General features: G+C 43.3%; 1 long non-coding RNA gene across 1 annotated transcript; it reads left to right on the forward strand.

Moving 5' to 3' along the window:
- The first annotated feature begins 27,224 nt into the window (after positions 1 to 27,224).
- LOC144584861 (uncharacterized) lies at positions 27,225 to 29,317 on the forward strand. The gene is made up of 3 exons (XR_013539332.1): positions 27,225 to 27,413; positions 27,654 to 27,770; positions 29,214 to 29,317. It is a non-coding gene; the product is annotated as an uncharacterized LOC144584861 (long non-coding RNA).
- Positions 29,318 to 72,089: the final 42,772 nt, after the last annotated feature.

Raw genomic sequence — 72,089 nt, forward strand, 5'->3', positions numbered from 1 at the left:
TTGCCTTTTTTGCAGTCACATGACACTGTTGGCTCATCTTTAACTTCATGATGTACAACAATTCCAAGAAATTCTCACTCGTAGTTTTGCTGATCCAGGTATCACCCATCTTGTAACTGTGCAACTGGTTTCTTTTTCCGAGGTGCAGTACTTTGCACTTATCCCTGTTGAATTTAATTCTGTTTTTTTTTTTTCATCCGAGTGCTCCATCCTATCAAGGTCATTTTGAATTTTGTTTCTGTCTTCTAGGGCAGTGGTCCTCAATCTTGGGCCTCCAGATGTTCTTGAACTACAACTCCCAGAACCCTTCACCACCATCTTTGCTGGTCAGGATTTCTGGGAGTTGAAGTCCAAGAGCATATTGGAGGGCCAAGGTTGGGGACCACTGTTCTTGGGTATTAGCTATTCCACCTAATTTTGCATCATCTGCAAATTTGACAAGCATTCCCTGCACTCCATCATTCAGGTCATTTAAAAAAGTATTGAAGAGCACTGGGCCCAGGACTGAGCCTTGGGGTACCCCACTTGTTACCTCCTCCCAGTTAGAGAAGGATCCATTAATCATCACCCTCTGAGTACAATTCTGTAGCCTATTGTGTATCATAGAATCATAGAATCATCATAGAGTTGGAAAGGGCTTTGGATGTCTTCTAGTCCAACCCCCTGCCCAAGGCAGGAGACCTCGTACCATCCTGGACAGATGGCTGTCCAATCTTTTCTTGAAAACCTCCAACGATGGGGCACCCACAACATTGGGAAGCAAGCTGTTCCACTGCTTACTGAAGAATATCATCCCCCCCCATCTTGCCCCAATGTCCTTGGACTAAAACAGCTGTTACTTATCAGAAATCAGAAAAACCATCTGTCAGATACATTTCAATATGGATTCCTGAACTTAGCAGGAGATTGGACTTGATGTCCTTATAGACCCCTTCCAACTCCATTATTCTATGGCTCCACGATCCTATGATTGTATTATTATCATTTTGGTCTATCTTTGTGCCACAAGTCCCTCAATGAACTCCACATTTGTCTTTGAGGCATTACCTTGCTTTCTTGAATTACTGAAGCGAGGAATCCATCCTAGAAAACAGCGGGGGGGGGGGCATTTCCTTCAGCCAGCGGCCATTTTGGAACCCGACAATCAGCTGTTCGCTGATTGTCGTAATGTGAAAAATCGGTTCCCGAAGCAGGGAACCAATGATTGCACAGCGGATTTTGCCCATAGGAAGCAGTTTTGCAATCGCTTTTGCGATGACAAAAAAGGCATCATTAAGCGGATTCGCCATTATATGGGCAATCGTAAAGCGAGGCACAACTGTAGTATGTCCCTAAGGGAAGTGATATCCTTGAGTTTACAAGCAGAGCTGTGAAGGACAGGACACGTTCGTGGTGACTGATCGACTTGATGGCAAACAAGGACATCTGCCTTCCTCCCAATGAAGCTGATGAGGCTACTCATTTCTCTAGATCACCCTGATCAAAACAGAAGATGGATCAGGTCAACTGCTATGATCATGGCTTGTTTGAAGTAGGCTTACCCATGATGTTGGACATCAGGAGGGAGAATGGTGAAGCTTCCAAGTTCTCATTTCAGTTGCTGTGCCCAAGGTTTCTTCCACATTTTAATCAGTCTTTCACAATCAGTTTGAGATAAAGGGGACCAGTTTGAACAGCTGGCCAGAAGAGGAGGAAATACAAGAAAATTCCAGGGGTTCTTTTGCTGGCTCTGCTTGGAAAATTGCCTTAGATGATTGCTAAGGATTGTATAGCTGGTTGGATAGCTCAGTAAATTAGTCTTATTTGCACACTTCCCTTCTATCTCCCTGTGTGGCCAGCTAGTGCAGATAAATCCAGGGAAATCCAAATACCCCAGTAGCGACTTCACAGTGAGTGAATAGGAGTGAACTCACATCCTTCACTCAGTCTTACACCGGCTACACAATTTCTTGTAAGGATGAAAAATCACACTATATATGCGTGTAGATTGAAAAAAATGCTTAAGATGTCCTAAACAATTAGAAACACCATAACCATTCTGTTGTCTCCAGAGTGTGCTTATATGTAACAGAACTACTCCAAAACATCCTCTTTATGATGGAGAACATTGCAGCTGATAAGATTACTGTCCATCGAACAGGTTCAACAGTGAGTTGACCTTGGCAAGGAATCAAAAAGACAACAAAGGAGAGTCCTTCTGGTGGAAATGGACCATTATACAGTGGTGCAAAGCGATTTTTCCCCATAGGCCCCATTTTCCCCCAGATGACCGGCGGGCGCTTCAGAAGGAGCGCGGGGAGCCCTCCCCCACGGTCCTTCTGAAGCTCCCCCCAGTCAGCTGGGCAAAAATGCCGGCGGGGGCTTTGGGAGGACCGCAGGGGAACCCTCCCCCGTGGTCCTCCCAAAGGTCCCATTTTCGCACAGCTGATCGGCGGTTCCAAAATGGCCGCCGGGTCAAGAAAATGGCTGTCTGCAGCGTTTTCGCCCCAATTCCCCGCTTACTGAGGCGGCAAAAATGGTGGCCCTATAGAGGATTCCCGCTTAGCGATGATTTTACCCCCCATAGAAATGCATTAAACTGAGTTTAATGTGTTCCTATGCGTTTTTTCTTTCCGTATAGCGATGTTTCCGGATAGCGACGTTTTTCCTGGAATGGATTAACGTCGCTATGCGGGGCACCACTGTATTCTGGAAAAACACTGGGGAAAACTTAGCAATCCATTAGAAAGAGATGTTGAAATTTCCACTCTCCTCCTCAAGAATTGACTTCTTGCCCCTTTCTCCCCTTTAGCTCTCTGTGATGATCTAGAATCCCTCTTGTTTGATATGAATGTCTGTGATGCCCACAATGGTCTCTGTCTTCCTCGTGACTCTTGTCCTTCGTTATCAGCGTCGCTTTCACACTGTGGCCAAAAGCATCGTTGCTGCAAAAGGTAAGAGGCATTATGCAGTATCTTTCCTGAAAAACTGGAAATTCCTCTGTGCAATTCCTTAGAAATCCTACACTATGTCCATGCATTGACATATTGCACTGGGCACTTCTAAGCAGTACAGGTTTGTTCTCCCCTTGTAACAAAGTTAAGCTTGTTTTGACATATAAAGCCCTAAATGGCTTGGGCCCTGGATACCTGGAGGACCGCCTCCTTCCATATCAGCCTACCCGGCAGTTAAGATCTAGCCAGGAGGCCCTTTTGAAAGAGCCGTCCCTCAAGGAGGTAAGAGGGATGGCTTGCAGACAAAGGGCCTTCTCGGCAGCTGCCCCCAGACTATGGAATGCCCTCCCGACTGAGATTCGTCTGGCGCCGACACTGATGACATTTCGGCGCCAGGCCAAAACCTTCCTGTTCCAGAAGGCTTTTAACTGAAATAATATTAACTGTGGGTCTGATGGCAATTTTATATATATTTTAATTGTATTTTAATTGTACATATCTTTATTGTATTTTAAATGCTGTAAGCTGCCCAGAGACCTTTGGGTAGTGTGGGCGGCATATAAATTAAATAAATAAATAATAAATAATAAATAATTTACTTACCTTGGTGACTCATGTTCATAGGTGGGGACAGATTGGACTCTGTGGAGAGAGTTCTTCTTTCTAGATTACAGCTCCAGAAGAGAGTATTAGGTAGAGAGTATTCCGAAATAGTTTCCTAGGTAGATAATATTCAGATATAGTTTACTGTTCCCTTTTTCTGGTGGAAATCTGGGATTGTGCAGTTTGCCCAAGGCTACGCAGGCTGGGTTTTCTCCTGGGAAATCCAAATACCCCAGTACCTGGGAAGCCCAGAGGGGGTTTGAATTCCCAGCCTCTGGCTCCTCAGCCAGACACCTAACTCACCGAGCTATCCAGCCAACTCTCAAAAGACTCGACTGCATTAAATGTAAATCCATGTTTTCTATGCAATTTCCCCCACCTTTTGCAAGAGAAAGCAGGCAAAAACATGGACGACAAAAGTGGGCACCTCATTCTCACCTTGATGTGTGGGAATCCTGCAGGCATGCAGATCATTTCTGCTGGGAGTCTCAGCACTGCAGGAAAGGGGAAACAATCATGAATAATTGTTAGAGTATTCCTCTTGTACCTAGGCATCATGTATAAAAAGAAGGAAAGGGAGGTGAGAACATTGTAGAGTTGTACAACTTATATCTGTAAGCCACAGTTGCTAAAAGTTTGGAGGAAGAAAAAAAAGGTAATCATATTGCTGTGCAGGTGACATCGGTTCTTGCTCATATTGTTGTATGTCATATATAGGAGGAGTCTCCCCCAATCTACTGGGGATTCACTTCTTCGCTGCATGAAAATATTATATTAAAAAAATCATATATATACACCATATATATGGGGTATATATATATATGGTGTTTTTTAAGGAGATCTTGGCCTTATCTAGGCCTTATCTAGGCAAGTGCAATGGATATATATATATATATATATTGTTAAAGAGTATAGGTCTCCTTTTATGCCCTATTCTTCGTCTTCATTTTCCTGCTGAAACATTTCTTGGGAGAAAGCTGCCCCACTGCTTCCTTCGGCGGCAGTCTTGTTGCCCTTTATGCTGCCTAGAAGGTACCTCCTGAAGAGCCACTCCCCCCCAGGAAGTGTTGCAGCAGGAAATGAAGGTTTACAGTAAGGCCTTGCAGAAGGCCTTGAACTTGCCCAGGTGAGTGAAATAAAGGTGTCCGCAGGCGTGCATTGATGGTTGAAACTCCCGCAATTTTGCCTAGGGTGTCCTTGGAGAATTCTGGGGTTTGAAGTTCAAAAAACCCGAATGGCATACCCTTACTATTTATTACAGATGTTCAGCGATTTATCCAGGCTAAGATGTCCTTGTCACCTACCAGAACTATGTACAGTACAGTGGTGCCTCGCTTAATGGGCGCCCCGTTTAACGACGAATCCGCATAGCGACGATTTTTTGTGATCGTTTTTGCGATCGCATTGCAATGTTTTAAATGGTAAAAATTGCTTTGCGATGATCAGTACGCTGTTTTGCATACCGATCATCGCATAGCAATGATTTCCCAACAGCTGATCGGCTGTTCCAAAATGGCCGCTGGGTAAAAAAAATGGCCGCCCACTGTGTTTTTGCCCGGATTCCTTGATTACCAGGCAGCGAAAATGGCTGCCGTAAGGAGGATTTTCACTTAAAGGTGAGTTTTTTTGCCCATAGGAACGCATTAAACGGGTTTTAATGCATTCCTATGGGCTTTTTAAATTCGCATAGCGATGAAATTGCTTTGCAGCTATTTTTGCTGCACGGATTATCGTCACTATGCGGGGCACCACTGTATTTATGTGTGTTTCCATGGGTCATTTGCCAGAACTAGCCACCAGAGGGAGACAGAGACAATGTTATGTATAGGATTGCTGCATCCACATTTTTTTGAGCATCCACAGGAGGGGTCTTGGAACCTGATCCTTTGTGGACATCATGATCGTACTGTACATTTCAAAAAGGAAAGAAATCTGTGATTGGGGGAGCCAACGGTGATGGGCAAAGTCTCCAAGTCCTCAAGAGAACACTCAGATCTCCTTTTATTCTGCATTGACCACCTGTGGTTTCTCTCCCTCTGTCTCTTTCTCACTCCCTTTCTAGCCTCATACAAAATGATGCCGATTGTGCCTTAGCTGGTGGCCGTTGTGTCAAGTCCGCTTCTTCCCCTAATTTCAGATGTGAACCTTATAGGTATAAATATGGATCATGCAGCAATGGCGGAACCTGCTGTGTAAGGTGAGAAAGCTTCCCGTATGAAGGTCACAAAAACATTTTATTTATTTATTATTTATTTGATTTTTACCCCGCCCCTCTAGACCATGTCTACTCGGGGCGGCTTACAAAATAAAACAAAACAGTATAAAAATATATAAAATCATAAAATTGCATATTTCAATTTAAAACAATTAATTTAAAGAGAGGATTACCAAGATGGAATAGCCAAAAAAAGAGAGAGAAACAGAGAAAAAGACTTAATTGACTGGAGGGAAGGCCTTCTTGAATAACCAAGTTTTTAACTGGCTTTTAAAAACACCCAGCGAGGGTGCCAGCCGAATTTCTGTTGGGAGGGCATTTCCACCATCTTCTCCCACGCTCGGAGGTTCTGAGTTCACAAGACCCATATCTACAGAAGTTTCTGCTGAGTTTTTGAATTTTGGTTACATTCCTGTAGCTGCACAGCAGCAGAGCAGGGATTCATAGAGTAGGATTACCTTTGTGTTCCCCAGAGTAGACCATCCCTCTTCCTCATTAACTGGCACTTAGAGTCTCAGTAACTCACTCTGAGACATTAGTAGAGAAAGAATAAAAAACATTTCATTTACTTACAGATAAGAGCAAGCTAACAACCTGTCTGTTTGCTTTCAACAACAGGACTCAACAGACTCACTAATTGCTTCCAAGAGAGAAAATAGAGGGGAAACAAGCTTTGAGCAGAGAGACATGGCTCTCTTTGAAATCAGAGGCAGTCAATGAACAATTGGGTACTGCTGGACAGACTGACAGTCACCACAGTCCAGAAATGTCCCTCCCAGCTCAACCCATTAAAGGCAGCATGCGAGGTTGCAAAAAAAAATAAAAAAATTCCAACAGATATCCCATAATGAATGTCCCTAATTATTTTGAAAAACAAGACAAAGTAAAACAGAATTAGATTTTTTTTAGGAAAAATAAGAAGCAAGGATAGGTGAGATACGGGACAGCAGCCTCATCCAAGCCTTGAGATGTATTTTCATAGCTTTGTTCAGGTGAGTGCAGTCAATATGTCTACAGGTATATGTTTGTAGGCTGGAACTCCTGGAATTCTACCTGGGGAATTCTTGAAGAATTCTGGGATTCTGAGTCCATAAGAACTGAATGGCATTCCCTATTTGAATGGTTCAGATCTCTGGATGGAGAGCAGAAATTAGGAGTTCAATTCCCCACTGTGCCTCCTTGATAGGGGCCGGACTTGATGATCCCATAGGGTGCTTTCCAGCCATGCAGTTCTGAGTCCTCAAATACAGTGGTGCCTCGCAAGACGATTACCTCGCAAAATGATTAATCTGCAAGATTATTAGTTTTTGCGATCGCTGTTGCGCTTCACAAGACAATGGTTTCCTATGGACGATTTCCGCAAGATGACAATTTTTCCCCATTGGAACGCATTAAATAGATTTCAATGCATTCCGGTGGGGAACCACATTTCAGAAGACAATGTTTCCTATGGACAATTTTCGCAAGACGACGATTTTTCCATTGGAACGCATTAAATGTTCAATGCATTCCAATGGGGAACCGCATTTCGCAAGACAACATTTTTCGCGGAACGAATTAACATCGTCTTGCGAGGCACCACTGTATTACATTAGTTTTAACTCAGAATTCCAAAGGTGCAAAGGCCCATTTGCCAAAGGTACTCCAGAGAGGTGCTCCATAATTTGGTCTTCCCAAATGATGCCATTTTGTTCCCCAAGAGATCAAGAAAAGGGAGGAGCACTCTTCTGGAAGAATGGAAGGAGAAAAAGAGTTTAGATGATGACCACGTCCACAGAACATGGGAGGATCCTGGTGAACTATCTGTGATTGCAAAAAGTGGCATGCTAGTCTTTTCTCTTGGGCAATAGCAGTCTGGAGTCCCAGACAGGAAATGACATGGTGGCATCATGATACATTGAACTTTGCCCAGAGGTAAGTTCAATGTATCATTTGCCACCAGCCAGGAAGGTCAGCATCATCTATGGATCTTCTTCGCCAAGTCCACCAAAGTGGCCTACAGTTCATGCAAAGTCCATTCCTACCACATCTGTCCATCTTTCTCGTGGGCTTCAGGTTCAATTTTAACTCCACATCCAGTGTTAACTGTGACATTCAAAAGGTTTGTCTAAATATATAGAATCATAAAATCATAAAATGATTGAGTTGGAAAGGTCTAACCCCCTGAGTCTAACCCCCTGCTCAATCAGGAATACAAATCAAAGGTATCTACCAGGTGGTTGTCTACGTTTCTCTTGAATGCCTCCAGTTTTGGAGCTCTCACCACCTCCTGAGGTCATGGGTCCCATTGTCGTACTGCGCTAAGAGTTTTTCATGATATTCAGCCTAAATCTAAATTCCTGTAGCTTGGGCCCATTATTACATGTCCTGCATGTAATAATCGAGAACGCATAACAGAAGTATTGGATATAAATAAGTATTGGATATAAATATATGTCAAAAACAGGGATAATCAGGCCTACAGGTTAGAAGAATATATTTCAAACTTATTCTAAATTCTGAACATGTCAATCTTTTCCCCTCTCCCCACTTTCTTTCCAGTCTTGGATTTCTGCTCCTTTGAATCTATGGTCTCTTGATCAAGGATCCAGAAGAAGCTGAATTGGACACCAAAGGAACGACACTAGGATAAATTCGCATCTTGAGTCATCCATACTGCAGAGTTTTATATTGAGCCCTCAAAAAAAAAAAAAAAGCTGAAATGTGTGCCATGCCCTTCACTGAATGCTTATCTATTATATTTATCCGTATATGCTTATCTGTATATATTTACTGTAGCTAGATAACTCTGGGCCCAAAAATGGAATATTGGAAAGACACCAATGATGCGTTATTAAAGAAGCTATTGGACATTGCAGAACTAGACATGCTTTCATGAGATCAACCAAGACACTTTGTAAAGGAAAGCTGGAAGCTCATATATAATTGGGCCCAGAAGAAGACAGGAACTTAGGGGAAGAATTACCGTATTTTTCGCACCTTAAGACACACTTTTTTCCCCACAAAAAGGGGGTGGAAAGTCTGTGCGTCTTATGGAGCGAAGAAAACAGATATTTTCCTGTTTTCTTCTCCTAAAAAATTGGTGCGTCTTATGGAAAGGTGCATCTTATGGAGTAAAATATACGGTAGTTTATACTGAATCAGTTCTCACTGGAATCCTTTGATGATACTTAGATGACCAGACAACAGCAAAATCTCTGATCTATAGAGGTAGTATGGATGTTTAGTTTTGATGCTTTTTGTTTATTATTGTTAGGTTTGTAGTGTTTCTAGTTTTCTGTGTTAGGCATGTAAGAAGAAAATACAATTCAAAAAATATATATAGTACACTTTAGCTGCCTGGATAGTTCAGTGGGTTAGGTACCTGGCTATGGAGGCAGAGGTTGGGAGTTCAATTCCCCACTGTGTCTCTCAGAAGAACAGCCAGCCTGTGTGGCCTTGGGCAAGCTGTACAGACCCAGGGTGCCCCCAAAAGCCAGCTCTGTATATCTGGAAACCCTAGAAACAGGTTGTCATAAGTCACAATTGAGTTGACAGCACAGGATTATTATTATTACACTACAATTATTTGTTTTTAAGTTAGCAATAAGCTCTGAATGCATATGTCCAGGATGCTATGAAATGACAATGGAGCTGCTGTTGTTGTTTAGTCGTTTAGTCATGACCCCATGGACCAGATCATGCCAGGCCCTCCTGTCTTCCACTGCCTCCCGGAGTTGGGTCAGTTTCAGGTTCATAGTTTCGATGACACTGTCCAACCATCTCATCCTCTGTCATCCCCTTCTCCTCTTGCCTTCACACTTTCTGAACTTCAGGGGCTTTTCCAGGGAGTCTTCTCTTCTCATGAGATGGCCAAAATATTGGAGCCTCAGCTTCAGGATCTGTCCCTCCAGTGAGCACTCAGGGTTGATTTCCTTTAGAATGGATAGGTTTGTTCTCCTTGCAGTCCAAGGGACTCTCAAGAGTCTCATCCAGCACCACAGTTCAAAAGCATCAATTCTTCAGTGGTCAGCCTTCTTTATGGTCCAGCCCTTCCTTCCATACATCACTACTGGAAAAACCATAGCTTTGACTCTGCGGACCTAGTCTAGCTCCCTGTATCTCACCGTGGCCCCACCAGATGCCTCTGGGAGCACATGAGACAACAAGATACCAGTCTCCTGATCCCCCTCCCCTGTGTCTGGCATTTTGAAGTACCTTCTTTTGAAGCCTGGAGATTATACATCCCCATCATGTCTTGTGAACTGTGATGGACTTTTCCTCCAGAAATCTGTCCAGTCCCCTCTTCAAGGCATTTAGGCCACATCCTAGATGTTTTACAGACTAACAATATGCTGGAAAGCCTTTTCTTTCTTTCTTTCTTTCTTTCTTTCTTTCTTTCTTTCTTTCTTTCTTTCTTTCTTTCTTTCTTTCTTTCTTTCTTTCTTTCTTTCTTTCTAGTCAGCTTTCTTCACTGTTCAGCTTTCAAGCAAGCAGGAATACAAGAGTGTGAATTATTTTGACCTTGGTCTATATATCCACATGTATTTAATCCTGCACCACTCGCTTTCAATTTTGAAAAAAATTATGGGTCTTTCCCAGCTCTGTGGACCTGAGACTATATGCAGTGGAGGAAATGGATAGCTGCATCAAATTTTCATGTTCAGAGACAGTGTGCTTCCTGAAGGTCTATTACATAAAATCATTAGCAGATTTTTTGCCGGCTTTCTAGAAACACCTGGCTGACCCCTTTGAGGAATAAGGTGAAAGACTGGATGGACCTTGAGTGTGGTCAGTAAAACTCCATGAGTGTTCCAGTCTATTTTCTTCTTGCTTCAAGCGGAAGAAAGCTCCCTGTTCTATGAGGACAAGGATGCCATGCACAAAGATCATAATATTCATTGTACAGAAGGCAAGAGAGAACAGATTACTAGACTGAGTGGAAATAAAATGTTCTGAACTCATTATTCTGAAGCCAAAGCATATAAAACAATATCTGAAACCCGTGGGGAATAAAATCCTAGGCCAGATAGTCCTTTAGTCTGTTGAGTAAGTCTTCATTTGTGTTCTTAACTGCTCATCCTTCAACCAAAGGAAAACATCAATGGATGAGAAATAAGGTATTGCACAAATACCAGATCTTTGTTGTTTAGTTGTTAAGTCGTGTCTGGCTCTTCTTTACTCCATGGACCAGAGCACGCCAGGCCCTCCTGTCTTCCACTGCCTCCCGGAGATGGGTTAAATTCATGTTGGTCGCTTCGATGACACTGTCCAACCGTCACGTCCTCTGTCGTTCCCTTTCTCCTCTTGCCTTCACACTTTCCCAACATCAGGGTCTTTTCCAGGGAGTCTTCTAATGAGATGGCCTAAAGATTTGCAGTCTCAGCTTCAGAATCTGTACTTCCAGTGAGCACTCAGGGTTACAGAGAATGAATATAAGCCGAGATCAAATGACTGATCTGTACAGAAGTTAAACAGTATGGATTCGTTCATCTGAAACTGATAGGTACAACAGGTATGCAGAAGGAAGACGGAAGAGCACCCAGAAAGATTTAAATGGAGTGCAGTGGTCCACATGCTGTCTTCTGAAGGGCTTTTCATTTCATTTATTACATTTGTAAGTCCCCCGGCTGCCTTGGTAGGCAGAGTCATCACTGGTTATGCTACAATGCTATATGCCAAATCAGACCCGTGGCCCGTTAGTCTTGGTGTCAAGTACGATGACAGGTAGCCATTCTGCAAGGTTTCAGAGGCAATTTTGGAGTTTTGAAGGAAGCAGCAGTTTGACATTGGTGACCCTTTCATTTCTGTTTCATGTGCAGAGCTCCACTGCAGGATTTCGGCCAATATAGTGTCTGTAAGATCTTATTAATTTTCACAAACTGCCCGCACTCTGTGCAATGCTAGTGCCCTTCCACTTTGAGAAGCAAAGGACACACCCAAAACAAGCACACTACTGGCTGAAAAGAATCTGTGTAATGCTGTTTGTGTTAAAATAGGTGCATATATCTCCACTGATGCTTCTAATCCTTGACTAATGAAAAAACAGAGGGACGTGGTGGCGCTGTGGGTTAAACCGCAGAAGTCTCTGTGCCACATGGTCAGAAGACCAGCAGTCGTAAGATTGAATCCATGCAACGGAATGAGCTCCCGTCGCTTGTCCCAGCTCCTGCCAACCTAGCCGTTCAAAAGTATGCAAATGCAAATCGATAAATAGGTACCACCTCGGTGGGAAGGTAACGGCGTTCCGTCTCTAGTCGTGCTGGCCACATGACCACGGAAACTGTCTTTGGACAAACGCTGGCTCTACAGCTTGGAGACGGGGATGGGCACTGCGCCCTAGAGTCGGACATGACTGGACTAAATGTCAAGGGGAACTTTTACCTTTACGTAATGAAAAAAACAAGGGCACTGCCATCATCGTTTAGCATTATCTCTGCTACAGCTTTATTTGCACAAATGTTGCTGAATTTGCACAAAAATAAACACATTCTCATTAGTTGATCTTGCCGAGAACTCTACAAAATATCTTATTTTCACAAAGGGCAGGAAGTGTTTCCTTATTCTCCCATTTGACCACAATAGAATTGCAAATGCATTGAGATCTGTTCCTTTCACAATGGCAGGACAGGGACATACAGTACACTCTTTCTCACACACAAAGAACTCGTTCCAAAATTCTGACCATAATGTTGTTGAGCGGTACTACTTGGTAAGAAAGATGGAAAGCCTTTCTGATTCTCACCTGAACACTCCAGCCAATGAGAAGCTACCCAGGGCCCATGCTTCCAAAATTCTACAAAATATAAACCCTGGCACATGAAACCACCATAACTATCCGGCTTGCCATGTGATTGAATGCTGAACGAAGCAACCATGAAGGTGCCTTGGTTTCTCCTTTCCATTCTTTCATGGATATATCTAGCTACCCCAGGTAAGAAATGCATAAACATGAGACTGTTACTAGAGCTGCTGGACTAAATTGAAATCAACTGGGAAATTGGTAAATGGTGTATTTCTCTCTGGTTTACGGTTGAGGAAAATACCAACCTATTTTGCAAAATAAAGCAACTCCTGTAGAGCTTCAATAGAAGTGCTTCATCTTCCATTCCTTCAAAAAAAAATTAAGTTGCACATTTATGTGTCAATGTCTCATTAAAAAAAAACTTTAAAAAGCTACCCCAGTCACCCCTCCCCTAAAATTCTTTAGCTGCATTCATGAGGAATGTCACTCATCATGGAAAAACAAAATTCCTCACCTTAAAGTTTGGACAGATCTGATGAGTAGCTCATGACCCAAATGCTATTTGAAGCTATTCATAAATGTTCGAAAAATAGCCGGTCCAAAATATGAAAATCACATTTTTTTAAAAAAGGTCAAAACAATGGCTGAAATCCTGTTCTCAGCATAGTAAGGTGCAACTAGAGTCAGTTCATTGAATCTGTGGGGTGATGGTGAGTAACTTGCTTTGTTTATTGTATTCTTTATATTTACACCTCACCCATCTAGTAACGAGGCACTAGTTTGAGCAGTGAACATTTGAAAACAAAGCCACAGCTACCCACCCTCGCTCACAAGGCATAAATAGTGAGCTCCAGAAAAGCAATAAACCCCAAATAGCCAGAGAAAAAGAAAGCTGGATGGGCAAGTCAGAACAATAGTTGCAACTTACGATGTGATGTGACAGGATTTCAGCCACTTGAGTATTTTTTTTCTTCTTCTTCTCTCTTTCCTCCTTTAGTTTTCTGTCAAGGTGACTTTGGGCCTTATCAGGCTGCTATCGTCCAGTGTCTTCTCAGTTACGGAGGCTTATGCATAACTGGATCCGAGTGTCCGCCATATTCAATCAAACCTACACGATGCCATCCATGGGCTGTTTGCTGTAAAAGGTCGGCCATGTTTGGTTCTTGTTTGTTTGTCGCCCTGAGGGGACGTATCATCCTTCCTGAATTGCAAATGATTATTCGTTCCCTCCCTGCACATTTTTTTCATTAAAAAAGTCTTTCTCACTGTGTTCGTTCAGGAGAGTTTTCCACCCACACCTCGGTGGGACAATAAGGACTACAGATGGGCACAAACCAGTTCGTCAAGGTGGTAGCACCAGTGCTGTCCTTCTCCTCCCTCCCCTGCCTCCTCAGCCATCCTGCCACTCACTGGACCCAACCTGCTTGCTTTTTCCACTTCCGTGCCTAATCTCCCGGTCATGAGCAAAAGCCCAGATTTCTATGCCTCCTCTGTTTGGTCTGAGTGGGAGATCAGTGGAAAGGGCAGGGACAGAAAAGCCTGAACTGTTGCTGGGACTGGAAGATCAGTTGAGAAGGTGCAGGATATTACCATGCTGGGCCTGGTGAGGGGATGATTGAACCAGACGAGGCAGGGAAGGGGAGCAGCTACACCTTGTTGCTGCCTTTATGAACGGAGCCAAACCAGTTCATGCCTCATATTTCTAATTAAGACCCTATTTTTTCTCTCCTTTTAAATTTTGTCATCCACTTAAATGGACTAGCATGACTACCATTTTGAAAACTGCTCTGTAGGACGACATGTCGTGATGAAACATGCAGCAGTGACGTCTCTCTTTACTTCCTTTCTCATTTCAGCCTGGTAGATACGACTGAGAAATGTGTATCCAAAGGCGGAGTTTGTATATCCCCGTGTCCTTCTCGTTTATACCAAAATGGAGTTTGCAGCAATGGCAAGGCATGCTGCATGAGGTAAGCAGCTTTCCCCTGTGTATACTTTCAGTGTCACGAATAGAGATGGGCAAGGATTGGTGGTTCCTGATGGTTCTTTGTTAGCCACGAACCATCACAAATAGAGATAGGCATGAAACGGTTCGTCCTAGTTTGTCCCAGTTCGTAAAGGTGGCAACACCAGGCTCGGCTTGCTTGCTTTTTCCACTTCCTCGGCTAATCTCCCAGTCACAAGCAAGAGCACAGAGTTCTTTGCCTTGGGAGATCGGTCAAGAGAGAAGAGGCAGAGAAGCCTGAGCTGTTGCCGGAACTGGATGATCAGTTGACGATCCAAGAGGCTGGCCCTCGTGAGTGCTTGATTGAGCCAGAGGAGGCAGGAGAGCAGCAACAGCTTGTTACCGCCATTACAAACTGGGATGTACTGGGATGAACTGGTTCCTGCCCATTTCTAATCACAAACTACATGCCACCATGAACCCCCTGAAAAATGAACTGGTTCATGGTTCCTTTTTCTGGTGCATGATGGGGGCGGGGGGGAGGCTACCTGCTCCTTCTGATTCCACCTTTGCCGCTGCTGTTGTGATGCATGCCCAGAGGCAGCAGCCTGCTCTTGGCAAGGAAGCCAGGCCTGCTGCCTCCAAGGATGGCATCCATGGTGATAGCTGAGATGGCAACAGAAGCTGTCGCAGGAGCAGGTAGGCAGAGGAGATGGGGGCAGTGGGAAGGGAGCAGCTGGGCACCCCATTTTGCCAAAGCAAATGAACCAGCAAAGGGGGAGGGAGTTCAGTGTTCTGTTTTGCTTTGGCAAAATATGATCTCCCTAACGAGGTTCAGAAACGAACCATGAACCACCATGGTTTATCAGATTTTTTCGGTTCGTGGGTTGTTTCATGCCCATCTCTATTCACTACTTTTCGCTTCACTCGAATTGGTTACTATACTCAAATATTTCAAGTGTAAATAACATCACAAATCTTACACAAGTCCTAAACTTTCTGTTGTACAGTTAAGGGGGGTATTTAAGCAGAGGATCCTAGTCTTCAAATCTTTTATTCATAATAATAATGATCATCACATGCCATTGAGTCAATTTTGACTCATGGCAACGCTTTTCAGGGTTTTCCAAGTAGAGAATACAGTGGTGCCTTGCTTAACGGGTGCTCCGTTTAGCGACGAAACTGCATAGCGACGAAGTTTTTATGATCACAAAAGCAATCGCTTTGCGATGTTCCCTATGGGGGAATTTTGCTTTGCGATGATCGGTTCCCTGTTTGGCTTACCAATCATAGCAAAGCGATGATTTTTTAACAGCCGATCAGCTGTTTCAAAATGGCCGCTGGGTAAACAAAACGGCCACCCGCTGTGTTTTCGCACGGATTCCTTGCTTTAGAGGCACAGATAATGGTGGCGCTATGGAGGACCTTCGCTTAAAGGTTAGTTGTAGGCCCATAGGAATGCATTGAAGGGGTTTCAATGCATTTCTATGGGCTTTTTAAAATCGCATAGCGACGAAATCGCTTAGCAGCGATTTTTGCTGCACGGATTAACATCGCTATTCGAGGCACCATTGTATGCAGAAATGGGTTACTGATCCCTTTATTTATTAGATTAGGCATCCTTCAGTCTCGAGAGCCTATGGTAATGTGCTCTGCATGGAGGACTTGGAACAGCGTCTAGTGTGGCTGAGAAGGCCACTTTCAGAGTGACAAACCCTTTCACACTGAAGACAAATCCAATCTGTCCCCTGTCCGGCTCCTTGATTTTGCTGCTTTCAGGACGGTCTCTTTGCCTCGGCCTGCTGGACAAGGATCTCTTAAAATTGGGAGAGGCCACGATGCACTGCCTGCCTCCAGGCTGAAAGCTCAGATGTCAGGTCTTCCCATCTGTTGAGGTCTATTCCTAAGGCCTTCAGATCCTGCTTGCAGATCTCCTTGTATCGCAGCTGTGGTTTCCCTCTGGGGCGATTTCCCTGCACTAATTCTCCATACAGGAGATCTTTTAGAATCCAACCCTCAGCCATTCTCATAACATGCCCAAGCCAACAGAGACATCGATACATTTATTGATCCCTTTATTCATAAACAAGTATGAATCTGAAACAGTTTAAGTGTTAATTCTGAAGAACAAATAGCAATCTTGAGGTTTTGCAGAAAAAGGATACCTTGAGCACACAGATTTATAGTGTGTGCCTTACAATTAACTTCTGGACCCATAAAATAAGGGTTCGATCTTATTAATCCTGATAACCTTCCAATTCCTCTGGGGGAAAAAATAGAGATAGGGGAAAAAGCAAAGGGCAGCCTTACCTCATTCCTTTGCTTTAAAAAGTGTTTAAATTACACACAAACACAGTAAACATGAAGATCAACAGCACTAAGGTTTGGAAGAATTTATGATCGGTCAACAAAACATGAATTTATTCTGAAAGAAATTGTGAACATCTTGAATTTTCTGTTTCGTTAATCAGGTCCTCCTTTAAGGTGTAAGGGTACACTACGCAGAAGGCCTATGGACATGCGGACTGAACTGGTCTACAGAGATGTGGCCTATGGAATGGATTACCCACCTGTACAATGGCCTGCCTATGGAACAGCATGGAGGAAATCTTTGGTTTCTTTCTTAAACAGCATGATTGGCTATTTCCTGATGGTAAAAAAGGGGCTGAGGATTCCTCCCAGCATGGACTTTTGCACCATGGAACAAGCAAAAAGAGACATACACATTATGGCTGTGGCAGCAGAGCACTGGCAGGGGCAAAGAAAATGGAATGAGATGGACAGGTCCGCAAGGTTGGATACTTTCAGGGGCGCCAGGCCCAGCGTGTATCCTGATAAGATGCTACGGTCACGTCACGTGCCACAGGGGACTTTCTGCGAGTAAACAAATGTGGTGCAATGCACTTTTTCTCCCTACTTGCCATCTACCAACACAGAAATGAATTTTAGGAGAGAAAGTAAATTTTTTTGTTTAGTCGTGTCCGATCGTGACCCCATGGACCAGAGCACGCCAGGCCCTCCTGTCTTCCCCTGCCTCCTGGAGTTGGGTCAAATTCATGTTGGTTGCTTTGATGACCCTTGGAGCCTCAGCTTCAGGATCTGTCCTTCCAGTGAGCACTCAGGGTTGATTTCCTTCAGAATGGATAGGTTTGTTCTCTTTGCAGTCCAGGAGACTCTCAAGAGCCTCCTCCAGCACCACAATTCAAAAAGTAAATAGGCCAGAAAGTAAATAGGCCAGCCAGAATGCCGAAAAATTCGGACATCAGTGGTGCAAAAAGCAACTGTTGATTGGGACAAGGAGACTCAGATTTAGAATAGCATTCATTCGTAGTTACATTCATGTTCACACACAGAGACATCTCAATTCGCTTTTTCTCATGTATTGTTCCCTGTTCTGGGGTCTTTGGCCCTCACACACACACACATACACACACACACACGCTTCTTGATTTCACTAGTCTGCATCACATAATTCCTTCTGATTTTCCCCTCTGGATTCTTCCAGATCAGTTCTCCTCCTCATTCCCCCAAATCTTCAGGCATCCTGTAATAGATAGGTAGATATCTTTCTTTCTCAGTCGTTAGGCCAAATAGCTAGAAGATAGTGAGCTTCAACTAGAGGACTGGTGGAAGGTTAAGGGGCAAATATTTATAAAGGTCTAACTGTGGCTAATTTGGTATAATTGTAATTTCTTCTAATACAGTGGTACCTCGCTTGACGACATTAATTTGTTCCAGCGAAATCGCTGTAGAGCGAAAAGGTCATCAAGCAAAATTTAAAAAACCATTGAAATGCATTGAAAACCGTTCAATGCGTTCCAATGGGCAAACTACCTGCTCATGCAGTGAAGATCCTCCATACGGTGGCCATTTTCTAGTGCCTATAATGTGAGGAATCCGTCCCTAACACAGTGGGGAGCGCCTTTCTACAGCCGGCAGCCATTTTGAAACCTGACGACCAGCTGTTTGCTGATCGTCATAAAGCGAAAGATCGTTTCCCGAAACATGTTAAGTGAAATTTCCCCATCTAAACATCGTTTTGCGATCGCAAAAGCCTCAGATTATCTCTGGTTATACCTTCTGCCCACTTGGACTAATAAAGGACCTCGTTTTCATTCTTCTGGCAGTAGGAAGCCTTGAGATTACATCATCTTGTTCTGCACTGCCGTGGTCTTCCCAAAGCACCCTGGAAACAAAAGTCTTTAGCCCCCCAAATGAAAATTGTGTTGCCTAGGCACCTTAACAAAAATCGTGTTCTGTCAAGTCAATTCAGATATATGGTGGCCCTTTTTGAGGTTTTCCAGGCAGAGAGTAGAATGGTTTACAGTTCCCATCTTCTGGGGTGCCTTGGGACTGTGCAGCTTGCCCAAGGCCACACAGGTTGGCTCTTCTCAGAGGAGGCACAGTGGGGGATTGAACTCTCAACAGCTAACTTACTAAGCTATCCAGCCAGCTAGAGGCCTTGAAGGCAGACATGGGCACAAACCAGGGAAATAGTGGTTCATCTTGATTTGTGGTTTGTTGAAGGCCATGAACCACAAATATCAAACCTTTCCCCTGACGAATTACAAATCGGTTCATCAGCCCTATTTTTATTATCCACCCTATTTTGCTTCTTCTAGGGCCTTCTTGATTCTTTAAGACATTCCTAAGTTTTTCAGAAGCAAGAAGTGATTGCTTAGTTGATTCTGGCTTTTAAAGAAAGACATTTTAGACCTTGGCAACTGATTTTTGATTGATTTCTTTTTTTAACAAATCCATCCAGTTTGTGGTCTCTAAGAAACCGCTCTTTATCATACCATGAGCCAGAGGTGAGGAATCTCACAGAGCTGTCAGAGTTCTTGTTGTCTTTTCAAGATAAGACGGCCGAAATTCACAAGTATGAAGACTTTATCCTGTCTCGAATTTGGTTTGACCATGTTTCTAGGTTACTTTAAAGTACTTCCCTTTAATACAACCAATGGAGAAGGTAGGTGCACATACAGAGTTCACATCTTTACCATTGTCCTTGTTTCTCATGTGCCTCTCCCCTGCCCTTTCCAGATCAAAAATATTTCCAGAGAAGTGCCAGAATATCAAAAGCATATGTGGTCAGAAAGTGCCAAATCTTAATTTACCATTCTTTAATGGGTCAGACACCGCAAAATAAAGATTGATTGATTGAATTTACAATTCACAATTGTCAGTAAACAGCCATGAAAATTGCTTTGCTTCTGGGTGAGAACTAGTTAACTTACGAAAAACGGAGATTTCCCTTGCTTGGTGTCACTTACTGAATGGTAGTGAGCACAAGAGGGCATCCTGTAGACCATCTTGACTGCTACCATTGGTGTTGTCAACATTCAGGCTGCCCTTTGCTATTTAAAGCTTGGCATCCTTTTTCCTGCCAGTAATGTGGGCATGATATTGTGCAGCAATATCAGGCCATTCTCTGGCGTTTTGCGTCTTAAATACAGAAGCACAATATCCACGCCTTCATAAACCAGAGGGTTTTGAAGAATTCAATCACACTGTTGACTTGTCTGTTTTAATATCCATACTTTGACACAAACCTCAGAATTTTGACAAATCTTATGGAGTTATCTTTTGAATGTTGATGGTATGACAGGATGTCTTTTGATCCTGTTTTAAACGTGTTTTAGTATTGAATTTGTTGACCATTTTTAATATAATACTTGTTTAATTCTTTTAAAATATTTGTATGCTTACTGTTTTTAGCTTTTAACTGTTGTCTTTTTAACGATGTCAGCCGTCTTGAGTCCTTTTTAAGACCATGAGGGAGAAATGTGCAGCCACATACACATTTTTGGAGCACAACTCTTGCAAATAAACAAAGAAAGCAACAGAGAGGACTATAATGCTACCCATGATGTGGCAGATAAATTCCAGAGAACATCATGGAGGATGGCATGCACCGGAAACAGTAATCATGTAATGAAGGACTTGGCAACAGACAGCACCCGCAAACCCCTCCACAAATATTCTGAAGGGGAAAAGTAATTTCTGATCAAAACTTTGGCTTTCTCAGAGCCATGTTTTGGCACTTTAGTGTCTAGCAAGAGTACTGGATTAGTTTTAATCTAGAACTCAGTTATTCATCTTTTGGGAGGTCCGTAGGACTGTTAAAGCTCTCAGCTCAATATTTCAAATTAGACTCTTCCCCCCCCCCACCCCGCTCTCCAGCTTTCAATGTGGATGATTTCAACTGTGGCCTCCAGTGATAAATCCTCAAGGAATTTTTCTAGTTTTTTCATAATTGCCCTTCCAAGTCTCTATATTCTTCTGATTTCTTGACCATAATCTCTGTTGCAGAGTTTCTTTAACTTCCTCTGGCTGCATAGCAGAAGTGCAAGGATGCACAGAGTAAAAATAGCTTCAAGTTCTCCAAAGAGGTTCACCCCTTTTTCTCATCAAGTGGCACAGTCTCAATAACTCAGTCTGAGATATTTGTTGGGGGAAGAATAAATGGTTTTCTTTACCTACAGTTGAACAGCAAACCGACAAAACATGGCTGTCTCAGCAACAGACTCCTAAATGCTTCCAACAGAAAAAAACAGAAAGGAAAAAGGAGGCTAACAGCAGAGAGGCAGGGCTGCCTTTGAATTCAGTGGTGGGGAAGACACAATTGATTATTACTGGATAGATTGCAGGAAGGTCGCTTCCAGCCAAACCTATTACCGGTTTCTCTTTTCATAATTTTTGAGTTTCCTTGGGTCCAGTCATTGGGAGAAATGTGGTACAGATATAGTATAAACAATTCTTTTCAAACTATATAGTAGGACCCCTCCCCATCTGCAAGATTAGCATCCACTGCTTCACTTATCCACGGTCTGAAAATAGTAAAAGAAACTTTCTAGAAATACAGTGGTGCCTCGCATAGCGACGATAATCGGTGCAGCAAAAATTGCTGCAAAGCGATTTCGTTGCTATGCAATATTAAAAAGCCCATAGGAATGCATTGAAACCGCTTCAATACATTCCTATGGGCTTCAGACTCATCTTTAAGCAAAAATCCTCCATACGGCAGCCATTTTCGCTTCCCAGTAAGCGAGGAATCTGTCCCAGAAAACAGCGGGCGGCCATTTTTTTTTTTACCTGGTGGCCATTTTGGAACTGCCGATCAGCTGTTAAAAAATCATTGCTTTGCAATGATCGGTAAGCGAAACAGGGTACCGGTCATCGCAAAGCGATTTTCCCCATAGGAAACATCACAAAAAGTTAATGACTATGCGATTTCGTCATTAAACAGGGCGCCCGTTAAGCGAGGCACCACTGTATGGATTTCTAAAGGTAAAGTTACCAGAACTAGCCATGAGAAAGAGCTAGAGACCATGCTACATAGACAGTTTGCTATTAAAATAAATTTCACTATAAATCAAGTTTTTCAGCTGTCATGGGGGGCTTGGAACCTACCCCAGCAAATAAGTGGGTCCTAATGTACTTCTGAATTAAGGCAGAATTGAGCTGAACAAAACTTGACATCAGAAATAAGACCAAAAAAAAAAGCAGAATACAAACTGAGATTCCCCAAATTCTAATCCAGTATTATGAGAGAAGAATGGCATATAAATAAATGAATTTGACTGCTTCTATATGTATTGTTCAGAAGTTTTATTCCCATCACACGCAAATCTGAGAGAGTTTGCGCATTTTTCTCTCTCTCTTTTGAGAATTATTTTTGCCAAACATATGCAAAATGAAAACAAAAACAAAACAAAACAAAATAAAACTTCTCCCAGCTGGCCGGATAGGTATCTGGCTGTGGAGTAAGAGGTTGGAAGTTCAATTCCCTACGGTGCCTCTTGGGAGTACAGGCAGCCTGGGTGGCCTTGGGCAAGCTGCACTGTCCCAGGGCTCCCTAGAGAATAAGAAAATGATAAATCACTTCTGAGTACATCTCCACCTGGAAAACCTTGGAAAGGATCACCATAAATCAGAATTGACTTGACAGAACGTGATTATTATTACAGGCAACACTGATGTTTTTATTTTTAATCTGAACAGCATTTACCTCTTTCTATCCATCTTCTGAATGTCCTTTGATGAACATTATTCCATTGAATGAGGACGTTGCTGTTTAGTCATTAAATTGTGTCTGACTCTTGACTCTTCATGACCCCATATACCAGAGTACACCAGGCCCTCCTCTCTTCCACTGCCTCCCAGAGTTGGGTCAAATTCACGTTGTTAGCTTCGGTGACACACTCCAGCCATCTCATCCTCTGTCGTCCCCTTCTCCTCTTGCCTTCACTCTTTCCCAACATCAGGGTCTTTTCCAGGGAGTCTTCTCTTCTCATCAGATGGCCAAGTATTGGAGCCTCAGCTGTCCTTCCAGTGAGCACTCAGGGCTGATTTCCTTCAGAATGGACAGACGTGTTCTCCTTGCAGTCCAGGGGACTCTCAAGAGCCTCCTCCAACACCACAATTCAAAAGCATCAATTCCTCGGTGGTCAACCTTCTTTATGGTCCAGCTCTCACTTCCATACATTGCTGCTGGAAAAACCATAGCGTTGACTACGCGGACTTTTGTTGGCAAGGTGATGTATCTGCTTTTTAAATTGCTGTCTAGGATTGTCATCGCTTTCCTCCCCATAAGCAGGTGTCATTTAATTTCATAGCTGCTGTTCCCATCTGCAGTGATCATGGAGCCCAAGAAAGTAAAATCTGTCACTGCCTCCATATCTTCCCCTTCTATTTCCCGGGAGGTGATGGGACCAGTGGCCATGATCTTAGTTTTTTTGTTTTGTTTTGTTTTTTGATGTTGAGCTTCAGACCATTTTTTGTGCTCTCCTCTTTCACCCGCATTAAGAAGTTCTTTAATTCCTCCTCACTCTCTGCCTTCAGGGTGGTATCATCTGCATATCTGAGGTGGTTGGTATTTCTTCCGGCAATCTTAAATCCAGCTTGGGATTCCTCCAGTCCAGCCTTTCGCATGATGTATTCTGCATATAAGTTAAATAAACAGGGAGAATATATACAGCCTTGTCGTACTCCTTTCCCAATTTTGAACCAATCAGTTCTTCCATATCCAGTTCTAACTGTTGCTTCCTGTCCTACATATAGATTTCTCAGGAGATAGATAAGGTGGTCAGGCACTCCCATTTCTTTTAGGACTTGCCATAGTTTGCTGTGGTCCACACAGTCAAAGGCTTTTGTGTAGTCAATGAAGCAGAAGTAGATGTTTTTCTGGAATTCTCTGGCTTTCTCCATAATCCAGCCCCTGTTAGCAATTTGGTCTCTAGTTCCTCTGCCCCTTCAAAATCCAGCTTGTACTTCTGGGAGTTCTCGGTCCACATACTGCTGAAGTCTATCTTGTAGGATTTTCAGCATATATATTTTCAGAATAAGGAGTACATTTCTTTATTTCATTTCAAGTGCATTAGTAATTTCTGTTGTACCACCAAACTCGGCTTTCAGTCATCCAGAGGCAACTCCCACAGACTCTTGCAGTTCCAGTCGTAGGAGAAGACCATCTCTAGTTAGTGCCATTTAAACTGTCTCAGCAGTTCTGCCTGGAAGGAAAAACAGCAATTGTCCATGTTTCAGATATGAGCAGTCTCAGTGACACACTTGATGCTTGCAGATAAGTATTGAGCAGAATGATATAAATATCGAAATCCTGGGACTGATCCAAGCCACAATAATTTAGCTTGCTGCACAAACTGAATTCCTTCCAAAAGAACCATGAACATCTCCTGGCTTCTCTGTTCCCTTCTTCTGTGGATATTTCTAGCTGTTCCAGGTAAGAATGATGATAGTTAGGCAGAGAATTACAGAACTGGAGCCAAAACCAGAGGTAATTATAGAACTGCAAATGTAATTCTGGTTGGTTGGTTGTCTTTGTGGTTCCTCAAAGACTAACGTGTTTTATTTGAGGTAAAACATAGTTCAGTGGTTTAGGTTTTCTGGCTGTGGAGCCAGAGGCTGGGAGTTCAAATCCTGAATAGGAAAACAGCCAGCCTGGGTGGCCTTGGGCAAGCTGCACTGCCCGAGTTCCCTCTAAACTGCATGAGTGAATGGACATGCACTGCTGCATTGGTGCAGACTGTTGCTTCCCCTTTGGTTTCAGTCATGGCTAGAACCCTGTGTGTGTGCAGGATGCCCCCACCCCGCCCAGGGTTGGTGGAAAATTAGAGGGAACTATGATCTGGTCCTTTATTTTTAGGGAGCTGGGGAGGAACAGTCTCGAAAGACTCAGAGGTGCAATCAGGCAGATCATACTACTAGGGTTTGAGGTGTGGCTAATCATAGAATCATAAAGCAATTGAGTTGGAAGGGGCCTATAATGCCATCATGTCCAACCCCCTGCTCAAGGCAATAATACAGATCAAAGGATGTTTGCCCGGTAGTGGCCAATGTTTTCTCGGATGCCTCCAGGATTGGAGCCCTCACCACCTTCTGAGATCATTGTTGTACTGCTCTAACCATTAAGAGGTTTTTTCCCCCTGATATTCAGTCTGAATCTGGCTTCCTGTAGCTTGAGTCCATTGATTCCTGCACTCTGAGATGACTGAGAACAGATCTTGCCCCTCCTCTGTGTGATTACTTTTCAAGTATCTGATACAGTGGACCCTCGACCTGCGGAATTAATCCGTATTGGGACGGTGTTCGTAGGTCGAAAAGTCCGTAGGTCGAAAATGCATTTCCCATAGGAATGCATTGAAAAACATTTAATCTGTAACTGGCCCAAGAAATCCCCCCCCACACACACAAAATGAAAATAAAGACCTTACCTTTCTGAAGCCTTCCAGGGGTCCCCCACTGCCGCCATCCCCAATGCCGGAGGCCTCTCGGAGGTCCCCCACCCCCACCGATGCAGGCTTTCCCAGGGTAGACCGAGCTTATCAGGGGAGGGCTTCCCCCGGTAGACCCAGTCTACTGCCCGGGAAAGCCTGGTAAACTAGGCCTACCAGGGGAGGACTTCCCCCATAGGCCCGGTCTACTCCCCAGGCTTTCCCGGGCAGTAGACTGGGCCTACCGGGGGAAGCCCTCCCCTGGTAGGTCTGGTCCACCCTGGGAAAGCCTGTGTCGGCGATGGTGGGGAACCTCTGGGAGGCCTCCCATGGTGGCAGGGAAGGCCTGCAGAGGTCCCCCTCACTGCCAATCATGCTTCGGAGGCTCGATCGGCGGCGAGGGGGACCTCCGGAGGCCTTCCCTGCCACCATGGGAGGCCTCTTGGAGGTCCCCCCTGCTGCCAATCGTGCTTTGGAAGCTCGATCGGTGGGGGGGGACCTCCGAGATGCCTCCCATGGCAGTGGAGAAGCCCTAGAAGGCATCTGGAGGCACAGCGGCCTACGGACTGGAAGGGGGAGGCAGGGAAAGCGCCAACTTTGAATTTGGCGATTTCCCCACCTCCCCCTTCCGGTCCGTAGGTTGATTCTCTGGCCGCAAGTCAATTGGAAATCTTGTGGCTGGAGAAGTCCGTAGGTCGAAAATTTCGTAAGTGGAGCCCTGCGTAAGTCGAGGGTCCACTGTAAGTGCTATCCTATCTTCCCTCAGTCTTCTTTTTTCAGGCTAAAGAGGTCCAGTTCTTGCAGTCTCTCCTCACAGGTCTTGTTTTCCAGTCCCCTGACCATCATTGTTGCCTTCCTTTGAACTTGCTGTAGTTTGTTGAAATATGTCTTAAAGTGTGGTGCTCAAAAATGGGCACAGTACTCTAGATGAGGCCTAAATAGTCCTGAATAGAGGGGAACTAGTACTTCATTGGATTTGGTGATTATACTATATTAATGCATTCTAAAATTTCATTGGCCTTTTTTTTGCAGCCACATCCCACTGTTGGCTTATATTCAGCTTTTGATCTACAACAATTCCAAGATCCTTCTCACATGTAGTATTACTGAGACAAGTATCCCCCTATCTTGTAACTGTGCATTTGTGTTTTTCTCCTTAGGTGTAGGACTTTGCATTTATCCCTGTTAAATTTCATTCTGTTGTTTTCAGCCCAGTGTTCAAGCCTAACAAGAATTCTGTTCATGTCTTCCAAAGTATTGACTATTCAACCCAATTTTGTTTCATCTGCAAATCTGATAAGTATTCCCTACACTCACTTATCCTAGTATTTAATAAAAAGGTTGAATAGCAATCAGCCCAGGACGGATTTTTGTGGTACCAACTGTATATCCACCCAACATTTGCTCTACCCAGCCCACACTTAGTTAACTTGCTAATCAGAGTATCATGGGCACTTTGTCAAAGGCTTTGCTGAAGTCAAGGTAAATTACATCTACAACATTCCCAGTGTCTACAAAAGAAGCTACCTTATCAAAAAAAAAAAAAATGGGATCAGATTAGTCAGACAGGAATTGTTCTTAACAAATCCATGCTGGCTTCTAGTTATTACTGCCTTATTTTCTAGGTACTTGCAGAGTGACTGCTTTATAATCTGGTCCAGAACTTTCCTTGGGATTGATGTCAGGCTGCCTGCTCTGTAGTTCCCTGCTTCTTCCTTCTTGCCCTTTTTGAAGGTTTTTGGGATAACGTTAGCTCTGCTCCAATTATATGGCACTTCACCCAACCTCCATGATTTTTTTTTAAAAAAAGATAGTGGTCCTGTGGTTTCTTCAACCAATTCCTTCAATATTATTGGATGCAGTTCATCTGATCCTGGGTTTTTGAACTTCTTCAAGGTAATAAGGTATTCCTTGACTATTTATTTCTCAATCTCAAGATGCAATCCTACCTCCTCCCTTTGTATTTCACATTTGCCTGGAGGAGTATAGACTGTCTTTTGAGAGAAGACCAAACTGAAGTTCGCAAGGCAAAAAATTGTTGAGATATCACCAATCATATTATTATTGTTCTTGTTTTTGTTACTGCTTTTCTTAACTATTGATCTCCTTCCTTCCTTCCATTCTTAGGGATGTGTAGACCCGCAGAGTTGTATAAGTTGATGTGTTTACAGAACAGCCAAGCTTACTGCAGCCCTGGTGTTTGCCCTCATTATTCCATTGAACTTGGTCGATGCAGCCAAACTGAAGCATGCTGTAAAAGGTAGGGATATACCATCCCGCTACCCTATAACATATAATCCCAGTTCTTGAAAGGATATAATAATTCCCAGTCCTTTTCAAGAAGAAAGATAGAATTCAGAAGGATCTAGATTATGGTGGGCAGGAGAAAACTGCTCATCAATGTTAGGTGAAGCAGAACGTGAAATGCTGAAAATTGTGCTATTGTTTAATTCTACTTGACTATAAGTATGTTTCTATTCTTTCTTTGTATTTTCCTTAGCAAGCTACAAAATATGTACACCTGCCAGTTAGGTGGAGGTGTGTGCTCCATTTCATGGTGTCCTCGTCCTTTAATCGCCCGGGGAATATGTGATGAGGGATATCCGTGCTGTGTCAGGTAGGAAGAGTGCCCCATCATACATCTTCGAAATGTTGGCCATGACTATCTCCCCCTCTCCAGATCTGCCAGCTTATTCTTTTCATTTCTTAGTTACTGTTATCATATGCTGAGTGCCTCTGAACACTGAAGAGCTTTTTCCTTTTGTTTTGTTGAGTTTCAAACTTTCCTCTTTTTCGTTGAAGCTCTGCTGGTGCTTGTGGATTTCAACGGCTTCCCTGTGCAGTCTGACGTAATGATTGCTGGTGTTGTCCATTATTTCAGTATTTTGAAATAGAATTTCATGTCCAGTTTGTTTTAGGGCATGTTCAGCTACTGCAGATTTTTCTGGTTGTTTCAGTCTGCAGTGTTTCTCATGTTCTTTGATTCTGGTGTGGAGGCTTTGTTTTGTTGTTCCAATATATACCTGGCCACAACTGCAAGGTATCCGGTATACTCCTGCAGTGGTGAGGGAGTCCCTTCTGCCCTCTGAAGATGCTGGCCACAGAAACTGGCAAAACATTAGGAAAAACAACCTCCAGAACACGGTCAAAGACCCCGGAAAACCCACAACAACCAAAGTTGGTTTTACTCAGAGAAACCTTTGTCCACTGGAGAGGAAGCACATTTTAATAGTGGGTGGATATTAGTGGTGATCTTTTGAGAGAGTTTTGGTTTGTTTGTTTTTAAAGGCCTTGCTAGGACTACATCTGCTCAAGCTTCCTGTTCCTGCCCCAGTGCCTGCTGGGAGCTTTCTTTATAAACAGGAAGCTAGGTGGAGTTAGGCCTAGCTTGGCCTCAAAGCCTTCCAGTTTAGGCCTTTCCCCAAGGTGAGTCACATGTAAGCATCTGGAAGCTGCCTGTTTCCTAGAGAATGGGAATTTATGGGATTTGTGGTCCAGAAAAGAGAAATCCTATCCCTAGTGGAGGTTGTTGAGCCTCGTGGCGCAGTGGTTAAACCGCTATACTGCAGCTAAAACTGTGCTCACGACCTGGGGTTCAAATCCCAGGTAGCCGGCTCAAGGTTGACTCAGCTTTCTATCCTTCCGAGGTCGGTAGAATGAGTATCCAGCTCGCTGGGGAGGCAATGTGTAGCCTGCATAATTAAATTGTAAACCGCCCAGAGAGTGCTTGAAGCACTATGGGGCGGTATATAAGCAGCAGGCTTTGCTTTGCTTTGTTTTTTTAAAGTCATTTTTAATTCTTAATTACATAATTTTGTTTCAGTGCACTAATTCATTTAACCTTGTAACTCATCGCTGTTGTCGGTGTTTGAAAGATCATACTTCATTTTTTAATCATTTTCTAAATTACCTTGCGATCTACAGAGAGGTGGGAGAGAAAGGTGGAAAGGCATGAGAGAAATAAAAATCAATAAATCTAGAATATTAACATTAACATTGCAATGAATGGGAAAATCTCTTCTGCTGTTGCATAAATATTTCTGAACATTATCTTTTGCAGCACCTAGGAATCCTAGGGTTCACGCCCACTTCGTCCATGGTTTGAAGTGAATATGACGCATCTCACTTTAACCTCAAAGACACTTCAGCAATAGAAGACACATCCAGAATTTGAAATAAATGGCTTGAAACTGAATTGCTGACATGCATGTGTACATCCCTTGGATTTAACCAATTAATAAAGTTATACCCTAACCTTCCTTATAAGACCTCAGTGCAGCTAACCAGTTGCATCCTCACCTGGTGTTGTCAGCTCCAGATAAGCAGCGTTTCCTTCCCTGAAATTAGAGGGTCGAAAGCTGAAACCAAGGGCTGGGGCTCTGTGATATCACAAGGATAGACATGTGATGTCACAAAGGTAGGGCAGGCAGGAGCTGGGAGAAAGAAAGAACTTTTCCAGACATTTCATATCAGCTGTCAGGATGAATGCAACAAGAAGTCTAAGGAGTTCCAATGCTGGTGCCTCACTCCCTGTCTTGCTTCACATAACATGATGGGCCCATGATCAATGTCCCAATTATCCAAGAGCACCCAGTGTGGGGACAATGTCTATATTAGGAGCGCCACACATTTAAGTATGATCATGCTACATCAGTAAGCTACTCACATGCCAAAATCGAACATTCTCATTCTCTACTGCTTAGTCCCAAGAAATTTGTCTTCCCCCACGGAGACACGGAAGAGCATGAAAATTCCCACAGGACTCAGCAAGCACCCTGGGATTTGGTGGCTCTACAAATGACAAATTTCTGCAGCCCCACATCCAGTATGACAAATTACAAAGGTTTGCTAACGTGCAATGGTTTATGTCCTCTTACTTAAATGTGGAGCAGAATAGCAGTTGTGCAAACATCCTCCTGTTTTAAGATAATCAGGAGAGGCCTTTCTCTCAATCCCACCACCCTTGCAGAAGTGATGCGTGGGGACACAGGAGAGGACCTTTTCTGTCGTTGCTCCCAGGCTCTGGAACTCCCTCTCACAAGAAGCCCAGCTAGCCCCGGCTTTGCTGTCCGCCTATCCAATGAATGGAAGGGCAACTCTGTAAGCATCCCGCTCCCCCCACTTTAGCAAGCTTCCTTTGTCAACCCATCTTTTGACCAGTGCAAGAACAGGTACATGTTAGAGAGCCAGCTGGAACAAGAGGGTGTTTACACAACTGCTATTCTGCTCCACATTTAAGTAAGAGGACATTGACTATTGCACTTGAGCAAGCATTTGTAATTTGACATTCGAGATATGGGACAGCAGGCAAAGACCATTCATCTCAGGGAAGCTTTCCTTTAAATCAGGGGTTCCCAACATTTTTAACCCCGTGGACTGGCTGGGGAAAGGTGGGGGCCCCCTTGTGGTTGCGTGCATATGTAAAGGAGTGGGTGCTCTCGTGCATGTGCATGAAGGGTGGAGGACAGGTTGCACGGGCACTGGCATGCGCACACATGCACAAAGGGGCTGTGAAAGGGGAGTGTGTGGGGTGGGTGGGAGGTCTATCTCCATGGCCCGGTCTGGCTCAGGCCATGGACTGGGGGTTGGGGACCTCTGCTTTAAATGACTGGTTAACAAAAGGATTTTTCATTTTGTTTAATGTAGCATTTTACTTGTGCTTTTAATATTGCTCGTGAGTTTTAGTCCAATATATGTTTAATGCCTTTTAAAAATATTGTAACAAGTTATTATTTGGTTTTGAAAATTATTTCTTTCAATACTGTAAGCTACTTGGATTCTTTAGGAGATGGGTGGCATGTAAATATTTTTAATAAATAAATATATTTAGGAAGGCAGGAAGGAAGCAAGCAAGCAACAAGGAAGGAAGGAAGGAAGGAAGGAAGGAAGGAAGGAAGGAAGGAAGGAAGGAAGGAAGGAAGGAAGGAAGGAAGGAAGGAAGGAAGGAAGGAAGGAAGGAAGGAATGAATGTTTATTTTTGAGACTTCAAGGAAGCCCAACACCTCCAGAATATCAGTGTCTCTTGAACAAACACAGCGTCAACTCTAAAACGACTTTTGAGATTGGAGCTGGCAGCTTTCCATTTATCAGTTTGCACTGGACTGTCCTATCTTTTGTTCCACTCCATTCCCATTTCATCTACCTTAAATTTAGTGCTTTAGACATCTGCCACCTTAAATACATCTACCAGGGGATAGGACCTACGGTTTGAAACAGAGCTCATCTTTAGCCATTCTCCTGATTCAACTGCCTACCAGAAACATCTATTTCTGGAAGCATCGTAGGTGAACCAACGTCTTCAATAAGTTCCGTACTAAAAGCTACTCCCCTGTGTTTGTATGATTTCGGAATGCCCCGCCATAAAAGCTATCCAGCTGAAGGATCAGTACCTTTTGTCACTATCACTGTGTGCCCACCACTAATTTCCATGGTGTACCCAAGTGTGTTTCAAGTCTCTACAAATGTCTTTCTGCCCATGGGGCAAAAATAAAAATAAACCAAAGCAAATGATAAATCAAGCAGACAAGCCTGGCTTCCTTCCATGTCTGCTCTACAAGGATGACAGGATCTCCCTGCTAATTCTAATTTTATCAGAGTCCAACGATAGCCAGATGTTTGCTGACCAATATCTCATATCCATGATTGGGACCCTGGGCTTGGAAGTGGTTCTAACAGCCATTTGACTTTCTACCTTGAGTTGCCCACCAAATGGCCATGAAGGCTTTTGGGCTTCTCATTTCTCTTCTGTTGTGGATGCTCTTGGTTTCCGCAGGTAAGGAACACATAGAGGGAAGTTTCTATCTTTTGCCAGATGGGTTTATATTTGTCACATTGGCAATGAGAGTTCTCCGGCGCAGTTTGGCTGTGCGGTAGAGACGGGAATGAACAGTGGTTTATGATGGCTTATTGCGTTGTTTGTTTGTTTTATTTCTAAGTCTCCTTTCTCTGATAAAAGGACCCAAAGCAGCTCACACTATTAAAAGGAATAGAGTTAAAAACATATTATTACATTAAAAATGTAATTAATCTACATGCTAATTGAAATACAATGGAATAATTAAAAGTAAATAAACATTAAAAGTTATCTTAATCCCAAGAAGGGATTCTGAGTTCTGGTGACCCTTTCCAGGGATTTCTAGGTGCTCAGAAGTGGTTGGCCATTCCCTTCTTCTGGGGTGCCCTGGGACTGTGCAGTGTGCCCAAGGCTACACAGGCTGACTCTCCTGGGATGCACAGAGGGGAAAATGGGCTCCCAACCTCTGAGTGTGCAGCTGGATGCCTAAACCACTGAACAAGATATGAAAACTGTGGCCAGCCCTATCTAGGCAGTGCCATGTCATGCAGGAGAAGGTTGCCTTCGAGAATACGTTGCTCTTGATGTTTGCGAAGCAAAACCTCGGACCTCAGCTCCTGTTATTGACCTTGTTCTTTTCATAATAATCTTTCTCTCTTTCTTGCCTTCTTTCCTTCTTATCTTGGAACCCATCAGATCATCCTATGTTCAGTTGTCTCAGAATTAGGGGAGCTTTCTGCCAATATGGGCCATGCCCTCAAAATTACATAAACCTCGGGCAATGTGGCTCGTCGAAGACATGTTGTAAACGGTACGTTAGATTCCTCTAGATAATTCAGAGTTGGATATGTTTGCTATTGAGCTTTCCAATGTGCAAGGGTTCGGCCCAGTCTTGGTCATGCTCCATCCTATGTTCCTCTACGGCACGGCAGAGACGACTCTCCCATAAGACCTTGGCACAAGACTCAAAGCAGAAAGTCAATTTCTCGGGCAATGTTCCTGCTGTGCAACTAGTTACACAACTGAGCGTGCAACCATTTTGAGAATGAGCACTTGACAGGAAGCCCGTCAGAATGGGCCAGGCAATCCCCCTTCCTTTCCATAGCTTGCCAGCAGCCTTTGTCATTCAGTGCCCTAGCAAGTCATGTCAGCACATGCAGAGTATACAGGAAGAAGGGAGAATTCCCTCTCCCAGAATACAACTCAATTATATATCGTGCAAAGGAGATATGGGCAGAAATCCAGTAGAAACTGTTAGAGTAGGCCCATGGAATCAATGGAAGGTATAACGGAGTTGACTTACCAGATCCCCACAGATTCAATGGGCCTCCTCTACTTGTGACTCGCTCCTGGATTTCAGCCATTGTGTCATAGCGTTTGGCTGAAGATTGCTAGATTGTTCCCAGATTTTGCGGGTCCTAAATGGGAAAGTTTGGAATTTCAGCTCTTATTTTATTCTGTATTAACCAACACTATTTCCTTCTTTTAGTCCCATAAACAGTTATTTTAGCTGTTTATTCATTCATGGCAAGTGCTTGCTGTGGCATTGCGTTCCTCCTTTTGTTCCTGATGGGAGATGTGGAAGAGCTAGTCCATGCTGTGTGCGGTAAGGCGGATAAGCTGCTGTCTTGGCCAGCTCCTTATTATTTTGAGTTCTGTCCACGTTCTGTTAAAGGCTTCTGCTCTTAGGACAGACTTGGAAAGAAAGTAAATTTGCCTTCTCCTACTATGTAGATGCCAGCCTACATTGTTTGCAGGTATCTCACACAGCTAATCCCAACGATATCCCAACTTTTACTTTAATTACTGCTTGTAAATCAACTTTTTGAAAAATCATTTGGACAGGTGGAATTTGTTAGCATTTCCCACCCCCCTCGAGGTCCGCATTGTCTCTGCTTCTTAATTTGTGGGAGAAGATCCTCCACCCAATGTGAGATCTTTCTTGATTTTTCATGAACAAGGCTTGCCTCTCAGAGCAGGAGATCTGGAAAGCCACCAAGTCAGAGGAGATGCTTGGTGCTACTCCCCACAGAAACTTTGTAGAGTGATGATGAGGAGGAAGGGGTGGTGAAGGGAAATGGAGAGATAGAGGCAAATAATAGAATCCTAGAAAAGTGAGTTTTGAAGGGTCCCAGGAGGCCATCAAGTCCAACCCCCTAGTCAGTGCAGGAATACAATCAAAGCAGATCTTCCAGGTGATTATCTAAGTTTCTCGTGAATGCCTCCAGTGTTGGAGCACTCGCCAACTCCCGAGGTCACTGGTTCCATGGTCGTACTGACCTAACAGTTAAGGTGATGCCGATATGAGTGTTACAAAAATTAACAGTTTGAACACCCGGGAGACCAATTCCAGTTACCCATAAGGCAGGAGAAAAAGGGAACGCACAACATAAATGGGCTTTTTGATTGTTTATTCTGCAGAATAAAGGAGTACACATGGGTTAATCCCTGAACAATGTGCCTTGGAATTTACAGATGTCTGCTGGTGTTTATATACCCTTTTTCTCATGTATCACTGGTCTTATGTAGTATAGTTAAGATATTGTAACCTCTACCTTTATTGATATTTTCCCTAGTTAACTTCTGTCCCAGCTGACTTCTGCCCTCTTCATTATGTTTAGACTTAGCTCTCTTTGCTGGCTCATCGATAACTGCTCCATGTCCCCCGTTTCTGTTTTCCTTTTCCTTGTTCCTTTCCATTCAGTAGACTATCTGGATCGTCTGTTCTCATTAACTCATCCTGCACATTCCTTTCCTTACATTAGTAAAGTGGTCAGAGTTTGATACTTCTAGGCTTCTGACATGGCAAGCTAATACAAAATGACACTACTTCTACTATGCATAAGCACGATAGAAAATAAATTCCTTAACAAGAGGAAAACAAGTAAAATGGTGGAGGTGGATGAAACTAGAGATGGGGACGAATATTAAAAACAGATCGGCTTTTTTGACGAAAATAGCTGCTTCATTAGGCATTCATCCCTTTATATTTGTGGGTTCTAGAGACCCCCACAAATACGAAGGGACAAATCTTGACCTGTTTTTATTTGTCCTTCGTATTAAACAACAACAACAACAACAACCATTCTGCCTACCAGCCACCATGCAGCTGATTAGCAGCAGAATGGCAGCCACCCCCCACAGCCACCCAATACCACAGCCTACCCCCTTCCTTTCCCTACCTTAGCCCTCCCCCATCCCACCGACACCCCCTTACCTTAATCGCAGATGCTGAGGTCGGCTTCTGGCCTCCCAGCCACGCATATAAAAAGGGAGACTAGCTGCCCTTTACAAAAATGGCAGCTGCAGCTTCATTTAGGGCAGGGTAACTGCAGCTGTCATCTTTGCAAAGGGCAGCGTGCCTTCCCTTCAGCCAGGCTAATGTAATGAGATTCTCAGAGTCATGTTGAGATGACCTGCTGCCTCCATACTATTATCACAAATGGTGGGATTGAAAATCCTGCCTAAGAAACATTAAGGATGGAAATTAGTCTTAGTTTTGGTTGGAAGAGTTTGTTCTCCATGATCAAATCATATTTCACATACAGCTCTGACCATCTTGTTCCTTTCCAGTCGCTAGAATATCTGGATCTTCTGTTCTCATTAACATTCATCACATCATCACAATCAAATGGATCAGTTCTTTCTGCATCGTATTTCATTTTTTAAAATTTAAATTCAACATACAGAAAACAAAAACAGAGGAAAAAAAGGTATAAAAACCTAAACTATACCCTATACTAAACTAAACCCTCCCCCCTTTGGAATCAGAGACTCCAGCCTCATTAGTCCTCCGCTATCCCCAGTCCGTTTCCGGTGTGTACTGAATAGATAAATATATATAGTAAAGTTTGCCCTACACTCCTGTCTTCCTCTGGGTCCAAGAGTATATTAGTTCCCAGCTTTGTTTTATGTAGTCTCTTGGTTGGTCCCATAGTGCTTCTGATAGTGTGTCCAGTTCTGCTATGTCCTATAGCTTCTTTAACAACTCTTCTATCGTTGGAGTCTCTTCGGTTTTCCATTTTTGGGCCCAGAGTAATTGTCAAGGAAAATTACAGGCCTGAGCCAAATGGAGTATATTAATGAGAAGCCATAATGAACAGATGTGTTAAAACTGAGTCATGATGACTCAGCAGTGTTGCTGCAACTCATGGATAATGCAACTCATGGATGATGCATTTTTAAAATGTATTTATTTATTTAATTTATATCCTACCTATCTGAATCACATAGGACCACTCTAGGCGGCAACATGTAATCTGATTGGTTTTGTATATGTATATATGTGTGAGTTGTACAGACAATGTATCCTTCCTGCTTGAGATGACTGCTACACGTTATGCTGCCAGACTGCTGTAAGTACTCTATAAATACACGTTGGTGGAGGAAATGCTGCTGGAGTGTTATGGACCCAGGGCCGTGCCCTGCAATACCTGCATTGCATCAAGGAAGCCGGAGAATACCAGTGGGTACCAGAGAGGCATGAAGGAGTCCAGGGAAGTGAGAGTTCTGCCGTTTAGTGCCCAGGAGGGGAAGAAACATGGAGGATCAAGAGAAAAGCAGCAGCATGCAGGCGTTTGGGAGTATGGGAGGATTTCTTGTAACCAGATTGAATGAAAATAACTACCAGACGTGGTCGATGAAAGTCAAGATGTTCCTGAGATGGGAGGAATTCTGGCAGAGAGTAAGCAATCCCCCTGCTGCGCTAGATGTTGAGGAACAAAAGCAAAATGAGAGGGCTTTATTGACTATAATTCTTTGCCTGGAAGACAGCCAACTGACACATGTAAGTGGACTGACTTCAGCAAAAGAATGTTGGGACACTTTGAAATGAATTTTTGTTTGTGATTCAGCAGGATGCAAAGTATCATTAACCAGAAAGCTGTATAAAGCTAAACTTGAGGAAGGTGAAAGCATGTCTTATCATTTATAAAAGATGAAAAACCTGTTTCATGAGCTTCACCAGAGAAATATGATATTTACAGAATCGCATAAGGCATATATTATTCTGAGCAGTCTTCTGTAGGACTATGACGTGTTAGTGATGAGCCTTGAGTCCATGCCAGAGAGAGATTTAACTCTTGAGTACCTGACGAGCAGACTTCTTGAGGAGGCTAGAAAAAGGACTGAAAGATTAGAAAATAAAATGAGACATGACAGCCCACAACGAAGGAGAGAAGACAGCCCACAGTGAAGGAGAGAGAACAGCCCACAGCGAAGAACTGCTTCCGGGAGGGGAGAGCAGGAAAACAAAGCATTTACTGTGAAATGTTGCCTCATCTGTGGCTCTGAGAGACATTTACAGAAATACTGTGTAGAAGCTTCCAGCTATAAAATAAAAAAATGTGCAGGCAGCTGCTGATAAATCCAAGGTCACCATCTGGATCCTGGACAGCGGAGCTGTTTGCCATTTAACTAACAATAGAGAGTTGTTTTATTTTCTAGGAGCTTCAGAGCACAGCTTCGTGAGTGTGGCAAACAGAGAAAGATCTGCCGTCACGGGAGAAGGAACTATATCTGTACCAGATTTGAGAAAAGAACTTAAAAATGTTCTGTTAGTTCCAAAACTTGATTGTAACATACTCAGTGTCTCTAAGCTTGATAACGAAGGCTATACAATGTTGTTTGCTGATAGCACTTGCACAATTAAGAAAGGAAATGAGATTTGTGCCACAGCAAAACTAGAAAACAATGTATATGTATTAAAAGAGAACAAAGTGGCACAAGATATGATTAGAAATGTACCATTTCATGATCAATGTGCACACCTATTGCATAGAAGGCTGGGGCATGCAAATTTCAGAGTGGTACAAAAAATGGAAAGTTTTGCTAAAGGTGTGAAAGTAAAACCTTGTAAAAACTATCTGGATTGTAATATTTGTAAACTGGCAAAATCTAAAATCTGCTCAAAACCAAAAGAGCATACTAGTCAGACACAGAGGCCATTTCAGCTAGTTCATGCTGACATAGTTGGACCTTTTCCACCACCTATGGGTAGAGCAAGGTCTGTGCTAGTCATTGCAGATGACTATACAAGGTATTCTTTCTGTTACTTGATGAAAAACAAAACAGAAGTGTTCAATCATTTCAAAAATTGGGTATCCTATGTGGAAAAATGTTTTGACAAAAAAAGTGGCACAAATTCAGACAGACAGAGGGTCTGAATTCATGTCAGAAAAGTTTCAAACTTGGCTGAGAAATACTGGCATTTTTCATAGGAAGACCAGCCCATATTCTCCTTTTCAAAATGGTGTTGCAGAGCATAGGAATGGAGTCCTACAGACAATGAAAGATGCTTTATTAGCTGATGCTGGTATGAGCCACGTTTATTGGACAGAAGCATTGGTTACATCATGTTATATTGTTAACCACCTATATTCTACTGCTATAGAGCAGTGGTTCTTAACGTGGGCGATAATGCCCCCCAGGGGTGATTTCATTTTTCAGGGGGGGCGGTAGAATGAAATGGGGTAGTGTGGGGGCGCTGGAGCAGAAGGGGGGGCAATAGGGGGGCACTGGAGCAAGCCACACCTGTGAAGATGGCTGCAGCCTTTTTACAGTGTGCATGAATATATATTTTCCTCCAATCTTAATTTAGTTTCAGAGTTTTCATCTTGAAATTTTTAATTCCTGCATTGCGGTTTGTTTTTATACCCTTTTTATATTTCTTTTTGCGTCTTAAAATTCCCTTGCAACTAAATCATTAAATGTTACTTTTTGGGGGCATTTCATTTTCTTGCAATTGAATTTTGTTTTCAGGGGTCATTGGATTTAAGTGTCTTAAATGAATGAATGAATGAATGAATGAATGAATGAATGAATGAATGAATGAATGAATGAATGAATGAATGAATGAATGAATGAATAAATAAATAAATAAATAAATAAATAAATAAATAAATAAATAAATAAATAAGATATCATCACCGTGGGGAGGGGGGCGATGATAACTTCCTCAATGGCTCAAGGGGGCGTTTTTTTCAAAAAGGTTAAGAACCACTGCTATAGAGCAAACCCCATACTATATGATCTATGGGAGGGAGCCGTCCATACAGCATATGAGAGTCTTTGGTTGTAGTGCTTGGGTACATGTACCAAAGGAAACCAGAAGAAAAGGAAAACTGAAAGCAAAAAAAGTGAGGTTTTGGGGCTATGAAACAGGGTCCAAGGCATATCATTTCCTGGATGGAAACAAAAATGTCATAATTTCCAGATCTGCAAATTTTTGTGAACATGAGAACTAGAATAAGGTGCAAGCAAATTCCAAAGTATACATTCCCTTCATTGAAAGACAGAAAAGTCAGGGAAATCAGATAGAGCCAAAGGAAGAGGCTGAAGAATGCACCAGTCACAGCACCTCAGAAGGACAAAAGGACAAAAGGTAATAGTTAACAAGTGGGTTTATAAGAGAAAATTGCAGATCAATGGAGATTACAGGTACAAAGCAAGATTGGTGGCTCAGGGGTACACACAGAAGAAAAACGTTCACTACGATGAAGTTTTTTTGCCCACAGTGAAAACAGAGACAGTAAGATTGGCTTTAACTTTAGCTGCATCAAGAAACTATGTTGTAAATCACTTTGATATTACAACTGCATATTTAAATGCAGAGTTACAGGAAGAATTGTACATGGCACAGGCACCTGGTTTTGAAAACTCCAAACCAGGAATGGTGTACAAATTAAACAAAGCAATTTACGGGCTGAAACAGTCAGCCTGAAACTGGAATCAGTGTTTGCATTCAGCTTTGGAGAAACTGAAATACAGGAATAGTTGGGCAGATCCATATTTGTATGTTAAAGAACATGGAAAAGAACTAAACATTTTGTTGGCTTATGTAGATGACATTTGTGTTATGACTAAAGATCAAAGCCAAATAGATTTATTTGAGAGGCAATTGAAAAAGGAATTCAAATTGAAGTACTTATGCCCAATACAAAGTTACTTGGGGGTGCAAATCCAGAAACAAGAGATAGGATTTGTGTTAAGTCAAAAGGTGAAAATAGAACAAATGTTAGCAAAATATAACATGCAAGAGTGTAAAAGTGCAAAAACTCCAATGACACTGGACTTTAGAAAGTCAGAAACTGAAAGTAAGGAGTTTGAAAATCAGGAGATATGCCAGTCAGCAATAGGAAGTCTGATGTACGTAGCTAATTAGACGAGACCAGATATTGCTGCTGTGGTAAATATCCCGAGTAGACATGTGTCAACACCCACACAAAACCATTGGTAAGGAGTAAAAAGAGTATTCAGGTATTTAAAAGGAACGCTTGAAGGTACATTAAACAATGCTTCATTTTTTTATCATTAATTCCGGGCATGGCATTCAATAATGCAATTTCAGGTTTTATATCTAATTTCTGCTGGGTAATTTCTTTCACTATTTCCCCACACATGTGTCCAATGATTTTTAACTTTTTTGCATGTCCACCACATATGATAAGGTCCTGAATTTTTTTTACAGTTCCAACATATATTGCTGTTACCCTCTGACATTTTTTTCTAGTCTTATAGGTGTATAGTGCCATCTATAAAACATTTTGTTGATATTTTCTCAAAGGTTTGCTGGTTTGATCATCGTATAACTTTCTTTCCACATCTTAGTCCAATCATCAAGTCCTATGTTATATCCAAAAAAATTCACCCTCTCAAAGTAAAATAACATCCCGCTGACCCCATTACATATAATCCCAGTTCTTGAAAGGATATAATAATTCCCAGTCCTTTTGAAGAAGAAATATGAAATTCAGAAGGATCTTGTGTGCTGTGCTTAGATTATGGAGGGCAAGATGAAGACTGCTCATCAATGTTAGGTGAAGCAGAATGTGAAAATTGTGCTATTGTTTAATTCTACTTGACTATACTGTAAGTATATTTTTATTCTTTCTTTGTATTTTCCTTAGCCCACTAGAAGATCTGAACACTTGCATATTCTCTAATCAAGGCGTTTGCGCCACATGGCGGTGTCCTTATCCTTTAATCGCCCAGGGAATATGTGATGCGGGATATCCGTGCTGTGTCAGGTAGGAAGAGTGCCCCATCATACATCTTTGAAATGTTGGCCATGACTATCTCCCCCTCTCCAGATCTGCCAGCTTATTCTTTTCATTTCTTAGTTATTGTTATCATATCCTGAGTGCCTCTGAACAATGCAGAGCTTTTTCCTTACGCTGTTCTTAATTATCCCTTGGTCAAAATATTATAAACGTGTGCAGAGCCTCTTTTGTGTGAAGGGAATGTGCATGAGCCCCACTCAGGCCTAGTCATCTGACCTAGGGATCACAGAGGTGAGGGGCTAGACCTGCTCACCTCGATCATCCCATCTTTCTTGGTTTTCAAAGGAACTTGAGAATAAAATTTGTAGGTTCTACATTAAGCTAGAGCCTACGTTCTCTTGTAAAGGATGCAGGTAAGTAGACACCCAAAATGCTACGGACACCTCATGAATTAGTGATAATTTGTCACTGCGACTTATACCATTTCTAGTAGGAACCCTTTATCCACAGAATCAGAATCCACAGTTCACTTATCCATGGTCTGAAAATATTAAAAATATTAAAAGGAGAAATACAGGGGAAAAAACTGTTTTCACATGTATTACCAGAAAGACCACTGGATGGAGCCAGAGACGGTGTTGTGAATACTTGTTCATGAAGAATGGTCTCTGGTGTGCTCTGTGGTCAGTTCTGGTAATGCATGTGAAAATAATTTTTTTTCTGTTTTTTTTTTTACATTTCTTTTTACCATTACATATAGTATCCACTATTACCCACTGTTTTCCTTATCCACGGGGGACTTGGAACCAATCCCCAGCGGATATGAGGGTTCTACAATATTCACATTTAATGCACCAGTTGCATGATGGACAAAGTTGGTTTTCGCAAAGGCTTTCACGGCCGGGATATAATGGTTGTTTTGGGGTTTTCGGGCTCTTTGGCCGTGTTCTGAAAGTTGTTCTTCTTAACGTTTCGCCAGTCTCTGTGATCAGGATCTTCAGAGGACAGCACTTCAGAGTGCAGTATTTATGGCTGTGAGATAGGCTTTTGTCTTTTTCTGTAGATGGGTGATTAGTGTGTCTTGTTGTGGGTGTGTTGTTGTGCTAAGAAGGAGAGATTATCTGTAACTGTAGTTGATGGGTGTCATTGACTGGTCTTTTGTGTGTAGTGATCTCCTATCCTTGTGGCTGGGTAGACCTTTTGCACACTGTATTTTTGAGTGCTGGGAGCCAAGTTTTGTTCAGGTTCAAACTTTCCTCTATTTTGTTGAAGCTCTGCTGGTGCTTGTGGATTTCAACGGCTTCCCTGTGCAGTCTGACGTAATGATTGCTGGTGTTGTCCATTATTTCGGTATTTTGAAATAGAATTTCATCTCCAGTTTGTTTTAGGGCATGTTCAGCTACTGCAGATTTTTCTGGTTGTTTCAGTCTGCAGTGTCTCTCGTGTTCTTTGATTCTGGTGTGGAGGTTTCATTTTGTTGTTCCATTATATACCTGGCCACAACTGCAAGGTATCCGGTATACTCCTGCAGTGGTGAGGGGGTCCCTTCTGTCCTCTGAAGATGCCAGCCACAGAAACTGGCAAAACGTTAGGAAAAACAACCTCCAGAACACGGTCAAAGAGCCCGAAAAACCCACAACAACCAAAGTTGGTTTTACTCAGACAAACCTTTGTCCACTGGAGAGGAAGCACATTTTAATAGTGGGTGGATATTAGTGGTGATATTTTGGGAGAGTTTTGGTTTGTTTTTTTTAAAGGCCTTGCTAGGACTACATCTGCTCAAGCTTCCAGTTCCTGCCCCAGCTGGGACCTTTCTTTATAAACAGGAAGCTAGGTGGAGTTAGGCCTAGCTTGGCCTCAAAGCCTTCCAGTTTAGGCCTTTCCCCAAGGTGAGTCACATGTAAGCATCTGGAAGCTGCCTGTTTCCTAGAGCAGTGGTTCTTAACGTGGGCAATAATGTCCCCCAGGGGGCAATTTCATTTTTCAGGGGGGCGGTAGAACGAAAAGGGGCGATGTGGGGGTGAAAGAACAGAAGGGGGTGGTAGGGGGGCGTTGGAGCGAGCCAAACGCAGTGCTGGCAGTAGATCCGGTGCTGCTGCTGCCGCCAGATGATCCAGCTCTTTCTACCTGCCACATCTCGCCTTTCTCCTTTAGGGGAGCACTGAGTGTGGATCGGGTGGAAGGAAAGGGTCTCTTGGGTCCTCATCCTCGCCCCGTGAACCTCTGCCTCGCACCCTGGTGGGGAGGGAGACAAGGTAGGTAGGTAGGTAGGTAGGTAGGTAGGTAGGTAGGTAGGTAGGTAGGTAGGTAGGTAGGTAGGTAGGTAGGTAGGTAGGTAGGTAGGTAGGTAGGTAGGTAGGTAGGTAGGTAGGTAGGTAGGTAGGTAAGAAAGATATCACCTCAGGGAGGCGGGCGATGATAACTTCCTCAATGGCTCAAGGGGGCGTTTCTTTCAAAAAGGTTAAGAACCACTGTCCTAGAGAATAGGAATTTATGGGATTCGTGGTTCAGAAAAGAGAAATTTCTATTCCTAGTGAAGGCTGTTTGTTTTTAAAGACATTTTTAAAGTCATTATTGTAAGCCGCCCAGAGACCTCTGGGTAGTGTGGGCGGCATATAAATAAATAAATAAATAAATAAATAAATAAATAAATAAATAAATAAATAAATAAATAAATAAATAAATAAATAAATAAATAAATAAATAAATAAATAAATAAATAAATATTCTTAATTACATATTTTTGTTTCAATGCACTAATTCATTTAACCTTGTAATTCATCGCTGTTGTTGGTTTTTGAAAGATCATACTTCTTTTTTAATCATGTTCTAAATTACCTTGGGATCTACAGAGAGGTGGGAGAGAAGGGTGGAAAGGCATGAGAGAAATAAAAATCAATAAATCTAGAATATTAACATTAACATTGCAGTGAATGGGAAAATCTCTCCTTCTGTTGCATAAATATTTCTGGACATTATCTTTTGCAGCCCCAAGGAATCCTAGGGTTCATGCCCACTTCGTCCATGGCTTGAAGTGAATATGAAGCATTTCACTTTAACCTCAGAGGCACTTCAGCAATAAAAGACACATCCGGAATTTGAAATAAATGGCTTGAAACTGAATAGCTGACATGCACGTGTACATCCCTTGGATTTAATCAATTAATAAAGTTATACCCTAACCTTCCTTATAAGACCTCAGGGCAGCTAACCATTTGCATCCTCACCAAGTTAAAAACCACAAATTATGAACATCTAAACCCACAAATCTAGAATCATAATCTACTGGTGTTGTCAGCTCCAGATAAGCAGTGTTTCCTTCCCTGAAATTAGAGGGGCTAAAGCTGAAACCAAGGGCTGGGGCTCTGTGATGTCACAAGGATTGACATATGATTTCACAAAGGTAGGGCAGGCAGGAGCTGGGTGAAAGAGAGAACTTTTCCAGACATTTCATATCAAGATGAATGCAACAAGAAGTCTAAGGAGTTCTGATGCTGGTGCTTCACTCCCTGTCTTGCTTCACAGAACATGATGGGCCCATGATCAATGTACCAATTATCCAACAGCACCCACTGGCGACTGCATTTGGAGCACCACAAATTTAAGTATCATCATTTGACATCAGTAAGCTACTCACATGCCAAAATCAAACATTCTCATTCTCTACTGCTTAGTCCCAAGAGATTTGTCTTCCCCCACGGAGACACAGAAAAGTATGAAAATTCCCACAGGACTCAGCAAGCACCCTCGGATTTGGTGGCTCTACAAATGACACATTTCTGCAGCCCTATATCTAGAATGACAAATTACAAAGGTTTGCTACAGTGCAATGGTTTATGTCCTCTTACTTAAATGTGGAGCAGAATAGCAGTTGTGCAAACATCCTCCTGTTTTAAGATAATCAGGAGAGGCCTTTCTCTCAATCCCACCACCCTTGCAGAAGCGATTCGTGGGGACACAGGAGAGGAGCTTCTCTGTCGTTGCTCCCAGGCTCTGGAACTCCCTCTCACAGGGAGCCCTGGCTTTGCTGTCCACCTATCCAATGAATGGAAGGGCAACTCTGTAAGCATCCCGCTCCCCCCACTTTCTCAGGCTTCCTTTGGCAACCCATCTTTTGACCAGTGCGAGGGGACATGTTAGAGAGCCAGCTGGAACAGGAGGATGTTTACACAACTGCTATTCTGCTTCACATTTAAGTAAGAGGACATTGACCATTGCACTTGAGCAAGCATTTGTAATTTGACATTCTAGATACGGCACCGCAGGCAAAGATCTTTCCTCTCAGGGAAGCTTTCCTTTAAATCAGGGGTCCCTAACCTTTTTAACCCCGTGGACTGGCTGGGGAAAGGTGGGCCCCCCCTTGTGGTTGCGTGCATATGTGAAGGAGTGTGCGCTCTCGTGCATGTGCATGGAGTGTGAGGGTGCTCATGGAGGTGCACGCGCTTGTGTGCATGTGCAAATGGCGGTGCTGCACTCGTATGGGTGTGCAGGTACTCGTGCGCATACACAAATGGCGGTGTGGGGCTCGTGCGGGCACTCGGGTGCATGCGCAAAAGGGTGGGGGAGTGGTTGCATGGGGCACTGGCATTCGTGCACATGCACAAAGGGGCTGTGCGGGGGAGTATGTGGGGTGGGTGGGAGGTCTATCTCTGCGGCTCAGTCTGGCTCAGGCCATGGACTGGGGGTTGGGGACCTCTGCTTTAAATGATTGGTTAACCGAACGATTTTTTATTTTGTTAAAGGTATCATTTTACTTGTGCATTTAATATTGCTCTTATCATGAGATTTAGTCCAATATCTGTTTAATGCTTTTTAAAAATATTGTAACAAGTTATTTGGTTTTTAACATTATTTCTTTCAAGACTGTAAGCTACTTGGATTCTTTAGGAGAAAGGTGGCATGTATATATTTTTAATAAATAAATGTATTTAGGAAGGAAGGAAGAAATGTTTATTTTTGAGACTTCAAGGAAGCCCAACACCTCCAGAACATCAGTGTTGCTTGAACAAACACAGCTTTAACTCTAAACTGATTTTTGATTTTGCAGCTGGTAACTTTCCATTTATCAGTTTGCACTGGACTGTCCTATCTTTTGTTCCACTCCATTCCCATTTTCTCACCCTTAAATTAAGTGCTTTTAAGAGACATCTGCCACATTAAATACATCTATCAGGGGATAGGACCCACGGTTTGAAACAGAGCTCATCTTTAGCCATTCTCCTGATTCAACTGCCTACCAGAAACATCTATTTCTGGAAGCATCGTAGGTGAACCAACGTGTTCACAATGTTCCGAAATAAAAGCTACTCCCCTGTGTTTGTACGATTTCGGAATGACCCGCCATAAAAGCTATCCAGCTGAAGGATCAGTACCTTTTGTCACTATCACTGTGTGCCCACCACTAATTTCCATGGTGTACCCAAGTGTGTTTCAAGTCTCTACAAATGTCTTTCTGCCCATGGGGCAAAAATAAAAATAAACCAAAGCAAATGAGAAATCAAGCAGATAAACCTGGCTTTCTTCCATGTCTGCTCTACAAGGATGACAGGATCTCCCTGCTAATTCTAATTTTATCAGAGTACAACGATAGCCAGACGTTTGCTGACCAATATCTCATATCCATGATTGGGACCCTGGGCTTGGAAGTGGTTCTAACAGCCATTTGACTTGCTACCTTGAGTTGCCCACCACATGGCCATGAAGGCTTTTGGGCTTCTCATTTCTCTTCTGTTGTGGATGCTCTTGGTTTCCGCAGGTAAGGAACACAGAGAGGGAAGTTTCTATCTTTTGCCAGATGGGTTTATATTTGTCACATGGGCAATGAGAGTTCTCCGGCGCAGTTTGGCTGTGCGGTAGAGATGGGAATGAACTGGGAAACCAGTGATTTATGATGGTTTTATTTCTTTGTTTGTTTGTTTTATTTCTAAGTCTCCTTTCTCTTATAAAAGGACCCAAAGCAGTTCACAATATTAAAAGGAATAGAGTTAAAAACATATTAGTACATTAAAAATATTATTACTCTACATGCTAATTGAAATACAATTGAATAATTAAAAGTAAGTAAACATTAAAAACTATCTTAATCCCAAGAAGGTATTCAGGGATTCAATTACAATTGTTAAAAGCTTACCTGAAAAAGGTGGGTCTTCAGCTAATGGCGGAAGGATAAAAGGGAGTGGGCTGTCCTGACGTCCCAAGGGAGAGCATCTCATAACCTAGGAGCTGCCACAGAGAAGGACCTCCCTCGTGTACCCATCAACAGTGCCTGTGCTGCCTCTGGGCACCGGGGACAGGAGACAAGAGGCCAGTGGGTCCAGCTTTCTATGTCCTGAAAGCCCAAAGCTGAGAGTGGGTGGAGAACAGTGTTCGGCTTTTCCCGCCTCCCCTCACTCTCAGCTTTGGAAGCCGAAAGCCGCCCGGCACCCGCTGTCAGCTTTGGGCTTTTGGGGCTTAGACCTGCAGCCTACTGACTGGAAGTGGGAGGTGGGTAAAGTGCAAAATTTGCATTTGGCGCTTTCCCCACCTCTCCCTTCTGGTCCATAGGTCGATTCTCCGACCGCAAGTCGAAGTGAAACTTTGTGGCCAGAGAAGTTTGTAAGTCGAAAAGTTCGTAAGTGGAGCTGAACGTAAGTCAAGACTCCACTGTATTCAATTTCACCTCTTTTTTGGGGACAAGACCACTCCCACTCCACGATCAGATGCATCTGTTTGCACCAAGAAAGGTAATCTGAAATCAGGAGCATAACGACTAGGAAGTTGAGACAGAATATCTTTCAAAGTGTCAAATGCGTATCATTTCGGTGGACCCCGTATTATTTTAGATGATTTCCTTTTACAGGTAAGATCTGTCAAGGGAGCTGCAATTTCTGCGAAGTTCGGCACAAACTGGTGATAATAACCAGCGAGACCTAAGAACTGTTGCACTTCCCTTTTGGTGGTAGGTGGAGTCCAAGCTGTTACCGTCTCTACCTTGTCTGACAATGGTTGAATTTCCCCCTTTCCACCTGGAACCCCAAGAACTGTACCCCTTGCTTAGCAATCTTACATCTCTCCAGATTTACTCTCAGCCCGGCTTTTCCCAGCTCATTCAATACCTGCCTTAGATGTGCCATGTGTTCATCCCAACTTTTGCTATAAATTAGGATGTCATCAATGTATGCACCTGCAAAATCCTTCATGGGCTCAAGCACCTTGTCCATCAACCTTTGAAAGGTGGCGGCTGTGCCATGCAACCCGAATGGCATTTTAAAAAAAATGATACAACCCTTGGGGTGTGACAAAGGCGGTCTTTTCCCTATCCTCCTTGCTCAGTGGTATTTGCCAATAACCCTTCAAGAGATCAAGGGAGGTGAGATATTCCGCCTGTCCCAATCATTTTAGCAGGTCATCAATCTTAGGCATAGGGTATGCATCAAATTTGGGCACCTCTTTAAGTTGCCTGAAGTCAATGCACAGCTGCACTTTGCCATCCGCCTTAGGAACTACCACTGGGTAGCTCCGCCAGGGACTACGCAATGGCTCTATGATCCCTAACGCTAGCATCTCCGTCACTTCTTTGTTGATGGTCTCCTTTAAATGGTAGGGCCAATTCCTTCCTCCCGAGTGGACCACCATCCCTGGGAGAGTCTGTATCGTATGCTCTATTAATGGGGTCCGCCCTGGTTGGCCCGAGAATACATGCCTGAATTTGTTCTCAATACCCCTCAACTCTTGTTGCTGCCCGGCATCTAGTGCATCATCTATCACAATACGCAAGTCTTCCTTAAGACATGTCTCTACATCTGGGCCAAAGTCTTCCTCTCCTACTTCACCCTATGGGACTTGTTTTTCTTTCCATTCCTTTAGGAGGTTAACATAGAAAATCCCCTTCTTCTTAGTCTTGTCTGGCATGTAAATTTCATAATACACCGGCCCTAGTCTACGAATGACCTCATATGGTCCTTGCCATGTAGCAAACAGTTTAGCTGAGTCAGAATGCATCAATAACAATACCTTCTGGCCTGGTTTGAATTGCCTAGGCCTGACTTTGGCATCATATCACCTCTTCTGCCCCTGCTGGGCCCAGCCCAAATGGTCTTTAGCTATCTCTGCCACTCTGCTTAGATGTTCTCTCATCTCTATCACATGCTGCACAGTCAACTGTGCTTCATCCTTCCCACTTTCCCATTTCTCTTTTACTAAGTCTAGTATGCCTCTAGGGTTCCAACCATACATCATCTCAAATGGGGAAAATCCAGTTGAAGGTACCTCACAAATAGCAAACATTAGCGGGGCTACCAGGAAGTGCCACCTCCTAGGCTTCTCCATCACCAACTTCCTAAGCATTCCCTTGAGTGTTTTGTTGAACCTCTCCACAGGGCCGTTGGCCTGAGGATGATAAACTGCAGTATGAATAGGAGTCACCTCTAGGAGGCGCCACATTTCCTTAAAAGTCTGGCTCATGAAGTTTGTCCCCTGATCGGTCAAGATCTCTTTGGGGAAACCCAGCCTAGAGAAAACGTGCATCAACTCTAGCTAATGCCTTAGCAGTTGTCAACCTAAGCAGTATAGATTCTGGATACCGCGTTGCATAATCTATAATTACCAGTATGTGGATATGTCCACCCGCCGAGCGCATCAAGGTCCCTAGGCCAATTTTCTGGAAAGGATGGTCCATTAATGGCATAGGGATCAAATCTTCCCTTGCGTTTTCTGGCATTGAGGACACGTGCTGCAATACTCTGCTATGTCCTTCTCCCACCCCGGCCACCAGAACCTCTGCCTCATGCACACTTTCATTTTCACTTCTGCTAAATGTCCAGCCATGGGAATATCATGCGCTAGCTGTAAGATCTTTCGCCTCCACTTTTGTGGTACTGCCAGCTTTCGTTCTCCTTCCCTTTCCACCCAATACAGAAGCCTGTCACACAATTCCAACCTTTCTTGGCCCCTTACTATGGTTCCCGCACGACTCGCTGCTTGTAGGTGTTCTTGCAGCAAGGGGTCATCCTACTGCCACACCCGCACGTTCTTCTGCGATGCATCCTACAAAAAATCCGTCCCATCCTCAGTCTTATTGCATTCACTTTGCAGTCCATCTCTAAGAGTGCCCACCCAGTCTCGGCCCAACAACATTTCCCTTGACAAGCCCGGTACCACCCCAATGTTCATCCGTTGTTCATCCTTCACCACTCTCACATTAGCCCATATACTTCTTAGTATCTCTGTTAATACATTTCACTACCAAACCCTCATCCTTCTTTTCCCCTAATAAGTCACATACAAGTGTCTTGCCACACCTCGTATCTATCAACGCCTGTTTCTTCTCCCCATTCACCCATGCCTCTACTTCCCATCGCGTGGACGTGGGAGTTTGGGCCTTGCTCGCTACTATCTATTGGCCCACCCACGATCAGTCAGTTCCAGGGCAATTTTTCCTTACGTGGCCGAAAACCCCACAGCTGAAGCAAATAGGACGTCCTTTCCTTCGCACCAGCCTGTGCCTGGCACGTATATTCGTTCACCACCTCATATTTAGCTGCTTCCTCTGGACTCAGCGTGTCCACCACTTCCTGCAACAACCCATCAAGCATGGAACCAAAATAAGTGTCCATTGCTCCTTGGGCCACCCTACAGCCAGGGTTACCCTCTTGAAAGTATGCAAGTATGCCTCGGGGTCATCTGTCGAACTCATCTTCTGCATACGAATTGGTGCAGGGCCAGTGATCAGCCCCCCACGGCCCCAAATCTGTTGCCTCTGTGCCTGATCCTCTCCAGTTTCTTTTTCTCTCATCTGTTTGGCGAGCAAAGTCTGTTGTTCTGTCAAGTTCTCTATCATCTTAGCTTGCTTCTCGATTATTGCTTTCAAATCTGAATAATCCTCTTTTCCCACCTTCGGAACTGCCCCACGTTGGGCGCCACTGTGACTACGGGTAGGTTCTGCCATGGGCGGTTCCGTTGTCAGCACGGGAAAAAGGACAGGAGGCTGTTCGTCTTTCCTAACAGATGTATTAGTTAACAAACTCAACTCAGCTGGCTCAAACGGGTCCATTAAACTTAACTCTGGCAACAACTTATAACTCCGAATTCGTGTGTCAGTTTCTTTATCTCTTCTTCTTACTGGGGGGGGCTGGTCCAAACCTCTCCCAGTCGGTCATAGGCCTTAACGGTGTGGTTCTGATGGTGCAAATTGTCCCACAACAAGGGTGTCTCGCCCAGTCCCCCTCCTGCTGACTCTCGAGTAAAGAGGGACTGGGACAGATCACCGTCCCCCCCACGCTGATTGTGTGGGTAAACCACCACAGTCCATTCCAGTGGATCTACCTCTTGTCCACACACAAAGAAGTCTGGCGGTCCCGGCAGCAATCCTCCATCCACTTGTAAATTAGGAAATTCCTTGAGCAACTTAATAAAGCTGTCTTAGCCCATGCTCCATTCTGCCTGTACAGATCTATCTTTTTGGTCAACCGGCTCACTCCTCACCACCCTAAAACTTCCCACTTTTTCTCCCTCATTTATATCTTCCCATATAATCAAGTCTACCTCCTCCCCTCTCTCATCGGCCAAACACATTTCCATAGACTTGAGTACCTCCCTCTCATCTGGCTCCACCTCCACCAGCATGCCCTCCACACAGTCTGTTCCTCCTTCTGCTCCTCTGACTGCGGAGGACGGCTCACTCTCTCTGTCTCTCCTTCACATAGGGCTTTGTAGATAATAATCAGTACCTTCAATTGGACCCAGAAACAGACTGGTAGCCAGTGCAGTTCTTGTAACAGGAGCCCTATATTCTCCCTATAACTAGCCCCAGTTCATAGTTCGCCAGTTTTTCTGGTTCATAGTTCAGTTAATGCCCATCTGTGGAGTTAAACATTACAAAACAGCTCGAATTCTGTTGCGCAGTTCCACTTGAGGAAAGCAAATGGCATAATTTGGCAGAACTTCTTGAGGGTGATCAATGAATGCCCCGTGTGTATTTCCTGGAGTGCAAGCGCAACTTGGCTATTTCATAGGAAGACTGAAGGACGTACAGCGTGGAAAAGCCGCATTAAGGAAGTTTTATTTTGGTATTTTTTTAAAAAAAAGTTCTGCAAATGTTTGGCAAAGAGCATTCCGCAAGAGAAAAACAAAAGGCACAAAACATCCCATGTTTTGGGCGGTGAGAAGAAAATATTTCTGACCAATACAGACAGAAGTAGTTGAATCAGCCAGTTTTTAAAATTGATTCATTCATTTCTATGCCGTTCTTTTATCATGTAAACTAAAACAATAAAACATTTGAAGGCATAGCAAACATAGCAAAAATCACCAGGGATCCTGGAGATCAAGAAAATAGAAGGAGGCAGACAATCTCCACTTCCTGTTCCTTTCCGACAGAAAGCTATGAAAGTGATAGACAAGCTATTTGTAGAGCTATGAACAGATCCTCTATTGCCCTCATAGCTCTAGGATCAATCCCTTTTCCCATGACATCCCTGCCTGGGTTTCATGGTGACCCCTCTGCATAGTTTGGGAATGGCTCCTCCTCCTATTAAGTGTTTTCCAACAGGGCCTTTGTTTTGCCTCACTTTTGGAAAGAAGTCATACTGACAACAAAGCCAAGCCAATGATAACAACGCTGTGCCGTCAAATGAATTCTGAGTTCTGGTGACCCTTTCCAGGGCTTTATAGGTACTCAGAAGTGGTTGGCCATTCCCTTCTTCTGGGGTGCCCTGGGACTGTGCAGTGTGCCCAATGCTACACAGGCTGACTCTCCTGGGATGCACAGAGGGGAAGTGGGCTCCCAACCTCTGAGTGTGCGGCTGGATGCCTAAACCACTGAAAAAGTTACAAAAACTGTGGGCAGCCTTATCTAGGTAGACCCTTGTCATGCAGGAGAAGTTTGCCTTCGAGAATATGTTACTATTGATGTTGATTGGGAAGCAATACTTGAAAGCTCACCTCCTGTTATTGACCTTGTTCTTTTCATAATAATCTTTCTGTCTTTCTGTCTTTCTGTCTTTCTGTCTTCCTGTCTTCCTGTCTTCCTTCCTTCCTTCCTTCCTTCCTTCCTTCCTTCCTTCCTTCCTTCCTTCCTTCCTTCCTTCCTTCCTTCCTTCCTTCCTTCTCTTTGAATCCATCAGGTCTTTCCTTCACTTGGAATACACCAGGTCTTTATCTCATGGGATGTTTCACTCTGCGGTCAGGTCCCTGCAAAATTGGGCCATGTATTGAAAAGAACTACGGGCAATGTGGCCCCTCGAAGAAATGTTGTAAACGGTACGTTAGATTCCTCTAGATAATTCAGAGCTGGATATGCGTGCAATTGGGCGTTCCAATGTGCAAAGGTTCGGCCCAGTCGTGGTCATGCTCCATGCTACGTTCCTCTACAGCACGGCAGAGGTGACTCTCCCATAAGACCTTGGCACACACGACTCAAAGCAGAAGGTCAGTTTCTTGGGCAAGGTTCCTGCTGTGCAACCAGTTACACAACTGAGTGTGTAACCATTTTGCGAATGAGTACTTGACAGGAAGCCCATCAGAATGGGCCAGGCAATGTCCCTTCGTTTCCGTAGCTTGGCAGCAGCCTCTGTCATTTAGTGCCCTAGCAAGTCATGTGAGCACATGCAGAGTATCTATGGTATGAAGGGAGAATTCCCCCTCCCAGAATACAACTCAATTATATGTCGTGCAAAGGAGATATTGGCAGAAATCCAGTAGAAACAGTCGAAACAAGAGCTATAAATACTCAGCTATCCAACAAACAGTAACAGAGCATGGACAGAGTTCCTACTCCTGTTCCTCTGAAGATGCCGGCCACAGAGACTGGTGAAATGTCAGGAAGAACAGCCTTCATAACACAGCCAAAGAACCTGAAAAACCCACAGCAACCACCGGTAGAAACTGTTAGAGTAGGCCCATGGAATCAATGGAACGTAAAACGGAGTTGACTTACCGGATCCCCACTGATTCAATGGGCCTCCTCAAGTTGCGACTCACTCCTGGATTTCAGCCATTGTGTCATAGCGTTCGGCCGAAGATTGCTAGATTGTTCCCAGATTTTGCAGGTCCTACATGGGAAAGGCTGGAGTTTCAGCTCTCATTTTATTCTGTATTAACCAACAGTATTTCCTTCTTTTAGTGCCATAAACAACACTGTGACGTGTTATACATCTGGAGGCCATTGCTCGGTGGGGCGTTGCTTTCCTCCTTCAGTTGCTGATGGGAAATGTGGCAGAGGTAGTCCATGCTGTTTCAGGTAAGACAGAGAAGCTGCTCTCTTGGCCAGCTCCTAATTATTTTGAGTTCTGCCCATGTACTGTTAAAGGCTTCTGCTCTTAGGAGAGACTTGGAAAGAAAGTAAATTTGCTTTCTTCTATTAGGTAGATGCCAACCTCCATTGTTTGCAGGTATCTCACACAGCTAATCCCAACGTTATCCCAACATTTAATTTAATTACTGCTCGTAGATCGACTTTTTAAAAAAATCATTTGGACAGGTGGAATTTGTTAGCATTTCCACCCCCCTCAAGGTCCGCATTGTCTCTGCTTCTTAATTTGTGGGAGAAGATACTCCACTCAATGTGAGATCTTTCTTAATTTTTTCATGAACAAGGCTTGCGTCTCAGAGCAGAAGATCTTGAAAGCTACCAAGTCAGAGGAGATGCTCGGTGCTACTCCCCACAGAAACTTTGCAGAGTGATGAGGGGGAGGAAGGGGTGGTGAAGGGAAATGGAGAGATAGAGGCAAATAATAGAATCATAGACAGGTGAGGTTTGAAGGGACCTACAAGGCCATCAAGTCCAACCCCCTACTCAGTGCAGGAATACATCAAAGCAGATCTCCTAAAACAAAATGGCACTACTTATACTATGCATAAGCATGATAGAAAATAAATTCCTTAGCAAGAGGAGAACAAGTAAAATGATGGAGGGTGTGGGTGGATGAAACTAGAGATGGGTACAAATATAAAAACAGGTTGGCTTTTTCGACGAAAATAGCCGATTCATTAGATTTTCGTCCCTTCATATTTGTGGGTTCTAGAGACCGCCACGAATACGAAGGGACAAATATTGACCTGTTTTTATTCATCCTTTGTATTCTACTACTACTACTACTACTACTACTACTACTACTACTACTACTACTACTACTACTACTACTAATACTAATACTAATACTAATACTAATACTAATACTACCACCACCACCACCATTCTGCCTACCGGCACCCTCATCAGGAGCAGGAAGGCAGCTACCCCCACAGCCACCCAATACCACAGCCTACCCCCTTCCTTTCCCTACCGTAGCCCTCCCCCATCCCACCGACACCCCCTTACCTTAATCGCAGCTGCTGAGGTCAGCTTCTGGCCTCCCAGCCACGCATGTAAAAAGGGAGACTGGCTGCCCTTTACAAAAATGGCAATTGCAGCTTCATTTAGGGTAGGGAAGCTGCAGCTGCCATCTTTGCAAAGGGCAGCCCTTAAGGCTGGCTAATGTAACGAGATTCTCAGAGTCATGTTGAGATGACCCGCTGCTTGCATATTATTATCACAAATGGTGGGATTGAAAATGCTGCCTAAGAAACATTAAGGATGGAAATTAGTCTTAGTTTTGGTTGGAAGAGTTTGTTCTCCATGATCAAATCATATTTCATATACAGCTCTGACCATCTTGTTCCTTTCCAGTCGCTAGAATATCTGGACCTTCTGTTCTCATCAACATTCATCACATCATCACAATCAAATGGATCAGTTCTTTCCGCATCGCATTTCCGATGTCCATGAATAAAGCAGAGCTTCAAATGGATTCTTGAAATAAAGACATAATTGCTTGAAATGACTGTGTTACGATCTGTTTGTTGGGCAGCAAGAGTTGCTTCAAAGCCATCTGTTGAGTTGTTTACCAACACAGCATTGTCCACAAAGAATCAGTATGTATCATCAGTCAATATTATGTACCTATATTAGATGTCTCTTCAAAAGACACTTGTCCACTTGTTTGAAGAGACCCTTGTCCAACAGGCCGAGGCAAAGAGGAAGTCCCGAAAGCAGCAAAATAAGAGAGCTGGACAGGGGACAGATTGTATTTGTCTTCAGTGTGGAAGGGATGGTAACTCTCGAATTGGCCTCCTCAGCCACACTAGACACTGTTCCAAGTCCTCCATACAGAGCATGTTACCATAGTCTCTCGAGACTGAAGGATGCCTAAATCAAATTTTATATGTTGGCTATTTGTCTTGAAAGAACAGTGCACAATGCAATCTTGGCAATGAAGAAGAAGGAGAAACTGGAAGTTACCACCATTCCAATTACAGTTTTGGAAAACTAGTATTTTGGGCTCTTAAATATTGCAGAAGGGGCGCCAATATATTGAAAAAGTGGATCATCTTGGTAATCTCCTAGAGCAGGGGTGTCAAACTCAAATTCATCAGGGGCCGCATCAGCAGTTTGGTCCCCATCAAAGGGCCGGGTTAACTTGAGCCATTTTTAAAATGAATTTACTCCGTGCAGGCACGGAGTAAATTCATTGAAAAAAAAAAGGGGGGGGATGTAGGCTGAAGACAGAATCAAATGCAAAAGCATCCGGATCAATATTCTTAAGAAGTCAGCTGCAAAGAACAAAAAATGTTTTCTACATATCAGTATTACAACCAAGCCAGAAATGCAAATATATAACTCTTAAACCAGAAACAAACGTTTTTTAAAGAGCAATTCTTACTGGTCTTTGCACTTTGCTTTAATAGTGGTAATAAAACTGCTCCATAGTAGGTACTATTTCCTTTCTACTTCGCATCACTGCACAACTGTCATGGGGGCTAGCAATCGTTTGTTAATATGACTAACACACATTTTAAAACAACACTTCATGCAGAAGCTGAATTTAACATCTGTGTAGCTCAACTATTTCATCTATTCTTTCTGTCCAGTTTAACTCACATAATGATTTTTTAATTCAGTTAACAAAACTGTTGCTTACTCTTTTTTTGGTTCCTTCTTTTAAAAAACACATGTTCACACTAGTGGCTTTTTTAAAAAAAAATCCACTAAAGTCCCCCAGAAATGTACAATACATCCTTCAATAAAACTTGTTTCAAGAGATGAACCATTTTAAAAGGAGAACATGTCATCCTGCCCCCCTGTAATCTGCAGAGCTTGCAAAAGTTATACTTTTAGACTACAACCCTTACAATCCACAGGCCAGCAAACATGTGCAAAGTAACTTTTGTACCCCAGAGGTGTTTTGAAACACACGATCACTCTGTCAATCACTAGGGGCATTACTAAGGCCCCACAAACCTGGCTGAACTGCAATAAAGTAAGGAAACTTCAGAATGGATGTGAGAAAAAAATCAGAGCAATTGCATACTTGTGCCATAAAGAAGCAGGAATTTGCTTCTGCGTTTGCTTTGAATACCAGAGCTAGGCTCAGCATACTTAATAAATTTACTTTGTAAATATCTGTGACTTCTAGTTTACTACAGCCACAGAAATTACTCTTAATCAAAATTCAGCCTATTTACATCCTCTGATGAATTTACAAATATGAGTGTTTTGACCATGGCTGTCTTTGTATTCATGAATTCCTAGCTGGCAGGGACACTGACAAGTCAGCAGGATACCTGAAAACTTATTTTAAAAGCGGAAGGGAAATGAAACCGAAACATAACAACTGATTCTCCTCTCTCTCTCTCTCTCTCTCTCTCTCTCTCTCTCTCGTTATTTTGGATACGCGATGAGGTCAGTGTTGGCAAACCCTTCGTTACGGTCCCAACACCGTTTTCCCACAGAAACGCTCCCAAACCCAAAGACTCAAGTGTCGGGGCAAGCAAGGTTTTTCGAGGGAAAAATTACACCTCCGCCTGGGCAAGCCTACGAGAGCAGGGCGCCAAGGCTCGTGTCATCATCCTGCAGAGGGCTTTGAAGTCCAAGGCTGTCTGACAAGAAAGAGGAGGCTGTCAATAAGATACAGGGCCGTATCCAGGATGCGGCCAGGCCCCAAACTGGGGCGGTGGTGGTGGCGGCGGCGCCCGGGGGGGGTGGGGTTAGAGAAGATTTGGGTCTCGCCTCAAAGAAGGAATCCTTTTTGCGGGGTGTGAAGGGAGCCGCTCCCTTCCTTACTCACGAGGTGACGAAGGGCTAGTTGCTGGCCGGAAGCAAAACAAACTCCCCCGACTAGGCTCACTCTGTTTTTTTTCTCCTCTCTCTCTCTCTCCCCGTCCAACTTTGGCAGCCCTGCTTGCAGGAAGTCCGGCCACTTCCTGCAAGTGTTGCCGGCTGGGACTCTCTTAAGGCTGGAGAGAGAGAGAGCGTGTGTGTCTGTCTTCTGTGGCGGCGCCGCATGAGACACTTCTCTCCCCACCCCACCCGCCACCCCCGGCAAGCGAACAGACCAGCCCCCCGGCGCCGAGGGGAGCAACCGGGAAGTCTCTCCTCCCCACAACCAGCTGCCACCCCCAACCCCTCTCGCTTTCTCTTTCTCCAACGGGCGAGCGAGCGAGCGAAGCAAACTCTCTACCTACTGCCCGACGCACGTCTGAAGGCGAGAGAGGGACGCCTCCTCCCTGAGGAGGACCTGCCGGGAGCGCCCACGTGACGGGAGGCCGGGAAGAAGGTGGGGGAAGAGGAAAGGGGACGAGGGGGGGAGAGAAGAGAAGAGGCTGGCGTGCAAGCTGAGCCCCCAGATTGTGAAGGAAGGAGGGGAAAGAAAACGGGGGGGGAGTTCCAAAGGCAATCCGGGAGGCTGCAAGGCTGGTGGCGGCTCCGCGGGCCATCAGACGAGGTCTGGTGGGCCGGATTTGGCCCGCGGGCCTTGTGTTTGACACCCGTGTCCTAGAGGTAGGAGGCTCAAATTTTCTTGGTGGAAGAGTCCAGGGGAGCTTAAGGTGGCGAACTCAGCCTTGGGAGTTGTGAGTGATGACATGCCCTCCCCTCTGACAGATAGTTGCCTGGATAATGCACAGTAGAAACATATACACAGAAAGCCCAAAACAAGGAATAGAACCCCCCATTCCAAGTACAAAGGATTTTTAAAGCAATAGAGGATGAAATAGCAAAAGCAAGAACACTGAAGAAAACCACAGAGATAAACTAACAACATAACAAACCAGACAAAAAATAGAAAATGAAAAGGGGTTTGCCTGGTGCTTAAATGAATCAAAAGCAGGGGACCTTTCTGGGAATGGCATTTTCATAAGAGGAGACTATACTTGTAATCATATGAGAAAATAAAAAATAGATTTTAATTTGGGCCACTTGTAAAGTGATCCCGTGATTCATGGGGATCTCAACTCTATCATGACCCTAATCTGTGCCCAAGCTGGACCTTTGTGATTTGGGGGTGCATACAACAAGCCATATGGACCCCCAAATGTGTGCACCGGCTGTAGGGCTTCTGCTTTGGGGGGGCCAGGTGGGAGGGATTCCCTGGTACACAGAGGGTCACTTCAAAGTAGCCTTTTCAAGTGTGATCCGGTATATGCCTTTGCAAGTCACTGATCACACATTAATATTGAAGAGGTCTGTTGGACTTCAACTCCCATATGCCTTAGCCAGCACAGCCAATGGTGTGAAGTGTTAGGAGCTGCTATCAGAGAATATGTGGATGAATGCTTTTTGCCCACACTTGTGTTAAGGGGCAGAAATACATCACAACCATTTTGTTATAAATTCGTGAGGGTTGTCTTACAAGTTTGAAGAGAGGTATCCAATGCAAGCCTTAGGCTGGAATTGGGCTACCTGAAGGTTGAAGCCAGAGATTGGCTGGCTATTTTTAAGTTTTGGTTAAAACTAACTTTTCAACCAACTGGGCTGACTTCACTGGATAACCATCAGTCACTTTGGAAGAGAGCAATATACAATAAAATGAACAGACACAGCTATTTGGTAGAATGTATCCAACAAATGGGATAAGTTAAGGGCCAAGAGAAATCTTCGGCAGTGTATTATTGAGACAGAAAGGCAGCAGGATCTTGGGATCATCATAAATAGGCTTATACTTGACAACTCTACATACCCTTACCACTGAAACAATGCAAACCTCTTACTCTAGCCCACTCCAATGCACTTCCGTCAACAGTCCAGGAAGTGAAGTATAACGACACCCCTTACACTCAGCGTATATGCCCCTGTAACTCTGGTGAGATCGAATCTATCTCTCATGTGTTACTTCATTGTGCTTTTTATTCTGGCATTCAAGAAGTCTCTGTTAATCCTTACATATGGGCATTTCCTGGACCATCGGAGGCGCATTACACACTGCTCTTGCTGACAGGGCTAAACCAAAATTCAGATATGTTGACAAAAGTAGCTAAATTCTGTGCTGCTGCAATCAAAATCTGTGAAGGAAAGGTTCCACCCAAAGCACAACTATAGTACAGTCATGCCCCACTGGACGATTACCCCGCTCTACTACGAATCCGCATTACGTCGACGTTTTTGCAATTGCTTTTGCGATCACAAAACGATGTTTTAAATGGGGGAATTTCACTTCACATTGATCAGTTCCCTGTTTCAGGAACTGATTTTTTTTGCTGGACGACAAACAGCTGATCTTCGGGTTTCAAAATGGCCACCAGCTTTCAAAATGGCCCCCCGCTGTTTTCTAGGACGTATTCCTCGCTATACAGGCACCAAAAATGGTCGCCATATGGAAGATCTTTGCTGGATGAGCAGGTATTCAGCCCATTGGAACGCACTAACCGGGTTTTAATGCATTTCAATGGTTTTTAAAAATTTCATTTGACAATGTTTTCGCTCTACAGCGATTTCGCTGGAACGAATTAACATCGTCAAGCGAGGCACCACTGTATCTGTAAATTGGTGTATACACGTAGAGGCCTTAATGATCTTACGGGCTCTGTGAACTTCTAAGTAACAATTCTGTCATTCTATGCAAGTTACAATAGCCCATAGACAAGGCCTATGACAGGAGGCAGGAGATATCTAATAAGATGTATGAATGTAGTTTTATATACATGTACAGTAGATGTTTTTAATACTTTCAGATTGATTTTATGTTTCCTAATTTAAATAATATTGCTTACTTTTGCTGGTCAATGACTGTAATAAAACATTTATTATTATGTTATAAAGTAAAGTATCATGGGTGCCTATACTCACACAGACACAGACACACTCTTGTACAGTCCAGTAATACAATTTCAAAAGAAAACAAATTTATTATAGAAGTCTGAAATTGGTCACTTTACAATGTCTTCTTGATATGCAGTATGAAGGAATTTCTCCTCTTGAACATCCGCAAAGCAGGCTACCAGTCCTTAATTCCAGATATAATTACAGCTGAAAGAAAATATATAAAAGAAGTTGTCACTGCAAACAGAGAGGGGGGGAGAGGGAGAGAGACAGGAGGAAGAAACAAGCAACAAGAAAACTGTAAGTTACCCTAAAAATTGAATGCCCAATGACACAATAGAGGCAGCCACATTGGGAATGAAAGAGGAAGGCCAATTAAAGAACTGGACATATTTAACATTGAGAACAGAAGATTGAAGGGTGATGTGACAGCACTTTTCAACTATTTGAAAAGCTGTCCTGCAGAGGAGCAGCAGGATCTGTTCTCAGTCATCCTAGAGTGCAGGACATGTAATAACGGGTTCAAGTTACAGGAAGTCAGATTTAAGCTGAACATCAGCGAAAACCTCTCAACTGTTAGAGCAGTAGAGCAATAGAATCAATTACCTCAGAAGAAGGTGAGTGCTCCAACTCTGGAGGAGTTCAAGAGCAAATGAAACAACCATCTATCAGATCTGCTTTGACTTGGATTCCTGCACTGAGCGGGAGGTTGGAGTTGATGGTCTGATTAGCTCCTTCCAACTCAATTATTCTATGATTCTATGAATAGAGTCCATCCAGACGGGAAGGGCACAGTTGCCAAAGGAAGGTCAAACCAACATTCAGAGTTGGCAGAACCAACTGGTTTTGTCCCTTTTTTCCATTCCTTGCAATGAGATTACAAAGCAGTTTCCGAACATTCGGACATTTGAAAAATAATCTCTCATGGTGGATCAATAGGCTTCCACCCTACTCGTTAGTCCCCCTCTAACAAGTATCAGTAACTTGGACAATGTAGATCAAAAGTACTTGATTTTCTGCTGGAAGAAGAGTGTCCATATCCTTAAGCTGATTCATCATGGCAAGTAGTAATGGGCACGAACCTTGGTTCGTAGGTTCGTGCCGGTTTGGATCCACAAGATCACAGGTGCCCCATGTTCCCTTCTCCCACGTCCCCAGCCAATGGCTCACCAGCCAAAGCATGCTCTCCTCCTCCTGCTCCTCTTTGACTGTTCAGCCAGCCCCTGACAGGAGCACAGGCTTGCCTGCCCTGCCTCCATGTCTGAGTGGGTGATCAGCCAAGGAGGCAGGGCAGAGAGGGCCGTGCTCCTGCCAGGGACCGGCTGAACAGCTGAAGAAGAGGAGGAGAGGTGCACTCGCCAGCTGGTGAGTGGGGGTTCCAGCTGGGTAGGTGGTGGAAGAGAATATGCCCCTCCTGTGAAGCCATACTTACGAATTGGCACGAACCTCTGAATCAAGGTCCGTGACCATCTCTAATTGAAACCTTAGGACAGGGGCAGGAAAGAGGGAAAAACGTGCTGGAGTTTTCTTGAGCCTGGGGCAATACTGCTCCATATGAACTCATGGACCAGCCTCTATGGCGATTGAACACTTGGGAAGGTGCAAATATTTGTTGTAAAATGAAGAGCCTCCAAATCTTTCTAGGAGCAAAACAGAAGGAAGAGAAATTGTGTGTGTTAATTAGGAATCTGTTTTGTCTGATATGCCTCTCCGCACTCAACCCCTTTCAAGGAGTGCATGACTGAGAGGTATAGGTAGACGATGTGTACCTGTAAATGAAAGCCACCAACCTGGGTGTCCTTCCTTCCCTTGTAAGTGGCTGTTCATTCATTAGGATAAAAGAACACTGTAACTTCACAGTCCATGGATTTCTTGCTACTGTGTTCTGAGCCATATCCTATTAGTTTTACGACTTTGGGCACTATGCAAACAGTGTTCTATTGATGGCACACTGATGGCAGTTCAGAAGCCAGTGTCGATTGTGGCTGAAGCCCTGATGCTCAGCACCGCCTGTGCAAGAAGGATGTCATTGGCAGTAGCAGATCATCACTGTAAAACTCTTGTGTGCCTAGCCAGGATTAAAGGCTTCCATTTTGCAATTTGGGGTACATATGGCTTGTACACTAAAGGAAACCTTTAATCAGTCACAATCTGCTGTTGCCAACAGCATCAACCCGACTTGTGGATTTGACCCTCATCAGTTGTACATTGAGCCATACAACTTGGTACGTAACTGCCAACATTTACACTGACTTCTTAACTTGTATCAGTGCATCACTAAAAGTTACACCATTTGTGTTACATCTGTACAAAACGACAATAGGGTTATGGCCACTGTACGTGTCCCACCCATTTTAATGCCATTCAAGGGTAGGAAGTACAGTGTTCATGCTTTTATAGGGCCAAACACTGAACCCTGCAATATTCTGGTTCAATTTCCCTTTGCATGTAAAGCATTTGTGTGCTTAGCCAGGATCAATCTATCCTGTGTAGATTTTTTTTGCCTCAGGAGCCACACAGCCTTTTCAGAGATGAAAAAAAAAAACCCATGTTGTTTGGGCTATGGTTTCTAGAAGTTCACTGTCAGGATGGCCACACTAGCTATTAGATGGATTAAAACCCAAGTACAGTAGGACCCGCACATCTACAACATCAGTATCCACAGTTTCACTTATCCACAGTTTGAAAATATTAAAAATATTAAAAGAAAAAAAATTCAGAAAACAAATTTCACATATATTACCAGAACTGGCCACTAGAGGGAACCAGAGACTGTGCTAGGAATGCTTGTTAATAAAGAATACATAGCATGGTCTCTGGCACCCTCTAGTCACCAGTTCTGGTAATTCATGTGAATTTTTTTCTTTTTACCATGCTCTCTCTCTCTCTCTCTCTCTGTGTCTCTCTCTGTATATGTATATGTAGTGTTTGCTATTATCCACAGTTTTCAGTATCCATGTGGGGGTTCTTGGAACAAATACACAGTGGATATGGGGGTCCTACTGTAAATCCCATTTCTGGTTTTTTGGTGCCTGTGCTGTCTTTATTCATTCTCTACCCTGCTACTATAATGGAGTTGTCATATCCTAGGTTATCTTTGCCCCACACAACCGATTTTACACAGAAAAGCAATCATTTCCAAAACCAAGTTGAAAATCTAGTTCAGGGCCAGCTCCCAGTATCACGAGTAGGCTAATGGCCTACTCCTGATACTGGGAGTCATCCCAGTATCAGACATACTAGGAGTCATCCACTATTTAAATTTCCCATGATGCTTTGTGGTGGCATTGTACGAAATAAAAATGTCTGCTACTCTTGGCCACCTGGTTCTTGTTAGAAACCCATTACTGTCTACATTGCAGCTGCAGGGAGGTAACCCCTCCTTTTGTTGCAACACGTTGCACCCAAGCCATGACCCTCATCCAGTCCAAACTAATTCTGCTCATGAGCGATACATCTCATGGACTCTCCATTTTTCCCAAACACCAAAAATCCCTCTTTTCTTAACTTAAGGAAATTTAGCTCATCTCATGTCCTGCCTTACCCTTTATACAACAATGGTCGTCGTTATTGCATTCTCCAATTTTTGTTTCACCCGCCGGGCATGGATACGATACCCTGCATTTGCCAAACATGGCTGAGCACTGAATGTTGCCTTTCACTGCGCAATGCACTAAAGAGACAGAAAGGACGATAGGATGGTTGAGAGTTAAAGTATGCCAACATGGAAACAGAGATTTCTGCATTTCCAAGAGATGGATTTATCATCCCGAATTCAGTTACACTTCAGAATGACACCCCCTGCCCTCCTTCAATGAGAACATCTTGTGGTTCATACATTGAAGAGAAGGATGGATTCCCAATGTCTAGCACCATCAAGTGCCACAGAATGACAGCATGGCAGGAGTGGGAAGTTGAAAGGACCTTGCCATCTAGTTTAGTGGTTCTCAAACTGGGGACCCTAGTTTGGCACCACTTGCTGTGCTGGCCAGGATTTCTGTGAGCTGCAGTCCAAGAACATCTGGGGACCCAAGTTTGAGAACCACTGATCTAGTCCAACCCACTGCTGATACGGGAAACTGCAGGTAAGCATCGCTTCTTCTTCCTTCATGTGAAAGCCAAGGGAGTGGTCCTTCCATACCTGAAAGTTCAGATGACAGAGCACTATGGGCAACCTTAAATAGAACACAGAAAAGGCCACAATCCCAGTGCTAGTGGCTCCTCGAGGATAACATAGAATTAGGAGGAAGAGGAGGAGTCAAGAACTCTGAGTTCTTGAGAAAGGTTATTTTCCTCTTGGTGCTTGGTGGACTTCTGGGTTTCCCCCTGGATCCCACCCCTTGTCACCCCCTGCACAGCCATGGCGCTCTCTCTCCCCACCTGCAGTCTCTGGAGCACAAGAACGTTGTTCTCCACTATGCTCTTCTCAGAAAGCTTTTTTGGCAGCGGGCAGCAGAGGAGGGCATGGATTTTTAAGGGTGTTCACTTGGCTTGCAGGACCCTCGAAAGGTGATGGCCAACAGCAATTCTCCTGTATCCTCATCAAATAATTGATTAGGGGAGTGGGTGCTGTTTTCTGGCTGCGAAATTCACTTGAACCCACGGAAGAGGAATCCTGCCTGTTTTGTTGTTGTTGTTGTTGTTGTTGTTGTTGTTGTTGTTGTTGTTGTTGTTGTTGTTGTTGTTGTTGTTGCTTTTAAGAGTGAGTGCAATTGATTTTTAATGTTTCAATTTCTGTTTTCTGTTTTACGAGCTGTTACCCGCCCTGAGTAGTGCTGTGACACTAACAGGAGTGGGATTTAATTAATTAATTAATTAATTAATTAATTAAAAAACATTTGCCCTGTGGGTGCCAAAATGTGTGCACAGTCTTTGGGGAGGCTCCGTCTGTGACTTCCAGCCTCCCTGACAGATAGCCATCCAGTCTCATCTATCAAAGCTTTCAATGAAGTTGAGTTGAGCACCTTCCAAGTTTGTTCACTCCAGTGTCAAGGGTCTTGTACAATCAGGAAGCATTTCCTAATGTTTAGTGGATAACTTCTTTCTTGTAACTTGGATCCATAAGGTCAGAGATCCTTCCCTCTGGCACCTTGCAAAATACACTCTCAGTCCTTGTTCGATATGACAGCCCTTCAAATGGTTGAAGCTGGCTGCCATATTACTTCTAGCACTACTCCCAGGGACACATGGTAATCAGAGTGTTCTCCTCTAAAGCCTCATGGACTGATAGTTTAATCATTTGTTCCAGACCCTTTCTTGTTATGAGTGCCAAGTTTTCCAGTGAGACGTTGTCATGATTTTCTTTTCCCTCCCTTCAGAATGTGGGGTTGTTTACCACCTCAAGTCTCCATGGACCTCCTTGATTCTCCAAGAATTCTCCAAGGGTATCGATAAAAGCCTGTGAGGTTCTACCTATGGATTCCTTCAGTACCCTTGGATGCAGTTCACCTGGCCTTGGAAGCGTTCACACTCTGGCTCTGAACAAAAGGGGGCAGATGAGGAGGAATGGATCCAAACCAAAACCTTTTATTATTTTGAACTTGATTGCCCCCCTCCCCGAGCTTTAGTCAACGTGACCTTCTCTGGCTATTTCTTTGTTCTCTTACTTTGCAATTCATATTTATTTATTTATTTATTTATTTATTTATTTATTTATTTATTTATTTATTTATTTATTTATTTATTTATTTTGCACTCTATGCTGCGTGTTTCCTTAGAGGAGACTCAAGGCAACTCGCAACAACAAAACTGATAAAACAGCAAAAGTTTTTAAAATGCTATATAAATATCATATTGAAAATAAGTAAACATATAATAAGATTTAAAAGGAAGATTAAAATGAATTTTTTTTAATGTGTAGCTTGCATAATTAACTTCTAAACAGCCCAGAGAGTGTTTGGAGTGCTATAGGGCGGTATATAAGCAGCACGCTTTACTTTGCTGTGATTTAAGTTAATAAATAGGGCTGGGCACAAACTGGAAAAATGATGAATCAGGGTGGTTCGTGATTCCTGGCTACCCAGAAACCACAAACGACCCCACCAAACCCCAGAAAAAAAATGAGCCAGTTCTGGTTTGTTTTTATGTTTCCTGCTTTGGAGGGGGGGGGAGCTAATGCTTCCACCCACTCTGCCATCCCCCAGGCCCTTCCCAACTTTGCATCACTTCCCTGCCTGGTCCTGCCACTGCTTGAGCCACTGCCACCATCTTCAAAGACAGCAGGTCTAGCCCCAGGGAGGGAAGCTGGGGTAGCTATCTCTGCTCATGGGCCAGCCTAACAGCTGATTTTTGTTGTTTAGTTGTTAAGTCGTGTCTGACTCTTCGTGACCCCATGGACCAGAGCACGCCAGGCCCTCCTGTCTTCCACTGCCTCCTGGAGTTGGGTCAAATTCACGTTGGTCACTTCGATGACACTGTCCAACCATCTCGTCCTCTGTCGTCCCCTTCTCCTCTTGCCTTCACACTTTCCCAACATCAGGGTCTTTTCCAGGGAGTCTTCTCTTCTTATGAGATGGCCAAATAGCAGATCGGCAGGCACATGTGCAGAGGCATCAGCCCTGACTCCCGGAATGCAAGCTGGGCCGCGATCTCTGAAGATGGCAGTCGTGGCTGGAGCAGTGGCAGGACCAGGTTGGGAGGTGATGTGAAGGTGGGAAGGGAGGGGGCAGGGACATCCCTTTTGCCAAAGCCAAATGAAGCACCAAGCAGAAGAAAGCTCAATGGTTTGTTTCATTTTGGCAAATTGACTTCCATGAACCAAACCACAAACTGGACCACAAACAAGCCTGATTCATGGGTTTTTCCAGTTCGTCGTTCGGTTCTTTCTCATCTCTATTAAGGAAACAAGCAATCCTCAAATAATTACTGCTTAAAAGCCTGCTGTTTATCATGATTTCCTATAATGCTTCCTGTAGGTCAGCTCAACTGGAAGCTTCTGATGTACCTGAGTTTTGTCAAGAGCCTCCCACATTTCTTTCTTTTCAGGATTCTTCATTACAAAAGCCAGCTGAAAGATGGGACTTATTCTACAAATGAATTGAGTTAACAGACAGCGTATGAAGAGCATACATTGAAATGAGCACTTAAATCTGGAAGGCAGAAAATAGTAAAAAGAGTAATTTGGAATTTTGATATGGCAATATGTATAGAATAAATGTTAGTATGTTATTGTTTCTCCTCTTCCCTCTTAACCTCAATTCCCTTTTCCCTTTTTGTCACCCCCTGTTAAAAATTAAAATTAAAATTAAAAAAAGGATTCTTCATTAATGTGCCTTCATTATCTCACTTTTAAGAAACACATATTCATTGTGAACTAATTTCCCTGTGAACGTTCACTGGAAAAAAATTGCTGTTTCATTTCTAGCTTTTGCTCCCACAAACTTGTTGGAGGTGATCCTTCACCCAAAATGTATGGAAATAACAGTCACAATAGTGAAAGATCAGAGTGACTCATAAAAACAGAAGAAATAGTACACTGAATTAAAAATAATAGTGATGCTTAAGGCATACAAAATAAAAAGGATAACAATGCCATTTTAAAATAATGTAATAATACTACAATAAATGAAATTAAAAGCTAGTTATATTAACTAATCAAAGCATAGTACATGCCAAATGGTATCTCAAAGGATTAGCATTGATTGTTAAATCTCAGATCATCCTGGCACTCTCTCCAAACCAGCTAATTTCAGCCTTTTCAATCCCCAGGTATAAGAAAAACACATATCTACCTTTTCAGTAGAGATTTTAGGATGATAACATGGCTTAGGGAAAAGCTGACCAAGTCTGAAAGGTGTTTCTAAAAGAGTGTGCACCCAGAAGTTCAAAATGTGTTTAAAATCAACGGTAGATCAGCATTGAGATGCAGCTATCTGGGAATATGTTCAGTCCTCTCTTAGATTGCTTTTACTAGTTTGCCTTCCCTTAAGCATGAAAAGATTAGCACAGTTATGTATGAAAAGCAGATGGAGGCTTCACAATACCTCGTTTTGCCTTCCAGCAAAGCTGGACATCTCATTAAGTGAAACATTCACCGTAAGTGACAAGTGGTAGGAGGTGACAGCAAGATATTGGAGGAGGGATTTCCGTGCCGGGGTCTACTATTCACCCCCTAAGCTATCCTGCTTACACCAAATGTATTGAAGGCATTCCACAAGCAGTGCCAATGAAAAAAAATAGCTCTACTACATTTGGTCATTGCACATGGTCTAGAAATGGCACCATCTTGTTCTCCAGGACCACAGACCTTGAGACAGCCCTCAACCTCCAGATTGTCAGTTACTAGAATCCTGTTGATATGGTATGTTTCCTGATGGTTACTTACCTGTAGTAAGCAGTAACAAGCAGGGGAGAATACTACATAGAAGCCGAAGGATCTTCATGGATGACGTTCCGATATGGACTAAAATGGGATTGTTCTTGGTAAAGGTCACGCAATAAGTGACAAGCACATGGTCAGCGTATTTATAGGGTCTTTGGAATGAGAACATGGCTCGGTCGGAGGAGCTGATGCCAAACATGAATCACAGGGGTTTCCTTTTCAACAAGCTGTGTGCACTCCGTAGCAAAGCAGTACTCAATTTGTCTCGGCAGAGTTAGCACTGTGATCTTTCCTCCTGGGGCTGCCATGAGAATAACGTGGTGCATGACTGAGCAACAGAGAGGTTACTTGGCACAGTATTGCATGATGGGAACAGTGGAATGAATGAGACTCTTCCGTAGTTCCAGCTGTTTTTGTTGTTACGTGCTGTTGAATCACCCCCAACTTATGGCAACCGAAAACGTCCTGTCCTCAACAGCCCTGCTCAGCTCTTGAAAACTCAAGAATGTAGCTTTCTTTAGAGAATCGATTCAACTTGTATTTGGTCTTCCCCTTTCCCTGTTCCTTTCAACCTTTCCCCACATTATTGTCTTTTCCAGACAACCCTGTCTTCTCAGGATGTGCCCAGCCTTAGTTTCATCATTTTTGCCTCCAGAGATAGTTGAGGCGTGATTTGATCTAGGACCTACTTGTTCATCTTTCTGGCAGCTCAGGGGTATCCACTAAACCCTCCTCCAGCACCACATTTGAAACAAATCATTTTTCCCCTGTCCGGTTTCTTCACTGTCCTGCCTTCACACCTGAACATAGTGGTCAGGAATACAAGATTGTGGATGAACTTGCTCTCTAGTGAGACATCCTTACAATTGATGAATTTTTCTCATTCCTTCATTGCTGCCCTTGTATTATAATAATAATAATAATAATAATAATAATAATAATAATAATAATAATAATAATAATAATAATAATAATAATAATAATAATAATAATAATAATAATAATAATATCATCATCATCAACAACAACAACAACCATCACCGTCATCATTGTTGTTGTTGTTGTCGTCATCATCATCATCATCATCATCATCATCATCATCATCATCATCATCATATTTATTTATATTGCACTCTATACTAGAGCGCATTCCAATGGTCAAAAACACTTAAAATACAACAATAACATAATTACAATGATTAAAACATACAATTAGCAATTATTATTCAATAAGGCAATAAACAATCAAAACAGCTATTCTATCATTCAATAAGGCAATAAAGAAACAATTAGAACTGCTATTCTATCCCAATAATTGCCTATTATGCAAGAAGAAGGAGTCCTCTGAAAGATGTTTTTGATTAAGAGCTGTTTTGCTTCACTGAAAAGAGCGGATTCACATAGCTTTATCTTTCTGGTGATTGCTATTACAGCTTGGGCAGGGCAGGTTGTTTGAAAATTTCAGCCAAGGAGGAGGCTGCTAGTTAGTTTGACCTTCTCTAGGATTTGACCTTCTCTAGCTGCCAACATGCCTTTGAAGCACCCCCACTAGCTTAGCACTCTGATGTCTGGCTTCCTGTTCTGCAAGATGGAAATCACCCCATTGATCATACCCAAGAGCAGGACACACAACAATGGGCTCAATTTACGGAAAGCCAGATTTTGGTTGAAAAACTTCCCAGTTGTTAGAGCAGTACAGCAATGGAATGAATGAGCTCAAAAGGGGGTGATTGTTCCAACATTGGAGGCATTTAAGAGAAATTTAGACAACCACGAGTCAGCTATCCTTTGATGTGTATTCCTGCATTGAGTGGAAGGTTGGACTCGATGGCAGTCCAACTCCATGATTCTATGAAATTAACAAGACATTTGAATAAGGAGGTCCTGGATGCCTCCCTGCAAAAAACACAGATATACCATTAATATAAGGAAGTCCAGTGGTTCCCAACCTTGAGTCACCAGATATTCTTGGACTGCAACTCCCAGAACACTTCATCAATAGCTGTGCTAGTAAGGCCTCATGGGAGTTGCAGTCCATTTGGTGCCCCAAGATTCTAAAGCACTTTAATGGACTACTATGCAGGTGGAACATAATGGCAAGATTTCTGCGTGTGATTTCACTGGCTAAGTGTAGGAAGTACAGCTATTTTCAGCCTGGAGAGGTCCATGTTATAATTGTCTGTCTGGCGTGCAGATGTGAAAAATCAGGATCATCTTAGAAAAATCAGGCGGCAAAAGTAATTCAACAGTAATGTGGTTTGGAATATAAAAGAATTCAAAGCAAGGCTGGTAACAGCTTACCATCCAAATACCTCTGCTTAAATCTATGGATCTTTGAGTTTCAGTTCTACTAATTTTTCCTTTTAAAAACTTTCAAATTCTTTAATAATAATAATAATAATTTATTGTCATTGTAAGTATATACACATACAACGAAATTCACAGACACCCAGAGACCAGACACATGCACACACATAAAATTCCCAAACACTCCCCACCCACTAAAAGTCCCCCACTAAAAATACAAACATCTACACCGCAGGCCAAGTTACACAGTCCAACTAATTATTCACTACTGGTGGTCTTTAAGCTCATTATTAATTGCAATTATAGCTCTGGGATAAAAACTATTGAGAAAACGTGTGGTCCGAGTCTTAATTGTTCTATATCTTCTGCCAGATGGTAACAGTTCAAAAAAGTTATAAGCAGGATGGGAAGAGTCTCTCAGGATGCTATGTGATTTCCTTAGACAGCGGGATGTGAAGATGTCATCC

Source organism: Pogona vitticeps, chromosome 1 (assembly GCF_051106095.1).
Source record: "Pogona vitticeps strain Pit_001003342236 chromosome 1, PviZW2.1, whole genome shotgun sequence".
Lineage (NCBI taxonomy): Eukaryota > Metazoa > Chordata > Lepidosauria > Squamata > Agamidae > Pogona > Pogona vitticeps.